The 69995-nt window shown below is 39.5% G+C and overlaps 9 protein-coding genes and 2 long non-coding RNA genes across 43 annotated transcripts in view; 3 read left to right on the forward strand and 8 right to left on the reverse strand.

Annotated features, from left to right (window-relative positions):
* Positions 1 to 1872: 1872 nt before the first annotated feature.
* Positions 1873 to 2903, reverse strand: LOC118265824 (uncharacterized). The gene is made up of 2 exons (XM_035579042.2): positions 2739 to 2903; positions 1873 to 2568 (listed from the first exon to the last, which is right to left on the reverse strand). The coding sequence occupies exon 2, from the start codon at positions 2555 to 2557 to the stop codon at positions 1955 to 1957; it is 603 nt and encodes a 200-aa protein (XP_035434935.2). The 5' UTR covers positions 2558 to 2568; positions 2739 to 2903; the 3' UTR covers positions 1873 to 1954.
* Positions 2904 to 5643: 2740 nt separating this feature from the next.
* LOC118266204 (calphotin-like) lies at positions 5644 to 9101 on the reverse strand. The gene is made up of 3 exons (XM_035579602.2): positions 8940 to 9101; positions 8156 to 8839; positions 5644 to 6189 (listed from the first exon to the last, which is right to left on the reverse strand). The coding sequence occupies exons 2-3, from the start codon at positions 8827 to 8829 to the stop codon at positions 5661 to 5663; spliced, it is 1203 nt and encodes a 400-aa protein (XP_035435495.2). The 5' UTR covers positions 8830 to 8839; positions 8940 to 9101; the 3' UTR covers positions 5644 to 5660.
* A 2893-nt stretch (positions 9102 to 11994) lies between these two features.
* Positions 11995 to 32832, reverse strand: LOC118265667 (cytadherence high molecular weight protein 3-like). 32 transcript variants are annotated; one of them, XM_050695049.1, is made up of 4 exons: positions 19769 to 19916; positions 19218 to 19668; positions 15842 to 15943; positions 11995 to 12220 (listed from the first exon to the last, which is right to left on the reverse strand). In XM_050695049.1, the coding sequence occupies exons 2-4, from the start codon at positions 19656 to 19658 to the stop codon at positions 12074 to 12076; spliced, it is 690 nt and encodes a 229-aa protein (XP_050551006.1). In that variant the 5' UTR covers positions 19659 to 19668; positions 19769 to 19916; the 3' UTR covers positions 11995 to 12073. The 32 variants fall into 32 exon arrangements, with proteins under 32 accessions (XP_050551006.1, XP_050551016.1, XP_050551005.1 ...); XM_050695059.1 differs by having other exon boundaries at positions 11995 to 12169; positions 15821 to 15943; XM_050695048.1 differs by having other exon boundaries at positions 11995 to 12199; positions 15821 to 15943.
* On the forward strand, positions 12371 to 26474 carry LOC126910879 (uncharacterized). Of its 2 annotated transcripts, none has more exons than XR_007705472.1 (2): positions 12371 to 12528; positions 26287 to 26474. It is a non-coding gene; the product is annotated as an uncharacterized LOC126910879 (long non-coding RNA). The 2 variants fall into 2 exon arrangements; XR_007705473.1 differs by lacking the exon at positions 26287 to 26474 and adding an exon at positions 20963 to 21070.
* Positions 20480 to 21446, reverse strand: LOC118265675 (calphotin-like). The gene is made up of 2 exons (XM_035578686.2): positions 21337 to 21446; positions 20480 to 21150 (listed from the first exon to the last, which is right to left on the reverse strand). The coding sequence occupies exon 2, from the start codon at positions 21138 to 21140 to the stop codon at positions 20613 to 20615; it is 528 nt and encodes a 175-aa protein (XP_035434579.2). The 5' UTR covers positions 21141 to 21150; positions 21337 to 21446; the 3' UTR covers positions 20480 to 20612.
* Positions 32833 to 35572: 2740 nt separating the features above from the next.
* LOC126910880 (uncharacterized) lies at positions 35573 to 37487 on the reverse strand. Its single transcript, XR_007705474.1, has 2 exons — positions 37258 to 37487; positions 35573 to 36776 (listed from the first exon to the last, which is right to left on the reverse strand). It is a non-coding gene; the product is annotated as an uncharacterized LOC126910880 (long non-coding RNA).
* Positions 37488 to 39219: 1732 nt separating this feature from the next.
* Positions 39220 to 39739, forward strand: LOC118266184 (uncharacterized). Its single transcript, XM_035579579.2, has one exon. It carries the CDS (start codon positions 39303 to 39305, stop codon positions 39675 to 39677), a length of 375 nt encoding a protein of 124 aa, XP_035435472.1. The 5' UTR covers positions 39220 to 39302; the 3' UTR covers positions 39678 to 39739.
* A 683-nt stretch (positions 39740 to 40422) lies between these two features.
* On the reverse strand, positions 40423 to 56013 carry LOC118266349 (inhibitor of Bruton tyrosine kinase). Its single transcript, XM_050694996.1, has 15 exons — positions 55778 to 56013; positions 54075 to 54445; positions 51553 to 51730; positions 50901 to 51118; positions 47559 to 47747; positions 46951 to 47187; positions 46471 to 46607; positions 45932 to 46066; positions 45035 to 45332; positions 44473 to 44595; positions 43838 to 44114; positions 43056 to 43245; positions 42421 to 42628; positions 40901 to 42127; positions 40423 to 40646 (listed from the first exon to the last, which is right to left on the reverse strand). The coding sequence occupies exons 2-15, from the start codon at positions 54237 to 54239 to the stop codon at positions 40515 to 40517; spliced, it is 3714 nt and encodes a 1237-aa protein (XP_050550953.1). The 5' UTR covers positions 54240 to 54445; positions 55778 to 56013; the 3' UTR covers positions 40423 to 40514.
* On the reverse strand, positions 48247 to 49486 carry LOC118265661 (tetraspanin-1-like). Its single transcript, XM_035578665.2, has one exon. The coding sequence runs from the start codon at positions 49372 to 49374 to the stop codon at positions 48337 to 48339; it is 1038 nt and encodes a 345-aa protein (XP_035434558.2). The 5' UTR covers positions 49375 to 49486; the 3' UTR covers positions 48247 to 48336.
* Positions 56014 to 56297: 284 nt separating the features above from the next.
* LOC118266500 (NADH dehydrogenase [ubiquinone] iron-sulfur protein 4, mitochondrial-like) lies at positions 56298 to 57784 on the forward strand. The gene is made up of 3 exons (XM_035579975.2): positions 56298 to 56465; positions 56695 to 56851; positions 57272 to 57784. The coding sequence occupies exons 1-3, from the start codon at positions 56413 to 56415 to the stop codon at positions 57626 to 57628; spliced, it is 567 nt and encodes a 188-aa protein (XP_035435868.1). The 5' UTR covers positions 56298 to 56412; the 3' UTR covers positions 57629 to 57784.
* Positions 57785 to 63585: 5801 nt separating this feature from the next.
* The window catches only part of LOC118265942 (sodium channel protein 60E), a 197599-nt gene continuing 191189 nt past the window's right edge, over positions 63586 to 69995 (reverse strand). Inside the window, 13 exon segments of the mRNA XM_050694994.1 lie at positions 63586 to 64017; positions 65187 to 65295; positions 65721 to 65943; positions 66084 to 66443; positions 66890 to 67057; positions 67059 to 67160; positions 67247 to 67449; positions 67547 to 67740; positions 67946 to 68234; positions 68307 to 68603; positions 68683 to 68958; positions 69030 to 69345; positions 69801 to 69918. Coding sequence (XP_050550951.1) covers positions 63773 to 64017; positions 65187 to 65295; positions 65721 to 65943; positions 66084 to 66443; positions 66890 to 67057; positions 67059 to 67160; positions 67247 to 67449; positions 67547 to 67740; positions 67946 to 68234; positions 68307 to 68603; positions 68683 to 68958; positions 69030 to 69345; positions 69801 to 69918 — 2900 coding nt within the window. The 3' untranslated portion in view covers positions 63586 to 63772.

Genomic DNA, 69995 nt, shown 5'->3' on the forward strand with positions numbered 1-69995 from the left:
TTCCACTAATTAGATATTGAGATTCGAAGAGATACCTCCTGTATGTAAAAAAGTAAAGTTTTCATTAAAATAATCGTATTCTCAACCCAATATATTTTATTACTATTTATCGTTAGTAATAAACCTTGAAATTACTGTCATTCGCGTATTTTCCAAAATAAACCGAATTCCCTATCTCTGGCTATCAGGACATGTGAATTATGTTAGATTGCCTAAAAAACTTCCTTATTAACCGACTTTAAAAAAAGGAGATTCTCAGTTTGACCGATTTTGATGCGGTTTTCAGCAAAGTATTTTTCAGACTCTTTTTTATTGTGGGATAATCAATCCAATCATTCAATTACTTCTACTGCCTTGGGCGAGGCGAGAGGGAGTGTCAGACTCTTACTGACTAAAAACTACCCTGTTCCTGCTCCTGCTTTTCGAGTCGGATTCCCGGTAAACCCACTAGGTAGTCCGTAGCTCCGGAACCACCCATCCCTACTCCTGCTTTTCTAGCTGGAATCTTGGTAAACTCAGGTGGTCCACAACTTCGGGTATTTTTCAGACTTAGGAGAAGATTTTAAGGATATTATTTGACTTAAAAAATTGGACTTGGTAAAGGCAATTGAAGGCGGTACCTACACGTGGCAAGGCAGCTATTTGCCCAGCCACCGCACCAACTGTGCAGTCAATTATTGTTGCAACATGTATGAAATCTTTAGAAACTTTTTTTTTTCAAAGTGTGGGGCAACCCACACTAGTGTTTTCTCCTGTGTCGTGGGGCGTTTACAAACATACAAGTTCACATACACATGACACCCAGACCCGAAGCAACAATTTGTGGATCACACAAAGAGTTGGTCCGTGCGGGAATCTAACCCGCTACACGTTGCACGGCAGCCAGTTGCCCAGTTACCGCGCTAACCGTGCACTAAAACGAATGAAAACTCCAAGGACACGAGTTTACTGCACTGCACTGCACATTATCATTATAAGCAGTTAAGTAAGTGATATCTATCACGTTATCAAATGACATGCTGTAAAAGTTTGGCTCTATCTTCGTAATATCTTCATTGTCATAAAGCTACTATAACTTTTATGACAATGAGGAAGCCGTTTTACTTTTAATACGTAAATAACATTGACGTCATACATCATCATCATGATCATCATATCTCACTGTTAGATTTAAGCCTTCTCATTCTTCTAAATTCATTTATTTCTTTTTTTTAAACGTTGCCCTACACTACGATTTTCTCCTGTGTTGTGGGTGCTTTTACAAACAAACAAGCTCACATACACACACTGTTAGGCTTAGGCCTCTATTTTTCTGCTTTATTTCTTCATTGCTCGAATTTCTTTTTAAACGTTACTCCACACTAGGATTTCCTCCTGTGTCGTCGGTGCGTTTACAAACATACAAGTTCACATACTCATCTTCTCATTTATTATTTTCTCCATTGTTGTCATTTTTGTCCATCACTCATCTATCTATTATTAAATTATATTTAGGTACTACTGTATGTCTTTCATTTACAATTCGTCACTTCGCAATTTCCACTTTTAGGTACGACTGTACTGAAGTGTCTTTCAATTACATTTCGTCACTTATTTATAGTTCCGGTGTTAGACTTAGAGCTTTCACCATAGAAGAGGTGAGTGTATTGCCTTATATTTGGAACTTAGGTACTTGTTGTAATAAAAATAAATGCAGAGTTCTGTTTCTGTGATTTGATTTCTGAATGGACAACTCTGGCAAAGTAGACTCCTATTTCTTGCCTTAAACATATAAAATTCTTTGTGTTCCATATTGTGTAAAATGTTAATGTCTATATTAAATATGTTTTTGATATAATAGAATTATTGGGTAGATAATAAATAAAAAATAAATTAAAATTTGCAAGTCTCTTTTATTGTATCAATCATGTATAACATTTTATAGATAAAATAAACTGATCACGTCACATCTTATTTAAGCACGGGGAGCAAGGATGGGTTGGGTGGGCTTCACGCCACCGACGGGGTGAATAGGTAGGCTGACCTCAGGCACAGGACGGTCGATGGCAGGGCCAACAGGCAGGGAAGCCTCAGGCGTGGGACGGACAGTGCCAACGGGCGTGGGACGCACAGGGGTAACAGCAGGACCGACAGCAACGGGGCTAACATCAGCGGCGGCCTGGTTGATGTTCAGGATGATCTGGACTAGAGGTGCGGCGGGAGCAGCGGGAGCGACGGGAGCCTCCTCAGCGGGAGCGGGGGCAACAATAACGGGGGTGGGGACGATAGGCTCTTCAACAAGTGCACCTTCGGGCAGAGGGTAGTCGATGATAGCGGGGCCAATTGAGATGGGGTGGGTGGCGTCAATGACGGCGGGTCCAACTTGGACAGGCTCAGGCTTGATACCCAGAGCATCGAGGAGCATCTCTTCGAGGGCGGCGGCGGTGGCGGGGTCGGTGCTGGGGCTGTTGATGGCGGCGATGATCTCCTCAAGCTCGGCGAGCTCAGAGTTTGTAGGCTTGACCATACGGGCCGAAGCCACGGCGACGAGCAGAGAGATGACGAAGAAGTATTTCATTTTGATAGTATCTGAAAAGTGATGGGTGGTGATGAGAATTTAATAATAGAATAATGGTTGTAGCAGGTCTTCTGAAGTAGTAAGCAGGCGAGATAGTGGCCAAGCGCCATCCTATTAAGTACAAAAAAGTAAGTATGACAATTCCTTTGAGGAGTAGTAGTAGTATGCAGTTTGTACTTACTTGTTTAGACGCGTGTCAGTGAAGACTTGCTGATGTCTGTTTCAGTTTACTACTCGTATTTATATTGGCAACTATCTCCTTATACAGATAAGCAACTAGTCTTTATCAAAATCTAGATTGTACCTAGATAGTATCCGGGATAACCCAATAAACTTCAATGATGTACAGTCACATACAGTGCATTTGTTCACACAAAGGTTTATAATTTTAAATATCTTTACGATGGGATCAACTTGGAATTTATTTTATTAACCGCTAGTGGACATTGCGTCATAAACTTTTATTATTTTTTAAATGCAAATTTTGAACGTCATTTTGATGAAATGTTGGGTGATGAATGTGTTATTGTAGATGGATGCCAAGAAAGAGCACAATCAATGAAAAGGTAGGTGAACATCGTCAGAATTTTTGGAAGGGCTGAACGTTACCTATAAAACAAGGGAGTGCAAACTCTATGACGTCTGATGAGGGAGGGGGAAGAATGGAAAAATAAAAGCTTATTGGTGCAGTTGAAGAAGATTTCGGTGTGTATTTCTGATGTTTGCAGTGGACATGAATTTACCCAGTTTGGAGTCGAAAGGGCCTGAAAAAAACCTGAGTTTATTTCGTCATTCTACATTCTACATATATTATAAAAATAAGTCGGGTTTTCCTTCCTGACGCTATGATTCCAGAACGCACGAACCGATTTCCACGGTTTAGAATTCGTTGGAACGGTCTCGGGCTCCGTGAGGTTTACAGGTTTATAGCAAAGAAAATTCAGGAAAATTTTAAGAGAAATCAGTAAAACGGCGAAAATCTCTTTTCACATACAGCGTCATCTCTGATCCGATTTTACTTTACTTGTATTTTACGGACATTTGTTACAGCCGTAGAATATTCCTTGGCAAATACTAAATCAAAAGCCCAAATTCTGCCACAAGTCATTGTTTTACGCAGACGAATTCGCGGGTAATTGCTAGTGCTGAATATAAAACCGCCACGTTTAAGTCAAATAAGGAATAAAATTTGTGTATTCCTAATATGACTGTACAAGTACATAAGTGTGCTGTATAATTATTTTATGGAATCTATCATTTTTGATTTACATCACGATAACGTTTTATAGAGAAACCATAAACTTAAACGATAATTATTTGACGTCACTTTATTGAAGGGTAGCAATAATTCAGTTTCAAATACGAAGTGGCAACGGTAGCACGATAATATAATTGAAAATACGAACGATTCGTAACAAATTTCAAAATTCAAATTCGTAAAAAATATTCGTAGAATGTGCTTTTTGAGGGGGAAAATAATCCAATGACATCTCCTACTGGTCTTCGAGCCGGAGCCCCGGTAATCCGTCAGTTAGTCCACCACTGGACTGGGCCACATTTGTGGTTGTCTGATGTCTTTTTGAGGCCCGCGCGGAATGCGATACTCCGGAAGCAGGGATTTAGTTTTAGTCGGGCGTAAACCCAACCTACGTCAATAAGTTAACAATCGATTCCCTAACCAATTTCTAACCAAATTATTTAGATTAAGATCAATTTTGGCTTTAGTTGAAATGTCTGTCAAAAACTTCGATCGATCCAGAGATTTTGGATTAAGATCGATCAATCAAAAAATTTCGGTCGTAAGAGAGTTTGCCGATAATGTCCACAATTCATAGAACGAAGGCGATGCGTGCATGAATGGTAAAATGTATTTGTTTGCATTTCGAATTTCAAACACTAGTTTAGAAAATAAAAACTAGAAGTAAGTAATTTATAAACAGTATGCCAACGTGTACAATGAGCTAGCATGGTGAGGAATGCTCATTTCTCCGTGTGAGAAAAGGCATTAGCCCTATAGTGGCACATTTGTAGGCTGACTACGGTGATGATGTTGATCATAACACACCAGTAGCTATGATGGTTTCAACATTTAATCAAGTTCAGTTGTTTTCCAAAATCACACTAATATTAATTATGAATGTGTAAGTTTATTTGAATGTTTGCTGCTGTAAGCTGTTGGCAGAAGCTTTTTTTTGGAGGAGGAAAATCATCCAATGACTTCTCCCACCTTGAGCGAGGCGAGAGGGAGTGTCAGACTCTTACTGATAAAAAACCACCCGTTCCTACTCCTGCTTTTCAAGCCGGAGCCTCGGTACACACTAGGATGTCCGCAGCTCCGGATCAGGCGTCAGCCGTAATGGGCTCCATCTGTGGTGGTCTGATGGCTCTTTGAGGCGCGCAAGGAACGCGTGCTGGCAGAAGCTAGTGATACCATAATTAATTTTTTTTCTTTTTATCTATCTCGACACATAACATGGCACACTTTAAGATTAGAACAAGAAAACCAACGTTGTCTAGTTTCTTGAAATTGATTAGCTAATAACTGGTCTAATCTTTAGACAGGGATTAACACAGTAAAACTCTAATCTTTAATTTCTCATTCAAGTTTGAATGACTCTTAAGATAATACCTATTCAATTAGAAGATAATGGAAGGCTATTAATTAGTGCTTTCGTGCTCAAGTAGGCAGAACTAAATATTTAATGCGGATTATGCCATTTATAATCCTCTGATAAATTCACCCAATTTATGGTAGCTTCCGAATAGGTTCTTAAAGTCTTGTTAATGAAATTAATCTTTCCTATCTCTCATCTCTATTCTAAAAGGTACATCATTCAATCTTTATAATATTCAAAACGTATTGGTTTTTTAAGTGTGTACACAATGTATTGTATATCGTATATCATATCATGCCGTAATGTGCACCTCTAGCTACCCCTTCGGGGATGAAAGGCGTGACACGTCCAGTAACAAATACGAGTATAACCAAACATTCTACTATTTTCTGACTGTTTTCACATTCACACAACAGTTACATTGAATTTATTTAAACATCTCATGTTAAGACATTTTATAGATACAACAACTTTATATCCTTTATTTCTTAGTTCAGTATTTCAGGTAGGATAACGGCTGGTGAGGGGAGAATGGGTACGCCGATGATGACGGGCTCAATGGGCTCAGGAGCAGCATCTACAACGTGGATAGGTTCAGGAGCAATATCCTCAATATGGTCAGATTCAGGAACGGGCCTAGGAATAACAGCAGGACCAACATCTACCGGGCTGACGTCAGCAGAGGCGTGGTTGATGTTCACGATGATCTGCACTAAAGGAGATTTAGGTGTAGGCGCAGCCACCTCAGCAGCAGGGCTGGGAGGTTTAACAAGCTCCTCAGGGGCGTCAATGAAGGCAGGTCCAACTTGAACAGGTTCAGGTTTTACACCGAGGACATCAAGGAGCATCTCTTCGAGGGCTACAGCGGTGGCGGGGTCAGTGCTGGGGTTCAGGATAGCGGCGATGATCTCCTGGATCTGGGCCACGTCGTCGCTGGTGGGGGTGGGCTTCACCATGCCGGCCGAAGCCACGGAGACCAATAGGGCAATTGTTAGGAAGTATTTCATCTTGGTGGAACTGGAAACAAAATAAAAAGAAAGACTAATTTCTCGTTATTTTTTATGTTCTGTAGATGCTTTTGTATGTTATCACTATAAGCACAAATTTTTAGCAACAAAACAATATATTTTTGGAATACTTACTGAGTGAAAAGCGTCAAAACATTGCCATTTTCTGGTCTCTTTTGTATTTATATCGTGTTTTATCTATGAATCTATAAATGCAATTCGTATATTATCATCTTTTATGGTGATTTCACAGTCTAGAGGGTTCTATGTTTACAGCTGCAATTAGATAAGTAAATAAAGTCTAGTATAAAAACAACCTTCACCATCAAATACTAATGAAAGAAAGAGTGAGAGATTCACTAGTTGTGGAATTAAGACCAATTTCCACAAGTGATGTTAATTCAAATTCAATAAATACTACTTAAATTCCTTATTTCTACCCTTCAATTCCTAACCCCCAAAAGGCCAGTAATGCACTTGTAACGCTCTTAGTGTTTCGGGTGTCTATGGGCGGCGGCGATTGCTTACCATCGGGTGATCCGTCTGTTCGTTTATCGGTTCATCATCATCATCAGCCGAGAGACGTCCACTGCTGAACAAAGGCCTTCCCCTTAGTCCTCCACGTAGAAAGACACCTCCTTTACCGGCTCATATTATAAAAAAAAATACCAATATTCTTCTACCCGTGTTGGTCTGGACTTACAAGCTACAGATATTATTTAGATCTCCCTGTCTGTAAAGAGTAGGTAGATATACCAGATATCTACACTTTACAATTTTTTTTTATATCTGGTACAAAGTACTTCTGTGTGTAGATTACATACAAGTCGCGAACTTTCATGTTTTATTAAATTCAGTTATCATTTGTTTTTGTTTAGCCGCATTTAAGTAGTATAATCTATATCTACAGATAAAAAACATTACGTCGTATCACCATTACAACTAAAATTCAACAAAGACCATATTCTGAGCTTAAAATTTTAAATTTTTTAGGTCATGGGGCGGCAACGACCTCGCAGCTCACCTGATAGCAGGCAATCAATACTATGGACGGTAACCTCACTTACAATACAATATGCAGCAAGCGCTGTTTCACGCCGGTTTTCTGTGAGAATGGCTTCGCAGACTCTCGAAATGCAGTTTTGAAAACGAAATGTTCTTTTGGCACAATACTGTTATTTTCTTTTTATAATAATGTGTTCTTCTAAGTGCCAAAAAGCCCAATTTTTCTTTCTTTCTTTGAAATCCATCCAAAGGGAAATCTTTAAAACTTCCTGTAAAACTTTCAATGGTTCAATTTTCTCACGTGGTAACTTTCTTGCACGGGAGAGTCATGCTTTGGCACGAATGGGCCGGCTATCGCTGAAGTGATAAAACAGCATCACAGTGAATGAGGTTGTTAGAGGTCCAAACCTCCCTCTATCTCCTATCCTAAACCTCCAAATTCCCAAAAGCCGGCAACGCACTTATCATAACCCCTCTGGTTTGAGGGTGTCCATGGGCGGTGTCGATTGCTTACCATCACGTAATCCATCCTAAACGTGTGACTGATTAAAACATTAATTATATCTTTATAATGAAGTTAATCTTTTATCCGTGGAGCTCGTGGCAGATTAAGATTATCTCAAACTTATCCAAATTGTAGGTAAACATCCTATGAATTGTAACCATTATTGTTCCAACTGTTGATCTTTTCATGAATTGTACAAGTGAATGTTTTCTTTTTAACCTTTATTAGTTTTATTAAGATCATCATTCTAAAGTTTATTAACAAACAATAAAAATGTTTACAGAGTTCTACCAGTTTTTAGATGTTGTTTAAATGTCTAGTATTAACCATCAATTTTTAGGAGAATCAAAATTTAAGTCTTAACTATGATGTAAATGGGAGAAGTAACAAATAAAAAGAACTAAATTTGATGCAACGATTTTATTGTTGGTTTACTTAAAATATTTCAATAAATTATTTTATTATTTAGTTGAGAGCTTCAGGGAGGGCGACGACGGCTTCAGGGAGGACGGGGACTCCGATGACGACGGGCTCAGCGGGAACAGGGGCGGTTTCGACGACCTGGACGGGTTCGGGGGCGGTCTCGACAACCTGGACGGGCTCAGGGGCGACCTCCACAACGTGGACGGGCTCAGGGGCAGACTCCACAACGTGCACGGGGGTGGGCTCGACAGCGGGGCCAACAGCGACGGGGCTAACGTCAGCGGCGGCCTGGTTGATGTTCAGGATGATCTGGACCAGGGGAGCGGCGGCAGCGACGGGTGTGACCTCGTCGACGGGAGCGGGGGCAACAATAACGGGGGTGGGGACAATGGGCTCCTCAGCGACAACACCAGCGTCGGGGAGGGGGAAGTCGATGAGGGCGGGTCCAACAGAGATGGGGTTGGACTCGATGATGGCAGGGCCGACAGAGATGGGGTGAGTGTCAATGACGGCGGGTCCAACTTCAACGGGCTCGGGCTTGACGCCTAGAGCATCGAGGAGCATCTCTTCGAGGGCGGCGGCGGTGGCGGGGTCGGTGCTGGGGCTGTTGATGGCGGCGATGATCTCCTGGAGCTCGGCGAGCTCAGAGCCCACAGGCTTCACCAAACCGGCCGAAGCCACGGCGACGAGCAGAGAGATGGCGATGAAGTATTTCATTTTGATTTATCTGAGAATATTTTAATGAATTTGTTAGCAATTAAGTTCAGTCACCAATTACACTAATTACAAGTATATTACTGAAGTAGTACCGTGGTACTAGTACTTACTTGTTGTCGGCTTGTAACAAGACTATGCCAATTCATAATTTTCGCGAATTTTTATATTGCAGTTTATCTACTAATCTGTATATAATAAAACTTATCTAATAAATTGTATTAAATAAGATTCCGCTTAAAACTAAATTTATGACTCGACTGATTGGATAATGAAACAAATTTTATTGGGTTCGTACATATTTACATTATCAATCACGTTCCTTATTGGTTTAAGATAGAAAGATAAATTTGCGGCTCATTGGATAAGAAGCGCATCATTATTTTTGCTTTAAGTCTTAAAGTATAAACCGGGTGATCACTGATTGTAAAACGCTCGCGATGGTGAAGATTATTGTTCTGAAATTATATTAATATAATTTTAATTAATTATGTGGGTAGAGAACATGGACTTCATATATAAACTTTAGTTAAAAACTCTGATATAGGAAGCCCTGAAGCGTTTGATTGGTATTCTGTGGTTTGATATAGCATAAGGTAAATAATAATGATATGCCGATACCATAGTGGATCTAAACAACATAAAATTTTCAACATCAACCGCAGTTTGACAAGCTTGGCGTATGTACGTGTCACCTGTGGGATACCTATCAAGGGTGTGCACCAAGGCTCAATTTTGGGACCATTATTGTTTTCATTATGATTGGCATTAAAATGCATCTTGAATGTGTATCTTTTAAATCTGCACTTTAACACATTTGAGTAACGTATAAAAATTATTTACTTGCTTAACCATAGGTAAATTTTACACATCATCCAATGGTAGTGTGTCATCGAACCAAGTCGAACCCATTTTAATTTTTGATACCAATATAATACTTTTTTATTTCAGGCAATATCCTTAATATTTTTAGCAATGTTGAACTTAAAACTAATATTAGCAGACATTATAATAAAACTGAGGCTTCCAGGATAAAATTTATTTGTGCCAGTTTCCGAAGATTGTTCGTCTAGCTCTGGTAAATGTTTGTTTAAAATTAGTTGTTTCAATTGATGGCTCTTTCTGTGATCCAAGGCCTATGGAAAAAGTGGTTTCTATGAAAGAAGTTAATGTAAAAATGCTATCTATGAACAGAATCATCTATCAATAGTGCTTTCTATGTACGAAAATTTTTTCTACCAATAAAGGTTTCGGCGAAACGCTTTCTGAGAATAGTGATTTCTATCAACTGTGCTTTCTGCATATCTAGTAGTGTCGTACAAACGTAAATACTATATTACTTGCATGCTCATAGTTGAGCGTCACAGACAGGACACTACAAAATCATTAAAATAATAATTAAATCAGTTGTCACGAAAGTCATAACACAAACAATGAATAATTAAATCAATTAATTGATAATTAAGGTGCAAGTTCAGCGAAATTTCGACAGCATCTCTTTACAATGGATAGCTCAGTTCAACATCCCCAATAGACAACATCCTGAAAATGATATCTGGCCAGATATAATTGCTGCTACCCCTCACCCTGATTACTAGGGATGTATATCGTAATCCAACCAAAAATATGATTACTCGATTTTCGTGTTTAAAGTGCAGTTACTTGTAGTCGGCACAGTCTAAGAGGATTAGTCTGCAACCGATCTTATATACCTCTCACCACATAGCAACCGTCAGAGTTGAATTCTTAGATTGTGCGAACTGTAAACATAAATTATTCAATGAATCCAATCATATTATCTTAGCACTGTTTTGTTATGAAATTTTTATGAAAGGGGTACAACACCACTGCACGATTGGCGCGGTGGCTGGGCAACTGGCTGCCGTGCAACGGGTAGCGGGTTCGATTCCCGCACGGAGCAACACAAATTGTTGTTTCGGGTCTGGATGTCATGTTCATGTGAACTTGTATGTTTGTAAACGCCCCCACGATACAGGAGAAAATGCTTGTGTGGGGCAACGTTTAAAAAAATCAAACAACCAATAGATCTAAATATTTAACTAACCATTCCGTTTCTTGGAATACAGAACTAGGTCCAAGTATCGATTGGGTGCATTGACCATTGACCATACTTACCTACGTGGATCAATTTGAATTTCGAAACTATTATTTTATGCTTTAGATGCTACTTTTTATAAGACTTTGTTTGCCTGTATATTATGATAGGAATACTGCCTCGTTGGTCGAGTGATTCCCGGATCGGGCAAAGTACTATTGGGCCTTTTTCGTTTTTCAAAAATTTCTCTGTGGTAGCAAGGAGTTTGGAATTGTGTCCAGTACATGGCTCACGCTCACCCCCTACTATTACATGGGACTTATAACACAAATGTTGAAAAGTCGGTCACATTGTCCAATGGCATTACGTGCCATAATGAGCACCACTGACTAAAGACCTTCGGGGATAAAAGGCGTGACGATACGATATGATAGGAATATGAATATATTATTTTCCTTTAGCTTTTTTATTATCTTTTATCAACAGATCAAACGCAAAATTCAATTTATCATTATCATATTATTCATAATATTGCTACTTAGTTACAAACACAAGGAAAAAGTATATGTTTTTTTTTGTAATCAAATAATATAGGGCCATAATGGCGCCACCAATACAGATATTGTATGGTTTGTATTTTTTTAATTTACTGAAGAGAGAAGATGTAATAAATGAAGACTAGAACCCCATGCCCATGCAGGCTATCATCATAATCATCATTAGCCTGTTCCCGTCCACTGCTGGACATAGGCCTCTCCAATGGCACGCCACTGAGTTCGATCTTCAGCTCTACGCATCCAACCACTACCAGCCACCTTGCAGATATCGTCACTCCACCTAGCTGGAGGGCGCCCTACACTATATAGGTATTGATACTTAATACTTAATTAACATCAATTGCCATACCCTAACAGGAAACCCTTTGCTTGGCAATTAGATTTCTAAAATAATGTCTGAAACTAAGTCAGAGTTTCGCGAAGTCAACAACCACCAGTGATTCGGTGTGCCAACACGCCATTGCACTATTTTGAATAGAATCTCATGTGCACTATTTGAAAAGTTGCAACCATTCCGATAACTCATTTCCAACTTATGTCAATTAAAATAAAAGATTTTTTTTAAAGCAACAAAAAAATTTATTACCATTTCATAATGCAATACTTAAAATTAAACTTTACTAGAATATTCTGTTTAGTTCAGTTCTTCAGGAAGGGCGACGACGGCTTCGGGGAGGATGGGGACTCCGATGACGACGGGCTCAGCGGGAACAGGGGCGGTTTCGACGACCTGGACGGGCTCGGGGGCGGTCTCGACAACCTGGACGGGCTCAGGGGCGACCTCCACAACGTGGACGGGCTCAGGGGCAGAGTCCACAACGTGCACGGGGGTGGGCTCGACAGCGGGGCTAGCGGCAGCAGAAGCGTGGTTGATGTTCAGGATGATCTGAACGAGGGGAGTGCCTGAAGCAATCTCAGAGGTTACGGGGCCGGGGATAACAGCCACGGGAGAGGGCTCAACGGGGGCAACGGCAGCACCACCGTCGGGAAGGGGGAAGTCAATCCATGCGGGTCCGACAGCAACGGGCTCTGGGCTCTCAATGATGGCGGGTCCGATGGCGACGGGCTCAGGGGCGTCAACCCAAGCAGGTCCGACAGCAACGGGTTCGGGGCTCTCAATGATAGCGGGTCCGATGGCGATGGGTTCCAATTCAGCGTCCACTACGGCGGGCCCTACAGCTACAGATTCAGGTTTCACGGCAGCGATGATTCCGGCGATGTGATCTAAAATTGCTGACGGGCGGCGGCGGTCCACGGGGGTGGCCGAAGCCACAGCGGCGACAAGAACGATGGCTGCGAAGAATTTCATCTTTGGAGATCTGTAAACACAAAGTTTTAATCAATAATTCAAAGAATAATTGAGTCAGAGATTTAGGACTAGTTAGACACTTTTTTATTTTAAGAAATAAAGTGATTATTATATTTGCAAATAAATAGGCACTATTGATGTAGTTATTGTCTAGGTACTTACTTTTTGGCCTGTATGTGATAGGACTATGAATTATTTCTTTGTAGTTGGCTTTTTATATAGTTTTTTTTATCAATAGCGGATGAAACGCAAAATGCAGTTTATCAGTATTAGATTGTAGATTGCGGCGGAGATCGTAAAACAATTAAATCCAATCTTCGTTTCAAATTATATAGAGGCATTACCTTGGTGAATGTGCAAGATAATATTGTATTTCAGTGTGACTGACCTGTCTATTCCTCAAACGCACAAAGGTATGAGCGTTTATTAAGCTTAGTTTTGACAGGGGGGAAATCATCCAATGATTTCTCCTGCTCTTGGGCGAGGCGAGAGGAAGTATCAAATTCTTACTGACTAAAAACTACCCTGTTCTTAATTCTGTTCTTCAAGCCGGAGCCCCAGTAACCCGCTAAGTAGTCCGCAGCTTCGGATCGACATCAGTCGTACTGAGCCCCATCTGTGGTGATCTGATTTTTAAAGGACTAAAAACAATAAGGATGCTTTTCCACCAGGGATGTGCTATATAGCTATGCTACGAAAATGTAATAGCTAAACAGTGAAACTATGTGACCGTTTCCATTGATACTATATAACCATGCTATATAACTGTGCAAGGATGATACGCAGCTCGAGTATGCGATGTAATAAGGAAGCCGTCATACGCATTTTTCTATATAAAAATATAGATTAGCTGAGTACGTTTCCACTACTGATAAGCTATGTTGTCCAATGAATATGATTAGTGGAAGCCAAACGCATACACAGCAACGTAGCACAGCACATCTATGGTAGAAAATCATCCTAAAGAAACCTCCTTTCAGTCATTCAGTCTCAGTTCTACGGAGTATTTATTTTTATTATAAAACTTATATATAAGCAGACTCAAATTATAATCTCAAAAAAAAGATAAAATACGCATATATGTACACGTCTGATTATGTTTACGAATACGCAAGATAAGGTTAAGCTTCATAATATTGGGCTCGCTGTCATTGCAGCGGTAAAGTTCCCTCTTTGCGGAGTGGCTTCAGAGGCGCTACGGCGTCCTCACCTACCGCCTGACGCAGGTGCTTACCGGACATGGGAGCTTCGGTAGGTTCCTGTTTCTGATAGGACGAAGTAAACGCCCGGGTATCAACACTGCGAGGAGGACACGGTGGAGCATACGGTGGTGGGGTGCCCTGCATGGGCTGAACACCACCGCGTCCTCAGGAATGTGGTCGTCGACGGCGACCTCTCGCGGTCGGCATTGGTTCAGGCCATGGTGCGGAGCGAGGGGACTGGGATGCCGTCTTTCCAAGCACACATGCTAACTAAGGACGACACGGGGCAGGTGAGGGAACGAAACTCCTCACGTCCCAGCCGTCGCAGGAGACACTTCGGGTGTCGGTGTCCTCGCTATAGTAGTCATTACACACACAACGTCACGCCTTTTATCCCCGAAGGGGTAGGCAGAGGTGCACATGCACATTACGGCACGTAATGCCGCTATACAATGTACACCCACTTTTCACCATTTGTGTTATAAGTCCAATGTAATAGGGGGTGAGCCTATTGCCATATCCTGGACACAATTCCAGGGGCCTTAGTCTGCTATTACAATTGTGTCAGAATAGTCGATCGAAGGAGCTATACAACCTACATAGCCCCGTCCCTCTTGCACTGCTCAATGATCGACCATTTTAACACAATTGTAATAGCAGACTAAGGCCCCAGACTCCGTGCTACTACCGAGAAATTTTCGAAAATCCGAAAAAAGCCCAGCAATACTTTGCCCGACCCGGGAATCGAACCCGAGACCCCTTGTTCGGCAGTCGCACTTGCGACCACTCGACCAACGATCAACGAGGCAGTCATCTGGGATGCGTGTGCTACGGGGCACCAGTATGGGCGGATAGGGCCACAGTTGGCGCGGTGCGGCGGAAGCTTCTCCAAGGTCAGCGTCTAGCTTTGATCTTTCTGTGTAAGGCTTATAGGACGGTTAGCACAGAGGCCCTACCTGTGCTCACGGGAATACTTGCAGTCGATTTTGAGTTGCAGGGACGTGCTGCTATGTACTATACTGCGAGACCTAACTTTTCCGCAAACTTTCTAGCACAACGTGATCGAAACAAAATTGCGGTTGTATCTACTGTAGATCCTGGCTTACAGGAGTTGCAGCGGTATGGGAGGTTGTGGCGGTATTGTCCCAAAAACAAAAACAGGTGCATTGAGCAAGTGTGGTGATTAATGCTTAAACCTTTTCCATGCGAGAAGAAACTTGGTCAGCAGTGGCTTCTTATAGGTTGTTGATGTAAAGTTTGTGTGTATATTGTTTCACTGATGAGTCTTGGAATAGGGGTAGATTATGGTCTGGAATAACACATAGGTTTATATTATCGCACGGGAACGCGGGCGATGCGCTGCCAGAAGCTGGATATACTTAAATATTTAGCTTCATCTTTTGAATTTAATATTTTAAAGAGATTTAAATAGTTTAGGTAGAGAGTCCAGAGATACATTTTTAAAAAAAAAAAAAAAAAAAAAAAATAGTAGTATAGCTAAAAAGTAACTCATATTCTTCTCTAGGCTTGTAATGAAAGTACCAATAAGCTTTCTTATTTAACTTACATTTGCTTTTAACAGCATCGCAAATCCATGATTGAATATTAAAAACTCATTAAAAATATCTGTATTAATTTCAGGAGCACAAAAGTAAAAAATACACAGTTTTAATGTATTAATGCAACGATTTTATTGACATGCTGTAATGAAAACTTAAAAGTAAATTACATTCGATTATTCGATTTAGTTGAGAGCTTCGGGGAGGGCGACGACGGCTTCAGGGAGGATGGGGACTCCGATGACGACGGGCTCAACGGGAACAGGGGCGGTTTCGACGACCTGGACGGGCTCGGGGGCGGTCTCGACGACCTGGACGGGCTCAGGGGCGACCTCCACAACGTGGACGGGCTCAGGGGCAGACTCCACAACGTGCACGGGGGTGGGCACGACAGCCTCGGGGGCGACAACGGGGCCGACGGCGATGGGGCTAGCCTCAGCGGAGGCCTGGTTGATGTTCAGGATGATCTGGACCAGGGGAGTGCTGGCAGCAGCGACGGGAGCGACCTCAGCGACGGGAGCGGGAGCAACAATAACGGGGGTGGGGATAAGGGGCTCTTCAGCGACAACACCAGCGTCGGGGAGGGGGAAGTCGATGAGGGCGGGTCCAACAGAGATGGGGTTGGACTCGATGATGGCAGGGCCGACAGAGATGGGGTGAGTGTCAATGACGGCGGGTCCAACTTCAACGGGCTCGGGCTTGACGCCTAGAGCATCGAGGAGCATCTCTTCGAGGGCGGCGGCGGTGGCGGGGTCGGTGCTGGGGCTGTTGATGGCGGCGATGATCTCCTGGAGCTCGGCGAGCTCAGAGCCCACAGGCTTGACCAAACCGGCCGAAGCCACGGCGACGAGCAGGGAGATGGCGATGAAGTATTTCATTTTGATTTATCTGAGAATATTTTAATGAATTAGCAAAAAGTTCAGTGGCCAATTACACTAATTACAAGTATATTACTGAAGTAGTACCGTGGTACTAGTACTTACTTGTTGTCGGCTTGTAACAAGACTATGCCAATTTTAATTTTCGCGAACATTTTATATTGAAGTTTATCTACTAATCCGTATACAATCGAAACTTATCTAAGGCTAAATATGAGATTTAACTTAAAACTATTATATTTACAACTCGATAGTGTAAGGAAACTACTTTATTGGGTTCATATATCATTTGGTTCCTTATTAGTTTTAGGTAACAAGATAGGCAAATTACGTACTTCGGTAGTTATAATATGTAGTATGTATAGGTACTTACTTTATTTCAGCACGTGTCTGTTGGATTATTTATTATTCATGACAGCCTAAATAAATTTTATTAATCATACTGTCTACTGATACTGTACAGATAAACACAGCGAAAATAATCTAAGGGCAATGTCGATAGAGTTTTAGTCCAGCGTCCCTGGGTGGAGTCTGAAAGAAACTGCGAACAACATTCACAGTCACACCCCGTGGCAGTCCACTGCTAGATTATGGACCTCCTCTGAATAAGAGGGTTTGTAAATCAGGCTTGGTAGACTTAAAATTAATTTCCAATTCAATGTAGTCATTCGAGAGTTAGACAAGTAGAAACTGTTCAGAAATTTTAGAGTTGTTGAAGATACAAATTTTCCGTTTTTCATTATTGTGCACTAACTACCATTCCCAGATCATTTAAAAAACATCCATCCAAAGGTTGTCTGGAAGAAATCGCCGTGTGTGATTTTTTTTGAATAGGTGAATTCATTCAATGCCTTCTCCCCAGCTCCGGATGCTATTGAAAAGACCTGGTCATTTCCTGTTGGTATCTTCTTTATACAAAAAAAAAAAAAAATCTGAACAGTTTGTACTCGTGTAAGTGCTAGTAGTAAGAAGTAAGTACTTTTCACCGATTATGTTATGAATCCTACGTACTAATCCTCAAATGATAAGTTGCATTTTTGCTTAAGTTTATTGATAAAATTCCATATACCTAAATGCTCGCAAACATTAAAAATAGCATAATCACACCCAGTACTGTCAAAAAGGTAAGTATCTTCATGTTTGGAGACCTAGTCGTTTTTTTATTATTAAATATTAAAACTCTATTTATGAATCTGATGATGACAAAGCTAGAAGTCTAGAAGATGTTCTTGAAATAAATTCCAAATTCAGGTTTTTACATTTTTACAGTTGTGTTCCATAATTAATGTCTCACTGATTGTATGTTTACAGATCTCCAAAGATGAAATTCTTCGCAGCCATCGTTCTTGTCGCCGCTGTGGCTTCGGCCACTTAAAACTTAAACTTTGATTCGTTTTATTTAAGTATTGTTATCTTATATGACAAAATATGTGGCTAATACTACTTTTACATTTTCTAACTGATGGACCATATAGATTTTTAATTTTCATACCCTGTCATCATCCCTATTTTGGAAGAACCTTTTAAACTGCAATCTCCACCTAGATCGTAAAGCGTGGAAATTACGACAAACTCTCTTATCCCTAAACCATCTCTTAATTAAGAGTTTCTTAACGTAAGCGAGAACCTAAACTAACTCCTTACTTGTACTGGTAGATGTTACTTATAAATTGGTGACGTTAAATGACACCAAATTTGAGATAGGTTGGTTATACGGGCTTCAGCCTAACCGTGATTTGTAAGTTGTTATTAATGATGATGATGAAGCCTTGGCAGCGGGACCATTAACTAAAACTTGTTAGACAGACAGTGTCACATTGAGGAATTAATACTAAGTTAGGGAACAGAGAGTAAAGTTCCCTAAGAAAAGGAGAATCCTCCGACCAGGCGAGGTGATCATGCCTGGCGGGCTTTCTGCCCAACTGTTGTTCATCAGGATTTTCTATTCATGTTTATTCGCATGTAAACTTCACTTGTCCGATCTAGGATTTATGACGGCATCCGTTGATTTGGTCGCCAATAGTTTATATGCGACTACTGTCATCTATCATCTGTCACGTGTCGCCTCACTAGCATGAAGCATCCCAACTTTGGAAGTTCCTTATACTCATTATACTCTTTGAGTTCCTTAGATTAGATTATTTTCAGGAGGGATACCTTTAAGTACCTACAACTTACCTTTGAGCTTTTACCAACACAGTAACGCCCGCTACATAAATTGGCTCTGACTCTTAATTCTCCATTTATCGTTTTGTATTTATTAGCATTTCTGTGTAAATCAACATGTACGTTGTAATCAAGGAGATTTGTATTAACCAATATTATCCACTGAAAGTAGACGTTGCACCCTTTATTAGATAAACACCTCTTTAGATCACAGCAATGTATCTTTCACGATTTATATAGGAACTGCTACGGTACTGTTTTTGTTTCACTAATTTATAAGTTGGTAAAATACGTAAGTAGGCTGTTAGAAAGTCAAGAAAAAGCTTTTAGAAGTAGAATGAAAAGAAATATTTATGATGGATGCAATTGTTTTATTGTCATGTCTTTTATGTATGTAAGCTTAAAATTAAATTGACTTGATTATTTATTCTTAGTTGAGAGCTTCGGGGAGGGCGACGACGGCTTCAGGGAGGATGGGGACTCCGATGACGACGGGCTCAGCGGGAACAGGGGCGGTTTCGACGACCTGGACGGGCTCGGGGGCGGTCTCGACAACCTGGACGGGCTCAGGGGCGACCTCCACAACGTGGACGGGCTCAGGGGCAGACTCCACAACGTGCACGGGTGTGGGCTCGACAGCGGGGCCAACAGCGACGGGGCTAACGTCAGCGGCGGCCTGGTTGATGTTCAGGATGATCTGGACCAGGGGAGCGGCGGCAGCGACGGGTGTGACCTCGTCGACGGGAGCGGGGGCAACAATAACGGGGGTGGGGACAATGGGCTCCTCAGCGACAACACCAGCGTCGGGGAGGGGGAAGTCGATGAGGGCGGGTCCAACAGAGATGGGGTTGGACTCGATGATGGCAGGGCCGACAGAGATGGGGTGAGTGTCAATGACGGCGGGTCCAACTTCAACGGGCTCGGGCTTGACGCCTAGAGCATCGAGGAGCATCTCTTCGAGGGCGGCGGCGGTGGCGGGGTCGGTGCTGGGGCTGTTGATGGCGGCGATGATCTCCTGGAGCTCGGCGAGCTCAGAGCCCACAGGCTTCACCAAACCGGCCGAAGCCACGGCGACGAGCAGGGAGATGGCGATGAAGTATTTCATTTTGATTTATCTGAGAATATTTTAATGAATTCGTTAGCAATAAAGTTCAGTCACCAATTACACTAATTACAAGTATATTACTGAAGTAGTACCGTGGTACTAGTACTTACTTGTTGTCGGCTTGTAACAAGACTATGCCAATTTTAATTTTCGCGAACATTTTATATTGAAGTTTATCTACTAATCCGTATACAATCGAAACTTATCTAAGGCTCAATATAAGATTGAGCTTATTGTATAAGGAAACTATTGAGTATAAATGGTTTGTTTATTATGATTTAGGCAGCAAGATAGTCAAGATAATGAATTAAACTTCAGTAATGTAACTTTGTCTACATCTTGCTTTTCTTGCTCCCGGTCTAGTTCAGGGAGTTTGCATTGAGCTCTAACTAGGGGTCTACGGCGCTAATTCAACGAAAAACGAAGTTTCGTCTGAAACTTCACAAATTGCGTACTACAATTCCATTTGTTGCGAACCTTTGTGAACAAAAATGAACGAATTAAATGAAGATAAATAAATAGGTTTTGATTTAAAATTAAAAATAAAACGTTATTTTAAGTAATTTCATTAGTAAATCAATAAAACCTACGGCCGAAAATTAAACGAAACTTCGGATTCGAAAACCGGAGTAGGCCCCCAGGTTTACCTGGTTGTTCGTGTTTTACAAGTAGCGACGTGTCCTTCACACCATGATAACCACAAGCACGGATCTAAACAGCGTGTATGTGTTTTTTTAACTCAGAGAAATATACATTTCTTACTTATATAATATTTAATTAAATTTTCACTCTGCGCGTTTTGACAATAATAAAATAATACATTTTGTTTTGTTTGCATATATATATATTTGAGAATGTGTATATTTTATTCAAACCAATCACATTTTAAAATAAAATTTAATTTTCAGTAATTATTGAAAAATCGAATTAAACGATGACAAATCTTAGTTAAGTTCAGGGTAAGGGGATGACGGGCATTCCGATGATGACAGGCTCAACCTGCGCGGGAGGGACAACGCCGATGGGGTTCACAGCGATGGGAGGAATGGGAGGGGCGACCTCCACGACCTGCACGGGCTCAGCGGCGGTATCTACAACGTGGACGGGCGTAGGGCTGGGCTCTTCAAGGTTGAGAGACTCAACAACAATGTCGGAAACGACGGGGCCGACAGCGACGGGGCTAGGGGCAGCAGAAGCGTGGTTGATGTTCAGGATGATCTGAACGAGGGGAGTGCCTGAAGCAATCTCAGATGAAACGCTGCCGGGTCCGACAGCAACGGGCTCCGGGGCGGCAACCCAAGCAGGTCCGATGGCAACGGGTTCGGGGTTCTCAATGATAGCGGGTCCGACAGCTACAGATTCAGGTTTCACGGCAGCGATGATTCCGGCGATGTGATCTAAAATTGCTGACGGGCGGCGGCGGTCCACGGGGGTGGCCGAAGCCACAGCGGCGACAAGAACGATGGCTGCGAAGAATTTCATCTTTGGAGATCTGTAAACATGCAATCAGTGAGACATTAATTATGGAACCCAACTGTAAAAATGTAAAAAATCTGAAATTGAAATTTCTTTCAAGAACATCTTCTAGATAACGCATTGTCATCATCAGATACATAAATAGAGTTTCAATATTTAATAATAAAAAAACGACTTGGTCTCCAAACATGAAGATACTTACCTTTTTGACAGCACCGGGTGTGATTATGCTATTTTTAATGTTTGCGGGCATTTTATATGATCTTTTATCAATGAACTGAAGTAAAAATGCAACTTATCATTTGAGATTGTGAGCCATCGACAATGACATTTTATGTTTATTATTTATAATTTATAACACAATAAGGTACTTACTTAATCAATCACTTTTGTGTTGTTTTCCAAGACAGATGGCTTAACGATGATATAAAGAAATAGTCCAATTTTATTGAGACAAGCAGAAGACAAGAGATTTTGGATTTGAGATCAATGATTGAGACAGTTATCAATAGCGGCCGTACTTTGAGTCAATATGGTAGATGACGTTATTTTTAAAGTCCGTGTTGTAGATTATTTTCATTTGAAAAAATACGTCTCTAATATTTATTGGAAACGTATTGTTTATTTTCTTACGGAATCAAATCCTTTCGAAGATATATCAATTTGAAATATCGCTCTCCTAACTAACTCCTTACTATGTTACTTAAAATTGGTGATGATAAAATATGGCACCAAATTTAAGATACAATTACATTTTTCTTATTTTTATTTACATTAGAATTCACAGTTTGATTAAAACCAGTCAAACTGTGAATTTTCGTGGGTTGTTATTGATGATGATGATGATGAAGCCTTGGCAGCGGGGCCATTAACTAAGAAATGTAAAGTCAGGCAGTGTCACATTGAGGAATACTAGGAAGAAAGCATCCCAACTTTGGGAGTTCCTTAGATTAGATTATTTTCAGAAGGGATACCTTTAAGTACCTACAACTTACCTTTGAGCTTTTACCAAAACAGTAATGCCCGCTACACACAGTAGCAGTAGCATACAGTTACAACTGCACGGTTGAGGTGTGGTAGGTGTGTAGCGCCTGTAAGTTGACTCTGACTCTTGGTGCATTTATCGCTATGCATTTCTGTATAAATCACGCGTTTGTTGTACGACTCAACAAGATTTGTATTAACCAATATTATCCACTGAAAGTGAACTTTGCACCCTTTGCGCTATTAGACAAATACCTTTTCAATCACAGCAATGTATCTTTCATGATTTATATAGTCACTGCTACTGTTTTTGTTTCACTAATTTATGAGTTGGTAAACTTACGTAAGTAGGCTGTTAGAAAGTCAAGAAAAAGCTTTTAGAAGTAGAATGAAAAGAAATATTTATGATGGTTGCAATTGTTTTATTGTCATGTCTTTTATGTATGTAAGCTTAAAATTAAATAGTCTTTATTATTTATTCTTAGTTGAGAGCTTCGGGGAGGGCAACGACGGCTTCAGGGAGGATGGGGACTCCGATGACGACGGGCTCAGCGGGAACAGGGGCGGTTTCGACGACCTGGACGGGCTCGGGGGCGGTCTCGACGACCTGGACGGGCTCAGGGGCGACCTCCACAACGTGGACGGGTTCAGGGGCAGACTCCACAACGTGGACGGGGGTGGGCTCGACAGCGGGGCCAACAGCGACGGGGCTAACGTCAGCGGCGGCCTGGTTGATGTTCAGGATGATCTGGACCAGGGGAGCGGCGGCAGCGACGGGTGTGACCTCGTCGACGGGAGCGGGGGCAACAATAACGGGGGTGGGGACAATGGGCTCCTCAGCGACAACACCAGCGTCGGGGAGGGGGAAGTCGATGAGGGCGGGTCCAACAGAGATGGGGTTGGACTCGATGATGGCAGGGCCGACAGAGATGGGGTGAGTGTCAATGACGGCGGGTCCAACTTCAACGGGCTCGGGCTTGACGCCTAGAGCATCGAGGAGCATCTCTTCGAGGGCGGCGGCGGTGGCGGGGTCGGTGCTGGGGCTGTTGATGGCGGCGATGATCTCCTGGAGCTCGGCGAGCTCAGAGCCCACAGGCTTGACCAAACCGGCCGAAGCCACGGCGACGAGCAGAGAGATGGCGATGAAGTATTTCATTTTGATTTATCTGAGAATATTTTAATGAATTCGTTAGCAATAAAGTTCAGTCACCAATTACACTAATTACAAGTATATTACTGAAGTAGTACCGAGGTACTAGTACTTACTTGTTGTCGGCTTGTAACAAGACTATGCCAATTTTAATTTTCGCGAACATTTTATATTGGAGTTTATCTACTAATCCGTATACAATCGAAACTTATCTAAGGCTAAATATAAGATTGAGCTTATTGTATCAGGAAACTCTTGAGTACATATCTAACTATCCATTAAATGGTTTTTTTTTACAAGCCCGCCACAACCTTCCATACCGCTGCAACTCCTGAAGGCCAGGATCTACAGTAGATACAAACATGAAAACACCGGAACACTGAAGTCCGGTGCGTCCCAGGGAAATGAATGACTGTCTTGGATCCCGCAACGAAACAAATCAGAAGATGTTATTAGAGGAGAAGAAAAAGAAAACGATAATTTCCACTTCCCTCGGTGAATTTAATGCAGGAGACAGAATGACTTAAGCCTTAAGGCACAAAAGAGACTGCACAACTGGCAGAAGCTCAGTCGCCAAGCACCACGGAAATTTTACTTAAAACTAAATGGGTCCTATGCGTGAGCTGTTATACTTGCTTCCAATAATAGGTATGGCAAAAACGCCCATTAAATGGTTTGCTTATTATGATTTAGGCAGCAAGACAGTCAAGATAATTAATTAAACTTCAGTAATGTAACTTTGTCTACATCTTCCTTTTCTTGCTCTCAGTTTATTTCAGGGAGTTTGCATTGAGTTCTAACCAGATTCGCCTTTTTTTTTTTTTTTTTTTTTTTTTTTTGAGGGGGAAAATCATCCAATGACTTCTCCCGCCTTGGGTGAGGCGGGAGGGAGTGTCAGACTCTTACTGACTAAAAACCACCCCGTTCCTTCTCCTGCTTTGAGCCGGAGCCCCGGTAACCTTTTACGTTGTCCGCAGCTCCAGATCAGGCATCAGCCCTACTGGGCCCCAGTGGTGGTCTGGCTCTTTGAGGCGCGCGCGGAACGCGACGCGCCGTACGCACGGGTCTGGTTCTGGTCGGGCGGCGAGCTACCCTTGCTCGCCGTCCGCAGACCCGCACTTACGGTGGCCGGAGATCGTCACGCGATCCCCGACGCCCGGAGTGTCTTCTGCGGCGGCTGGGGCGTGAGGAGGATCGTTCCCTCACGCGCTCCGCCTCCTCCTTAGCTAGCATGACTGCTTCGCAGAAGGAGGAGACGGCGTCCCATTCCCTCTCGCTCCGCATCATGGCTTGAACCAAAGCCGGACGCGAGAGGTCACCGTCGCCGATCACATCCCTAAGGACACGGCGGTGCTCAGCCCATGCAGGGCACACCGCTACTGTATGCTCCACCGTGTCCTCCGGGTGATCCACGCAATGCCGACACCCGGGCGTTTCCTCCCGCCGAATCCGAAACAGGAACCTACCGAAACTTCCGTGTCCGGTAAGCACCTGCGTCAGGCGGTAGGTGAGGACGCCGTGACGCCTCTCTAGCCACTCCTCAAAGAGGGGACTTACCGCTGCTATAACAGCGAGCCCAAACCAGATTCGCCTGGTTGCTAGTTTTTTACAAGTAGCGACGTGTCCTTCACACCATGATAAACATTTTAACCACAAGCACGGATCTAAACAGCGTGTATGTGTACGGGTCCAATTATTCGGACTTTTGTTTAGACTAGTCTAAAAAGATGTCATTTACATCACAAATTTCTTTAATTTTCACCTTGGCGGAATATATTTATAGAAGTGGTATTCTCGTAAAGTTATGATAAATTAAATAACGATCACATGTAAAGTAACAAGTAACTCAGAGAAACATACATTTCTTTTTAATTAAATTACATTTCACTCTGCGCGTTTTGACAATAATAAAATAATACATTTTGTTTTGTTTGCATAATATATATATTTGAGAATGTGTATATTTTATTCAAACCAATCAAAGAACATCGGGCATTTTTGTATGGGACACTTACCTACGGCGAACAAAAATAAAATTAGGTACGGTGGATAGGCAATTAAATCTAGTTCACAATGGTATAGTTCCCATATCTGTGGGTCGTGGCAATAAGGAGAAATTGGACATTTAAAAAATATTTATAAATGTTTTTGGGCAATAATTGAAGAGGAAAAAGGGAATCAAAAATAATTAAAACAACATATTTTTCTCTTAACTTTTGGCGAAGGACTGCGATGATGATGACGAAGGACTGCGATGTAGTAAGATAAGCTAGCTCCCTCCGCGAGCGCAACATAATACCAGTTTTAAGACTATGGGCGAGAGTGAGAACGAAACATGCACATCAACTTGACGGATTTAGTCTGATTGGGTTTATAAAAATACCACGGAGTGATATTTTAACTTACTGAGCGGTCGTTTAGTAATTAGGAAAAATAGTCAACTTAAAATATCATTTTCATTTTACTAATTATTTCCATTTTCCCATTATTGTGAATCAAAATAACTACACAATATTAAATATGATTGCAAACACTATCATTTAAAAAGATTTTGGTTTATGTTCGCGACTTTTAAAAAATCGGGTAAAAAACGCCCGATGTCCTTTTAAAATAAAATTTAGTTTTCAGTAATTATTGAAAAATCGAATTAAACGATGACAAATCTTAGTTAAGTTCAGGGTAAGGGGATGACGGGCATTCCGATGATGACAGGCTCAACCTGCGCGGGAGGGACAACGCCGATGGGGTTCACAGCGATGGGAGGAATGGGAGGGGCGACCTCCACGACCTGCACGGGCTCAGCGGCGGTATCTACAACGTGGACGGCTTCAGGAGGAGCATCCAGCACTTGGCCGGGCATGGGCTCGGCAGCGGGGCCGACAGCGACGGGGCTAGCGGCAGCAGAAGCGTGGTTGATGTTCAGGATGATCTGAACGAGGGGAGTGCCTGTAGCAATCTCAGAAGATGAAACGCTGCCGGGTCCGACAGCAACGGGCTCAGGGGCGTCAACCCAAGCAGGTCCGATGGCAACGGGTTCGGGGTTCTCAATGATAGCGGGTCCTACAGCTACAGATTCAGGTTTCACGGCAGCGATGATTCCGGCGATGTGATCTAAAATTGCTGACGGGCGGCGGCGGTCCACGGGGGTGGCCGAAGCCACAGCGGCGACAAGAACGATGGCTGCGAAGAATTTCATCTTTGGAGATCTGTAAACATGCAATCAGTGAGACATTAATTATGGAACACAACTGTAAAAATGTAAAAAATCTGAAATTGAAATTTGTTTCAAGAACATCATCTAGATAACGATGTGTCATGATCAGATACATAAATAGAGTTTCAATATTTAATAATAAAAAAACGACTTGGTCTCCAAACATGAAGATACTTACCTTTTTGACAGCACCGGGTGTGATTATGCTATTTTTAATGTTTGCGGGCATTTTATATGATCTTTTATCAATGAACTGAAGTAAAAATGCAACTTATCATTTGAGATTGTGAGCCATCGACAATGACATTTTATATTTATTATTTATAATTTATAACACAATAAGGTACTTACTTAACCTTTTGACCGCCAGAGCATAAACGCTTCGCCGTGCCCTCCACGCCGAGACACAAATTCAACGAAATAACCTTGAAAATATTAGGGATTCCAAAATGTTATCGATAAACCAAAGTGAGTAATAATTTTCGTCTGAATTTTTTTTGAATAAACTGCTTATAACATAAAAAGAATATTTATTTAACCTAATCTCCCACTGTAATAAACTTAAGACCACATTAATAGCAACTATCAATGAAATATCAACCTTTTGAGACACAAAAATACATATAAAATTGCAGCAAGTTACAGCACTATTATCTATCAGTTACGCGCCATTGGCATGTATACATGCCAATGGCGCGGGCAACTATCCATTTTTTTTTAATCTCTCGTTTATGATTAGGGATGTAGTTAGCTGAATAATGTAACTTATCGAGATCATTTATGTATTAGGTAATCAAATTTGAAAACTGCTAAATAGGTATCTATAATATCTATATAGGTATATAAAAAATCTGTAGATTTTAGTGATATTATTTATACACTTTCATATTCTTAAAATAATTGCCTTGTATTTGTAAAATGTCACATGAAACTTAAAAATATAAAAAATCAACAATCGTATTTATTTATTATGCTCATTAACAGCCTTGTAATTGAAAAAGGTTACGTGAAACTTAAAAATATATAAAAATCAACAATTGTACCTATAAAACATTATGCTCACTAACAGTCTTGGAATTGTAAAATTTAAAACTAAATTGTATATTATCTATAATTATTATCAATAACAAAAATTTCTGATGTTGATAGTAACCTACAAAAATATTTTATAATTATCTAGAATGCGCAATAGTTCTTCTGTACTATAAACCTCTTCACTCGCCATTTTTGCAATTATAATGTAGGTACTAGATAAAATATTTTTTGCAACTTCCCCGCATTTAAAAACACGGCACGCGCTTACGACGTCACGAGTTTACCTTTTTTCTCAGAGACTAAGGTTATATATATACTTTTTAATAGTTATTACAAAAAATAAGCGAGTCATTTAGCTGAAGTTTTAATATTACTTGAATTACACTACATCACTAGTAGGCATGTATACATGCCATTGGCGCGAGAGAACATGCTTTTTTAGCCGATATTTAAGTTGTTTTTATCAATCAAATATTAGAATAACTATATTGCAATTTTGTTTACTGTGTACAATTATGTAATAACTGGGTATTCAGTTCTTAAGATACATCAATAAAACACGTGAAAGTAATGATTTAATGTGTTTATTTTGTTTTTCTCTGTGATCTGTTTCTTGGCATCTATAGATGTCGGTGGCGCACAGGGCACGCTTGCGCATGACATCTATACATGCCATTGGCGTTCAAAAGGTTAATCAATCACTTTTGTGTTGTTTTCCAAGACAGATGGCTTAACGATGATATAAAGAAATAGTCCAATTTTATTGAGACAAGCAGAAGACAAGAGATTTTGGATTGAGATCAATGATTGAGACAGGTATCAATAGCGGCTGTAAGACTTTCTTTGAGTCAATATGGTAGAAGACTTATTTTTTTAAAGTCCGTGTTGTAGATTATTTTCATTTGAAAAAATACGTGTCTAATATTCTAATATTTATTAGAAACGTATTTTTTTATTTTCTTACGGAATCATATCCTTTCGAAGATATATCAATTTGAAATATCGCTCTCCTAACTAACTCCTTACTATGTTACTTAAAATTGGTGATGATAAAATATGGCACCAAAAAGATACAATTAAATTTTTCTTATTTTTATTTACATTACAATTCACAGTTTGGTTACAACCAGTCAAACTGAATTGTCGTGGGTTGTTATTGATGATGATGATGATGAAGCCTTAGCAGCGGGGCCATTAACTAAGAATTGTAAAGTCAGGCAGTGTCACATTGAGGAATACTAGGAAGAAAGAAAGCATCCCAACTTTGGGAGTCCCTAAGATTAGATTATTTTCAGGAGGGATACCTTTAAGTACCTACAACTTACCTTTGAGCTTTTACCAAGTAATGCCCGCTACACACAGTAGCAGTAGCACACAGTTAAAACTGCACGGTTAAGGTGTGGTAGGTGTGTAGCGCCTGTAAGTTGACTCTGACTCTTGGTGCATTCATCGCTATGCATTTCTGTCGTCACACGTTCGTTGTACGACTCACCAAGATTTGTATTAACCAATATTATCCACTGATAGTGAACAAGGCCCCTTTGCGCTATTAGACAAATACCTTTTCAATCACAGCAATGTACCATTCATGATTTATATAGTCACTGCTACTGTTTTTGTTTCACTAATTTATGAGTCGGCAAAAGTACGTAGCTAGGCTGTTAGAAAGTCAAGAAAAAGCTTTTAGAAGTAGAATGAAAAGAAATATTTATGATGGATGCAATTGTTTTATTGTCATGTTATGTGTATACTTAAAATTAAATTGACTTTATTATTTTATTCTTAGTTGAGAGCTTCGGGGAGGGCGACGACGGCTTCAGGGAGGATGGGGACTCCGATGACGACGGGCTCAGCGGGAACAGGGGCGGTTTCGACGACCTGGACGGGTTCGGGGGCGGTCTCGACAACCTGGATGGGCTCAGGGGCGACCTCCACAACGTGGACGGGTTCAGGGGCAGACTCCACAACGTGCACGGGGGTGGGCACGACAGCGGGGCCAACAGCGACGGGGCTAACGTCAGCGGCGGCCTGGTTGATGTTCAGGATGATCTGGACCAGGGGAGCGGCGGCAGCGACGGGTGTGACCTCGTCGACGGGAGCGGGGGCAACAATAACGGGGGTGGGGACAATGGGCTCCTCAGCGACAACACCAGCGTCGGGGAGGGGGAAGTCGATGAGGGCGGGTCCAACAGAGATGGGGTTGGACTCGATGATGGCAGGGCCGACAGAGATGGGGTGAGTGTCAATGACGGCGGGTCCAACTTCAACGGGCTCGGGCTTGACGCCTAGAGCATCGAGGAGCATCTCTTCGAGGGCGGCGGCGGTGGCGGGGTCGGTGCTGGGGCTGTTGATGGCGGCGATGATCTCCTGGAGCTCGGCGAGCTCAGAGCCCACAGGCTTGACCAAACCGGCCGAAGCCACGGCGACGAGCAGAGAGATGGCGATGAAGTATTTCATTTTGGTCTGAGAATATTTTAATGAATTTGTTAGCAATAAAGTTCAGTCACCAATTACACTAGTTATAAGTATATTACTGAAGTAGTACCGTGGTACTAGTACTTACTTGTTGTCGGCTTGTAACAAGACTATGCCAATTTTAATTTTCGCGAACATTTTATATTAAAGTTTATCTACTAATCCGTATACAATCGAAACTTATCTAAGGCTAAATATAAGATTGAGCTTATTGTATAAGGAAACTCTTGAGTACATATCGTGGGTTAAGAACTAGAGTAGCGTAAGGGCAAAAACTCAAAAAAATTTTTTTTTCACCATTCGCTTTTTCAATCCCCATATTTGTATGTGCCGAAAAACTGGAACGATGTAGTGTGTAGATTGCTTAGTACAATAATAGCGCACAAAAAAAAGAGATGTTTGTTTATTGCCAAAAGGAAGTGTTTCTACTTACAATAATCTTGACATTATTTTGTCAATAAAATTATGAGCACAACGATCGTAACTTGACTTACGAGCGGATAGGACACCGAATTATGATGTTGTAGCCTTAATTTGTTTCGTGCCAAATAAACGTAAGGAGCCGTTACTGCTTATGGGTCCTTGTTTTGTACGCGTCTGTAATTTTTCTCCGTGCCAAAAAAACGTAAGGGTGGGTTACGCTACTATGGCACTAAATAATTAAAGTAATGCAGTCCGTTATTATGACGTATGTCAACCAGTTTTAGAAAAATATATATATATTTTTTAAATTTAACCGTTTTTTTACCATAAATTTACAGTATTCTGTAGCCAATAAATAAAGCTTTATTTTAAGTAAAAACCAGATATACAGATACTATAGATTTTGCCATAAAAGACCTACAAGTTGACGGTAGGTAAATTTGAGTTGTTTTTCGGCTCTCCTGAGAAGTTGTCATTTTGCCCTTACGCTACTCTAGTTCTTAACCCACGATATCTAACTATCCATTAAATGGTTTTTTTTACAAACCCGCCACAACCTCCCATACCGCTGCAACTCCTGTAAGCCAGGATCTACAGTAGATACAAACATGAAAACACCGGAACACTGAAGTCCGGTGCGTCCCAAGGAAATGAATGACTGTCTTGGATCCCGCAACGAAACAAATCAGAAGATGTTATTAGAGGAGAAGAAAAAGAAAACGATAGTTTTCACTTCCCTCGGTGAATTTAATGCAGGAGACAATAAAGATAATGACTTAAGCCTAAAGGCACAAAAGAGACTGCACAACTGGGAGAAGCCCAGTCGCCAAGCACCACGGAAATTTTACTTAAAACTAAATACTAAATGGGTCCTATGCGTGAGCTGTTATACTTGCTTCCAATAATAGGTATGGCAAAAACGCCCATTAAATGGTTTGCTTATTATGATGTTAGACGGCAAGATAGTCGAGATAATTAAACTTCAGAAATTTAAATTTGTCTATATCTTCCTTTTCTTGCTCCCAGTTTATTTGAGGGAGTTTGCATTGAGTTCTAACCAGATTCGCCTGGTTGTTCGTGTTTTACAAGTAGCGACGTGTCCTTCACACCATGATAAACATTTTAACCACAAGCACGGATCTAAACAGCGTGTACGGGTCCAATTATTCGGACTTTTGTTTAGACTAGTCTAAAAAGATGTCATTTACATCACAAATTTCTTTAATTTTCACCTTGGCGGAATATATTTATAGAAGTGGTATTCTCGTAAAGTTATGATAAATTAAATAACGATCACATGTAAAGTAACAAGTAACTCAGAGAAACATACATTTCTTTTTAATTAAATTACATTTCACTCTGCGCGTTTTGACAATAATAAAATAATACATTTTGTTTTGTTTGCATAATATATATATTTGAGAATGTGTATATTTTATTCAAACCAATCACATTTTAAAATAAAATTTAGTTTTCAGTAATTATTGAAAAATCGAATTAAACGATGACAAATCTTAGTTAAGTTCAGGGTAAGGGGATGACGGGCATTCCGATGATGACAGGCTCAACCTGCGCGGGAGGGACAACGCCGATGGGGTTCACAGCGATGGGAGGAATGGGAGGGGCGACCTCCACGACCTGCACGGGCTCAGCGGCGGTATCTACAACGTGGACGGCTTCAGGAGGAGCATCCAGCACTTGGCCGGGCATGGGCTCGGCAGCGGGGCCGACAGCGACGGGGCTAGCGGCAGCAGAAGCGTGGTTGATGTTCAGGATGATCTGAACGAGGGGAGTGCCTGAAGCAATCTCAGAGGTTACGGGGCCGGGGACAACAGCCACGGGAGAGGGCTCAACGGGGGCAACGGCAGCTCCACCATCGGGAAGGGGGAAGTCAATCCATGCGGGTCCGACAGCGACGGGCTCAGGGCTCTCAATGATGGCGGGTCCGATGGCGACGGGCTCGGGAGATGGAACAATAGCAGGTCCGATGGCGATGGGCTCGAAGGAGTCAATGATAGCGGGTCCGATAGCAATAGGTTCCAATTCAGCGTCCACTACGGCGGGCCCTAGAGCTACAGATTCAGGTTTCAGGGCACCGATGATTCCGGCGACGTGTTCTAAAATTGCGCGGCGGTCCACGGGGGTGGCCGAAGCCACAGCGGCGACGAGAACGATGGCTGCGAAGAATTTCATCTTTGGAGATCTGTAAACATGCAATCAGTGAGACATTAATTATGGAACACAACTGTAAAAATGTAAAAAATCTGAAATTGAAATTTGTTTCAAGAACATCTTCTAGATAACGCATTGTCATCATCAGATACATAAATAGAGTTTCAATATTTAATAATAAAAAAACGACTTGGTCTCCAAACATGAAGATACTTACCTTTTTGACAGCACCGGGTGTGATCATACTATTTTTAATGTTTGCTGGCATTTTATATGGTGTTTTATCAATGAACTTAAAAAAAATGCAAGTTATCATTTGAGATTGTGAGCTGTCGACAATGGCATTTTATGATGATGATGCTATAAAGAAATAGTCCAATTTTATTGAGGCAAGCAATAAATTGTATGTGAAGTAGGCTCCAATCTCCAAGATACGGTAGTCGGTTAAGCCTTTCTACTTTCTTTTCTTAGGTACTAGAATTCATAACATAATTTGTGAAAATGACTTACTTCTTATACTCATCTGCACCTCTGGTTTCTCCTCGGAGGTTAAAAAAAAGGTGAAGACTTACTGAAGTTACTGAACCAGTGGAGTTTTTAAGTAAAGTCTATCTTTTTGTCAAGTTATGAGAAAAACATATTGTGAGACATTTAGAATAAGAAAGCAAATAAATATTCTATAGGTCCTTAGATCTTAAGCTACACCAGCGCTTGTAATCGCGCAAAATCCCGCATTTTAGGAAGAACGTTGCTCATTTTGAAAGGCGACACGGTTTAAAATATCACCCAGACCCGATTACCTATCTGCTATCTAGTTAGACCCCTTAAAATGAGGGATTTGCGTCAGTGAACTAACTACCAACCTCCGACCGCTTTCTAAGCTCAGGGTTTATGCCAATTCCTTCCATCAAGAGAGGAGCGAGATTGGTTCAGCAGTGGAGTTACTTCAGCTGATAATGATGAAAACTATTTTTAGTGTTCTCTCTCTCTTCTCAGATGGGGCCTAGCAGGGCTGACGCTGACCCGGAGCTGCGGACTGCCTAGTGGATTTTCCAAAGCTCGAAAAGCAGGAGTAGAAACAGGGTGATTTTTAGTCAGTAGGTCGAAAAGCAGAAGTAGGAACGGGGCGATTTTTAGTTAGTAAGAGTCCGACACTCTCTCTCGCCTCGCCCAAGGCGGTAGAAATATCGGATGATATTTCCCCTTTAAAAAAGGTGGTATCTCTTATGTATGGACGTGGAAATATCTATTTGGCGTTTTTGTTGAAATGAAATTAGACTCGTTATACCGTCTTAAGCAGTACCTAAATAAAAAGGATAGAATGTACTTAATAAGTGGTGCCTTTTAGGATAAATCCGCCAAGTCGAACATTAGCATTTGTGGTGCTCTTACTTTTTGTATCAACTGTATCTAAAGTTTGGTATCTTTAGAAAAAAATGTGCAATCATCCTTAGCCACGCGTAATTATTAAACTTATCTAGGTACATACATACCCTTAGAATACCTAAGTACTTCATATCAAGACGATTAGGTATCACATGTTATGTAGTCACAAGACAGTTGAATATTAAATATCCCTAATAATAACAAATTGCTCGATAAAGTTATCAATATAAATACTTTTTTATTTACAACGTTCCTTATTGCTAGCTCTAGATATGTTTAATGGTAGTATTAAGGTACATTTACTGTTCGATTATCGTGCGCGGCAAGCCGTGGTAGCTATTTACGATGTGGCTTAGGAACTGTAGTAAATTTTCGTACTTTGCACGTTTTTGTAACAGGTATTGCGTGTTTATTTATTGTTGTTATTAGGTACCTACTATCGGTTGTTTGCTTTGTTATGTTTAGTTATGAAGGTGTCTGTAGCTTTAGCAAAATGGTGCTACTGTCGCACTTTAGGTACTTTTCTACTAAAGATACGCAGCTCGAGTATGCGATGTATCGATAGTAGGGAAGCATCAATAGCACGCACCTTTCCATAAAAAAAAACAGCTTAGATGAAACCGTTTCCACCATTGCTAAGCTTGTGTACCAATGATTATGATTGGTGGAAGCCAAACGCATCCACAGCAACGTAGCATAGCACATCTGTTGTGGAAAAGCACCCTTACAGTAGCATCGCTGTCTCCAACTTATCAATAATGTGTTCACTAATTTTGTCCCTTAGTACGAGTTTGCAATACGTTGCACGTAAACGAAACGAGAGCGCTTTCGGCGCTCTGATTAGTCAGCTCGAATGAACCAACGAATCAGAGCGGCGAACGCGATCTCGTTTCGATTATGTACCGTACTTTAAACGTTAAGCAAACTCATACTAAGGGTACTGCTTTGGCGCATGACTTCGTAGGTAAGTGGACGCACACAAGCGGCACATGCGCATTAAAATCCAATACTTAAAATATCATGAGTGCATTTTAATATGTAGTTTTAATATTCTTAGCTTCTACGATCATTCAGTCTTAGAGCTTAAAGAAATTAGAACGATAAAGTACTGATTAGAAACCATAATTTTCATAAGACACTGATATCTACAATCTACAATTAAGTACCTACTTAGTACCCAATTGTATGGATAATCTCCAGCTGTTATCTTTTAATAAGAGCTAGGTGCTAAGTATGTAATCACTGACTACGTAAGCACACGTGCCCTTAGACTTGGGTGCAAGAAATTCTGGATCCTTAAGTTTCAAACCGAATGATAGAACTAGACCGAATTCTTGAATCATTTTTTTAATATCCAATAATCCTTTGGATTATGTTGATTCTGATTGGTAAGCACTTAAGGTAGGTATTTTTGGGACGTTTTTATGATATAAACTGGTAAACGAGCAGACAGATCACCTGATGTTAAGCAATCGACGCCGCCGCCGACACCAGATACGTTACAAGTGCGTTGCGAGCGGTTACCAGGGAGAATAGCCATAAATGGAACAATAATTTACTGCAAGATTTAAGCAAGGTATGGGGAAAAATAAACAAGTCTTTATTTGTGCTGCAACTACATTTAATCGTCGTTAAATTTATAAACAGAAAACATTATCTTCTTAAAACATTTGTGCATTGCATACAAACATATTAAAACTTAAATTTAAAGAACTTAATATTAAGTCTTTGGCTTGTAGGTATTACAGCAATTTTAATGTGTTAATTGCTTTTTATTTTACTGATATAACACATCATATTTTATACATATATGTAGATAGTACATATAGATAGTTGATATGACTTAAATTATCTAACATAAAAAATATAGAGAGTCAAGAAATGACCAGAGATACAGATTAGTGTTTACATCAATTCATTTAAGATTACACATTTATTTAAGTAAACATGTGTATGTAAGAACAGTGAGGCTATTCTGTAACCATCAATTCAAACTTTCGAAGTGAGCTCAATCGCATTCTCGCCCGTCATTGGTCGAGATTATTCTCACAGCTATTGACATGGCGGACCGCGATCGAGTTCACTTCGATCTTTCGAATTGAAAGTTACAAAATAGCATAGCAGTACAGTGTTTTACAGAAAGGAGTTTTGACAAGGAAATGATTAAAGTAATAAACGTAATTAATTCAAGTATTCTATGATAATGGATGATTTAGTACAAGTAAATTAATATCATAATTCGGCGGTTGAAAGGCCAATTGATCTAAGCGACATTTGTTTGCGATATTGAGTTATATTCGGTATTATGTAAACGATAAACAGAATCAGCGATTATTTTTTCTATTAAATGATGTGTGAAAAAAAATGTCGCTTGGATCAATAAATTACCCTTTCAACTGTCGTTTTTGAAACAACATAAATTACTTACAATTGTGTTCAATACGCCATGGAATATCTAATTCTTTTGAAACATTAATATTTATTACAGCACAATAGATCTTCAGTAAGATAGTTTTGAAAGTAATAGGTATTAGGTTTGTTTACAAAACCTAATTTTCCATATTACATATGCAAACTGATAAAAGCATTTTGTTCTTTTCAATCACTTTGAGCGAGTACTCGGATATATTGCTGGTATAATCGTTTAGTACTGGCAGCTTGCTATCTATAGCCTTCTTTATCATCATCATTTTCTTTATTGGATCCCGATCTTCTTTTTTAGTAGTAATTTTAATCTTCAATGGAATCCTATCTTCGTCTAGAAGACGCAATTTTTCACGCATTTTAGTAACTTTATTTTGTCCTGAAACAAATTAAATAAAAAACAATAAATAAACAACATATTTTATAGTATCTTTAAGACTTGTACATCTATACTAATATTATAAAGAGGTACCTAATTTCGTTCGTTAGAAGCCAGAAGGTCTGAAATACCTACAAAGTATATTTTAAGATCTCAATAATTATAAATATTTAAGTATTCCCAAACTAAGATAAATAACAAATGTTTAAAATAATGTTATATTTCAAGCCTGATTTTTTATACCTATCCTTAAAATTACTGTGCTCTAACTGGGTCCATAATTGTTACTTGTAGGTACCTCTAAGACTCATCTATGTACATACATTGTGGAAAACAAATAATGAATAATATGAAACATCCGAATCGTGAAGGTACACAAACACATAAAAGCGGGACGTTCTTTGTATCGAAATATTATGATTTTCTCGTTTGATTTTAATGTAATTTTAAATACGTAACTTTATTCAAATTATACACTCACCTTAGAGGTATTGAAACCGAAGGTTGAATCACAATACAATAAGCTTCAAATATTATGCCGATCAATGGGAGCGTTTCATAGAACAACCCTCCCTGTTTCTTGCCTGAAATAACACTGGGGACTCTAGGCAGCTGTATTTCAGTTCAGTGTTGCTGTGGAGACGAATGCCAGGAAATTACCGTACTACCAGGTATGTGAACACTTGTTTGTTCACATAAGTGTTCATTATTTGTGTCATGAGGACCAAATAACATGAATTAATGTCCATGTACGTGATACGCTATGTGCATATTCGAAAGTTATCGTATCACTGAAAATACATTAACTAAAAGTCACGGCTTAGGTACTCATACATCCATACGTGAGTAAACCGTGATTTTTAGTTAATTTAATATGTCTCACGATTAGTCATGATAGTTATTAAAATATAACTGAAAATATGGTGCGAAAAACGCTACTTTGCAAAATTGTGGCAGAAGTTATTTATTACAAACAGTTTTACAGTTTTTTTGCACTTACTCGGTTCACCCCCAGGTAGAGATATATTGTTCGGATAACTAAAAATGGATAAGTAGTCAGTTTTTATTTTTACCCCTAAAGGAGACATATCGTTTGAGTGTCAAGTGACACGCGAATCACGCAAGGGTTTAGTGGAGAGAGTACCTTTGAATTTAACTTATATGATATGAATGATTCATTCAGTATTTTGATAAATTCTCCCGGGGAAATCCCGGACCTTTCGCGTATGATATCATATGTTTCTTTAAATATTATAACGGTGTAAATATTATTGTACTTGTACGATAATTGTCGTACGTCTGGTATCCCTATGTTTTGTTTGACGATTTCCCGATCAATAATGACCATGGGCCAGTGTTGCCAAACAGTTGAAATAGAAAATTGACTAATGGGCGATAAATTGTGCTTTGTATGCATTTTCCCCTAACCTACCCATCTACTCGAATGAAATGGTCGCAAGAATCCGGAATTCTCAGATTCGGGGTGTGCTAATAAACATTTTATTTAAAAAACAGTACCTACCTACATACTTGTCTAATAGGAATCTGGTTTGTGCATACGGCAAATTTATTATACTCAAATCCACGACACAGCACGCGCAGTTCGACTGCACGGTTGGTGCGGGTGGCTGGGCAACTGGCTGCCGAGCAACGGGTAGCGGGTTCGATTCCCGCACGGAGCAACACTTTGTGTTCCACAAATTGTTGTTTCGGGTCTGGGTGTCATGTGTGTGAACTTGTACGTTTGTAAACGCACCCACGACACAGGAGAAAATCCTAATGTTTTTTTAAAGAAAAAAAAAGTTAACTTTAATAAAAAACGAGCAAACAAGTCGTCTAAAACATTCTCGTTTAGTTCTAACACCTCGTTTAGAGTTTAGAGTAGCTACACTCGTCCCAATTGCTTTTCCAAAGGGTGTCCGTTCTTTGCCTACCTTGATTATATTATTTATTTATAGAATTATCTATCGGTTTCTTTGTTCCTTAGATTACCCCAGATTAGGACTCATTACATACGTAGGAGTCATCATATTATCATAACTGGTAAAAAGTGGGTCGTACTGGGTTTTGGTCACATACATTTGATATAAACACCTACTTCTACCTATCATTTTAGGGAATAAGAATAACATTTTCCAAATAAATCGTATTATCAAAGCCCCATTTATTAGTAAAACATTATACTAAATCATAAGGTTTATTTATTTTATTGAAATGTAAAATTATGCAATTTCAGAACGATTGCTTAAAAGTCATATGATATACGTCACTGGCAAATGTCAATGTCTGGTTTGGTGACATATGTAAATGTTTTTAGCATACCAATATTACCATCTCTGTCTATCCAATTAAAATGTTCGTATTGCCATCTTTTTTTTTCTTTTGACGTATGTCAGAAAATGTATCAGTCAATTTTGGGATGGAACACAAATTTTATAACCTCAAATTATTTTATTTTTGGTAAAGCTGAACAGTGATCTTAATTGTATTGTATTTATTAGTTTGTGAATAGTTATATTAGTAAAAATGAGGCTCCATCCAATATTATTTGCCGGACCTCCAAAGAGTGGCGCGAGGAGCCCTCAGAGAGAGCCGGTTCCATTCAAAATGTTGTTGCCATTGCAACTTAAGAAGACAGTTTCTGGCAAAGGAGACAAGCTCAAAGAAGCAGCTTGTATGCAAGAAATGGCTGTTATGTTCGCTTGCTTCAAAAAATCAGATTTCGATCAAACTGAATGCTTAAAGGAGGTTGCTGCTTTCCAAGGATGTTACAAAGAATACAATGATAGGATGACCACCCAGAGAGAACAAGGGAAGAAAGGTATCCTCGTCCCGGGAGAGAAGAAACTGACGCATAGACAACTAAACCAGTTACTGAAGAGCTTCCCTCCAAAAAAATAGTTTGAATCTAGTTGGTATTTGTAAATTATAATTATTATAGAAATAAATAGTTAATGTTACAATCACTGTTGTTTACATTTTGAATAGACAGTAAGTTCATTTATTTAATCTGATTATACCTTGAACAGATACAAAGATGGTGCAGATATGTATTGTCTTGTAACTAGAGCATCCAATCTAGATCTCAAGAGATTTGATATGATGCTATAGATTGGATTCCTTCTCGCTTGAGATGGTTGATGCTTGAGCCCCAATCTTGTGAGATTTGTATTCCCTACAGGTAGTTAACTCATGCTTCAAATATTGAATAATTGTTTTTTGGTTCAGCGAAAATAGTAAAGAAGTATCTTGGCCTCCAGTTAGAAGGTAATAAAAGTAAATTAGTAATGAAAGTCTATCCTAGTTACAAATGTAGTGTATCAGTATTAGGAATTAGGGATTATAATTCAACAGTTGAAAGGCTAATTGAGCTAAGCGACATTTTTGTCGATATAAAATTAAATGCATATTCGGAATCAGTGATTTTTCTCCAGCAGTGAATGATATATACTCAATATCGCAAAAAAATGTTGCTTGGATAAATTAGCCATTCAACTGTCGATGTATCTTACTGTACTGTCAATAGGTTCCTTCCCTTATTAACATTCATATATGGTTTGGTATTGGCAAGGTTTGGTATGGATTTCCTCTAAACATATCTAAACAGAATTGTTAAACTTTAGGGTCTTCAAAAGAAACACAGAAATTGTTTATAATTTCATTGTATTAGTAAAAATAAACAATTACAATCTTAGGTCATAGGAAATATAATATTAATGTGTAAAAATAGCACAGGTATCACTTGGGGGCAGTGTGCAGCCACTGTGGAGAGGACACTTGCAGCTCAATGCGCCGCACTGTGATCAGCTCATCATCAATCTCGTGAATGTTGTAGAACCTCTCCAATTGCTCTATAGCTTTGTCTTCGAGCTGGAAAAGGAAAAAATATACATATTAGATTTGGTGTGGTGTTACTTGCAAGAGAGACCAAGTAATACACACTGAATTAGCATTTTTGAGCTACGGTAAGACTCATTATTTGTTCAGCAGTGGACGTCTTCTATGCTGATGATGATGATGATGAAGACTCATTATTTAGTTTGTAGAACCCATCTCTTGTTCAATATAGTTACATTAATAAATGGTCATAATATGAGAGAATACATTAAAAAATATATATATACCTGTGTCATAAGAAGTGGTTTGGTCATGATTCTTGAGTGATCCTCTTTTTGCTTCTTCTGGTCTGTCAATATCTTATTAAATTCTATAGTTTTTGCTTTTGGGCTGCTACTAGCAACCGGTGGCTCGCAGATCTTCCATGGATTCTTTGGTTTATCAGGCGGACTACCCACAGTCACCTTATTGAAGAAATCAATAGTTTGAGATGCTGTATCGTTTCCTTGCATGGCTAACTTCTTGCGCTGTTTCTGAGATAATTTTGGTCCCACGTGACTTATAACTAGGTTACCCTGTGTACCCCAAGCGGGCTCGGAGGTAGGGGACTCTTTAGGGGAGACCGACATTCGCGAGGAGGTCGGCAACTTCTCTATCGTCATGGCACTTGAAGAACTGCTCTTCGTGAGTTTAGTAAAAGATTCGGAGGAAGCTTCATTCATCATATCCTTGGCAATGTTTATGGCCCTGAGTCTGGCTTGGACGACTTTCAACTGTTTCTGCGAAGGCGTCACTTCTGTCCATTTCTCCTGCTTATCTTTAGTTCCTTTCTCCGTGTCCTTGGATATTTTGCTCAAAGACAGCGTAATATCCTTGGAAGTATCATTCGACAGGTCCAGTGACGTCACTGAGCTCACAGATTCGTACCTCATCCTCTCCTTCTCACTCTCTGTGTACTCTATCTTCTTTCCTTTTTTCTTTTTATTACTAACAATCTCTATGACACTGTCATCCTTTTTGTACTCCTCGTCAGTTAGTTCTAGGTTGACGGGGTAGGTTTTGGCGAATTCTTCTATCACCTCATCTGAAGGTGCATTAAAGAATGGAGTGATGACTCTGGAGGACATGATCGGGTTGAACTTGCAATAATACTGAGTGATGTCGTCAAGTAAAGTTTCCTCTAGTAAGTCTAAGGCTCGGTTTTCTAGGACACTGTTTAAGTTGAGGGCAATGAACTCCATGCAGCATTGTTTCAGCTGCGTCGCGTTGTACGTGTGTCCGAACTGGCAGAGTTCTGCGCAGTTTTTCAAGTTGATCAAGTTTGCTAGTGCGATTTCGCACATTTCTCTCAGTCGCGTAATGAATAACTGATCAGCGACTATCAGTAGGTTGCAGATGAAGTCGATACTGTCACTGCTTTCTATCTCTGGACACGAATCCGTGTATAAGAAGTTGATGACAGGCAGTAAGATGCCGTAATTTATTGGGAGCGTCACTTTGGACAGCATCTTGCTCTGTAAAATAAAGAAATAGGGTTTAATAAAAGTGAAACAATCATAATTCGGTTTGCGCAATGTTGCGCAAGTATGCTTCTATTGTTTGCGCAAACAAACATTAAATATAGACATGTTGATCAAAGACGACATAATTATATTGAGCAGATATAAAATACTATTAAATACTAACATAAAATAATGAAAACATCGTTTTAAAAATATTCAGGTTCCAAGTTGCAAGTAAGGACATAACTTGTATCTTTATATTCATTTATCAATCTTCAAATCAATACCAACGTATGTAAACTGACCTCAGTCCAGGAGTGCATGAACATCCCTTGGAAGTAGTCGAGTCGTGCGGCGAGCACACACTTGTGCGCGGGCACGGCGGCCCCGTCCTTGCTCACCACGTGCGTGTCCACCAGCTCGGGGTAGGCCTCGCGATTCCAACATGGGGCCGGGTTGCGAGTGAAGTTGGTACTCGCACTCTCTTTTAGACATATTGAGCCGTTCTTGTAGCTGAGGGAAAAATGCAATACCTAATTAATATGTGTAACATTACCTACTTATATCATAAAAATATTGATGAAGTCTAGGGTGAAGATATTCGCAAACAATATTCTATTCCCGCACGGAGCAACTCTTTGTGTGATCCACAAATTGGGATCGATAACGCAACCACGACACGAGGGAAAATCCTAGTGTGGGGCAATGTATTTTTTTTAAGTAAAATGTGCATAATTTCATACTGCTTTCTGTAGCTGTCAATTTCTAATATAAAATTTAAGACTACCAGTCTAATTTTAATAACGTTAATTTACTTAGATAATAAATAGGTAGGTAGAGGCATCTGAATATCAAATTGTACAAAGGGTGCCAAGCGAAATCAATCAATACCTTTATACATACTTGTCGCTTATATGAATACTTATAAAAAATAACTTACTAGAACTTATCGAGCAGTTTATGCAGCGCCATGACCTGCAGGCGCTTGGCGGTGGCCTGCACGAGTTTGACGGGGTCGCAGTACTGGTGGGAGCGCGGCGGGGTGTCCGCGCTGCGACGGTTGCGTTGGCGCTTCGCCTTGTCGCTCTGTTTGTTGTACACTTCGAATGCTGATATCTCTGATGGGTTTTCTATTGGGTACAAATGTTAAATATTTTTAAATAACTTGTTGTTTCGTTAAAGCTATATAGTACGACAACAATAAAAAATAAAACACGGGAAAGAATATGGTAATCTGGCCCAAATAATTATTGCGCAAAGATTGTATAGAGTGGGGATCCCTTTTTTCATTATAGGGATGCTCTATATAGCGTTGCAATTATATAAGTAACAGATCGAAAGATTAAACAAGTATAGTACCCTTAGTACGAGTTTGCTTTACGTTGAACGAAAACGAAACGAGAGCGCGTTCAGCGCTCTGATTGGTTGGTTCATTAACGCCGGCCAATCAGAGCGACGAATGCGCTCTCGTTTCGATCTCGTTAAACGTCAGAAAAACTCGTACTAAGGGTTTAGAAATTGCTACATAGGTTTGCTATAGAGACCTGCTTTGCTATAAAGAGAGCCTTATAGTCTACTAAACACATTTAAAATACGTCAACAAAAAAAAACCATACACAATAGTTTACCGTGTCCTCCGGTGCAATTGTATAGCTAGATCTACAACTTGAAACCAAAGTCCAATAATTTAGCTCATGTCTCAGCAGCATAATGACTACTCACCGATCACCTCCAACTCTTCGTCAGCTTCCTTATCCTTCTTCACCAGCTCTTCCTTGGTGATCTTCAGTCCACACGGCCCCAACTCGGCCACGTCACACGAGCCAGTGTACATGAACTTCATCACCCTCTCAAAGGCTTCAGGGTGGACATTCTCCAAGGTGACCTCTGGTTTGTCCCCCGGATTAGTCTGGGTCAGTTTCTCTTGGTACAACTTGTATAGATGCTCGCTGCTAGATGCTATTATGTACATGTGTGCGGGATAGGATTTTTGGCCGACCTAGAATTAAGGTTAGGTTGAGTTTACATGAATATGGGATTTAAAAGAATTCTACATATAAATATACCGATAAAAATATTTTTAGCAGGCATTGCTAAATAATGTAATTAATGGGCATCCATGATTCCGGGTGCCATGGATATAAGATTTTGAAATAAAAGCAAGAGATCATTAATATTAATTATTATCGAATCTTGCGCAAGCTTCGCGCAAAATGGTGCATTTTCTGTTGAGTGAATGCAAATGAAATCTCTAATAATAACAAATTCAAATAGACAGTTGATCGTGAGGCTTTATTTATCCTTAACTTAGTGGCAAATTAAAATCAATACAGATTGTAATGAAATAATATTGGTACCTTGAAAATGACATCGTGTAGTAGATCGTCTTCGGATGCACATTCGCGCAGAGATTCCATGTGTTTGGACATACTGGTGGGAGATAACTGTGGCAGGGAGCGGAGGCCACATGTCGGCTTTATCTGGAAATATATTAACTGTTTATTTGTTGTGTTACATGCCTAGAGCATGCTTAAATAGTAGATTTTATTGTTCGGAAAGATATACGAACGTTGCCCCACACTAGGATTTCCTCCTGTGTCGTGGGTGCGTTTATAAATATACAAGTTCACATACACATTACACCTAGACCCGAAACAACAATTTGTGGATCACACAAAGAGTTGCTCCGTGCGGGAATCGAACCCGCTACACGTTGCGTGGCAGCCGGTTGCTCGGCTACTGTGCAGTTATAAAAGCAATATAAAAGTAGTAAAAGGGAATTTCGTATAATTATACATGGGATTACAACAAAAATTGTGAAAAGTTGCAGATAGATTTATATTATCCAATGAGAAAGTCCGAGTATAAGATTTGTGACAATAGGTGATAACTAAAGTGTTTTAGAAAAATAAAACAAACCTGTAAACAAGCAAAATTAAGTCCTTCGCTATCCACAGCGATAGACACCGCCCTATAAATATTCGGTATCTTCGAGATCCTCACAGACGTACAGTCATCCTTTTCTAAAAACTTCACAAGCGGGGACTTGTTGTCTCTTTCTCGCTCCTTTTTGATTGGCTGCGGCGCTGGGGTGGGCGTGGTTTTGCGGGAGATCGTACCAATGAATGCTTCGCCGTATTTAGTCGTGAAGTAGACGGCGTCGTGTGTGAGTGCGACGTGTGTTATTATAGTTTGGTGGACCAGGCCGAAGACACATCTAGAATTAATTAAATAATGGCGGTATATAAGCGATTTAAAAAAGGGCATCATACCCTTCTGATATTTGCATCTTAGAAGTATAATTGGTAATATGTTTATATTAGATTAGGTTACAATGGGACTGACATACACTATGCGTAATAAATGCAATTTAAATAAATATAGAGACATTCTGCTACTTTAAGTAGGTAAAATCCAATTTATCAATGATTATGTTCATCATTTATAATAATGGTCTACAATAAGTTTTTATTTATTCTATCTTGTGTATCTTCTACATTTTCAGTGACTTAACTGCGATTCACCAAGCTGTTTGACAAGCGTGAGCATTATAACACATTCTTCAAAGGTAAGCGTCCATAGGCTCGCTTCGTACGCACCGTACGCATTCGGTATGACGACATCAGTTGGCATCACATGTAGGGATTGCTGATGATGCGGTCCGTACGATGCGGATCAGTGGACGCAGTTGTATGAGTTTCTATACTAGACAAACTAAAATCCGTTGCGTGCGATGCGTACGATGCGGGCCTATGGACGCATACCTCAAGAGACCTTTGTTCACCATTGGTACAGAGTAGAAGAATGAGTAATTACCTAGTAAGTTTGTTGGTGGTATCCTGCCATATGAAGAGTTGTCCCACGTTGGTGAGCAGTAGTACCGTGACGCGGGAGTAGGAACCTTGGTCGTTCACCTTCGCCTCGACGCATACTTGGCGCAGGTTTATTTGTCTGTAAAGTAATAAAGTACATAGTCAAAGTATTATTAATTGAATTAAAGGTTTTATGTGTCTTGTTGAAAAGGCTTTTTAGAGGGGGGGATTAATCCTATGACCTCTCCCGCCTTGGGTGAGCGAGAGGGAGTGTCAGACTCTTACTGACTAAGGGTGCTTTTCCAATAGAGATGTGCTATGTATCTATGCTACAAAGACATAATAGCTAAGCTGTGAAACTATGTGACCGTTTCCACTGATACTAAGCTATGTAGCTGTGCCAGGAAGATGCGCTGCTTGAATATGCGATGAATCGATAGTAGCACTAGAAGTCACGCATCTTTCCATTTCAAAATTCATAGCTTTAGCTGAGAGTCCGATGAGATACTTTGTGGACGAAATAGACTGAGTGACTGAGCTCACTTGATGGCGATCTTCTTGCAGATGTACTTGTGCAGTAGGTACACATCCCCGCGCCTGGTGGTGATTACTGTCGCCGCGTCCGACGCGTCCACCAGCTGGATGCCAACTTCTTCCTTGTTGTTCATTGATATAGCCACCTGTGGGGAATATAAATATTAATATATGTATTTTAACTGGTAGTGCTTTCATTTTATGGTATTTCGGCAACTGAGTTGATGGATTATAACCACCACACCCGCCACACCAGAGAAGTTACAGGTGCTTTGCCGGTTTGATAGCATTTTAGGGATTTGAGGATTGTCGATACAGGGAAGGTTAGGTCTCTGGTAATCTCACTAATAGAACGAAAGCGTTGTTTTACTGTAAGGCCATGGATACTGCTAGAGTAGGTTTCGTGATGCTTCCACAGTTTAACTACAGTATTCTACATTTAAGCTAAGATTGATGTAAAATATTAAACAATCAACACAATGAGCTCACCCGTTTCGGTGCAGGAACAAACTTGTCTTCATTAGAATGTCCCAGTTGTCCGTTGTTGTGTCCCCATGTATACACTGCGTGAGTGTTCCACACGACGGCGTGGGCCCGCGCCCCGACCACGCCCAGCGGCTCCGATAGCTTCAGCAGGGGCTTCGTCGACGCCAGCTTTATGGACGCCGGGGCCTTCGTCGTGGATTGGCTCACGTTGTCCGTACTGTTCAACGCGTATTGTAGTATCTGGGGAATTGATGACAAACTTTAGTTAGAGAATATTAGGTGTCATTCGACTCTAATTAGAGACAAATTTTAACAATCTCCAGGTTTTCAGAAAATAGATTTACGAGTATACCAGACACAATGAATTTTTGAATATGTGATAATGACAGATCTAAAAAGTGAAACATGTTACACACTTCACATCGTTCGCTTGCTAACTGGCTCTTTGGCCTATTATATTTCAAAATCTACCCATTTATTTAAATCAAATCATTCACTCAGTCATCCTATCCTGTTTTCAGTCTGTTGGATTAGTCAAGCTTGACAATCGATCCAAATAACATATCCGTATTTTTAATTTTGGCAAATAAATACAATTACAAAATACATACCGTCCCACTTTCCATGAGGAATATAGTAGAGTTGAGCGTGATGGCGACGGCGGCGCAGGGCTCGGGCAGTCTGAGCGGCGTGGGGCGCAGCGCCGTGGCGTGCGGGCCGCCCGCGCGGGCCTGCTGGCCGCAGCACCACGCCTCGCCCGCGCCGCCCACCCACACGCTGTGGAACTTGCCTAGGCACACCTGCAATGTACCATACCGCGCTATAAGTACAGATTATGTAGTGACCTTTTTTTAGGGGGGGGAGATCATTCAATGACTTCACCCGCCTTGGGTGAGACGAGGGAGTGTCAGACTCTTACTGACTAAAAACCACCCCGTTCCTTCTTCTGCTTTTCGAACCGAAATTCCCGGTAAACCCGCTAGGTAGTCCGCAGCTCATGTAGTATTTATTTGTACTAATCTCTTCTGGGGTGTAGTAATGTTGAAACCAGCACTTATAAAAAGGGTCTATTATAGACATAGATTTTTTTATTTTCGATTTCAAAGATGGTAGGCATTAGATTTAATTAAGAAGATACTACAGTCGAAGGTTGCTGAAGATGGAAAAGTAGCCTATTTAAATCACATTCGTCAATAATCACAACGTAATGCGTCTCGACACAACTAAAACTCCAATCGAATCGCACTGAGGTCGATGACATGTTTATCTAAGTAAAAACAAAATTACAAACACGACACATCATTAGAATAACGCAATTTATTTTATCCAAACTAAGTAACAGAATAAAACCATAAATATAATAACAACGCGTTTATTGAACATACACATCTACCGTCTGACGCTATGTACAGTGTGCGCCCGGTAGTCCTCGGGCCGGCTGTACGCGCTCGGGGCGAACGAGTACGACTGGAAGGGGTTCACGGCCGACACCACCTTCACCATCCGCTGCGGCTGCGGCGCCTCCTCCACGTACACCATCTTACTCCTAGCCTGCGTCACCGGAATTATCTTGCGTGTATCCTCCTGCGCCCTCGAAGGTAGCAAGTCTGTAAACCGCCCCGCCATCGCTCCCAACAACGGCTCCCCTCGCAGAATACAGTATGCAAATAGTATCACAACCATGTAAAACATTCCCAACGAGACGATATAGAATATCAATTTCCCTTTATTCGCGACAATCGCTGAATGCAGCGCTTCGAAGCACCCCACGTCCCTGTGGGACTCCATGTCTGTGTCGAAGGTCAGCGAGCAGTTGGCCGACACCGGCTCCAGGCTGGTCGCGTTGGCCAGCTTGCAGCACTGGATCGGGTACGCTTTCAAAGGATTCGCGGCCTGCCAGTTCGACAAAAAGAAGTCTTTGTAATCCACAGCCCCGCAGCACTCATGTTTTATCATCACATAGTTCCATATGAACGTGATAAAATCGTTTTCTTTACCGTAATATTTTTCTATAGACATCTGCATGTATTTCCGAGTGCCATCGTTCTTAGTGTAAATATTGTAGATTCCTGATATGAAAAATATCCAGAACGAGACTAATGTCATTGAACTGACGAGGAATATGTACGATTTCATGGCGCATTTAACCCTGCATCCGGCGCCTAGCACTCCGCAGCATGACGTCATCATAGCGAGCGCGGATATCGGGATCAGCACCGACGTTAGAGGAGTCACCCATAGTTTCAAATTTACGAATTTAGCGATAGAATTGACCGTGGTTACACTGGCCACGGTCGAGTTCACATCTTGGAAGAATTCTGTATTGACGGCGCACCAGACGCAAATTATGAACGCGACCAAACCGCACATGAAGGAGAAGATATTTGTGAAGCCGAGACATGTCCGGGGCAATCCGATTGAATGCATTATCTTGTTATTAATACGGTCAACTAAAATTATTCCTCAAAATTAATTGAAATGTAGGTATAGGTTATATCTAAAACTGCCATTTAGTACTAGTGACGTTGTCAGATATTGTTACAGGCCACTTGGCTGTAGGTTTATCGTCTGAGAACCGTGTATGGAGGTTGATACTTAGGTATTTGAACCTATAAATTGAACTACATACTACGAGGCGTAAATATCGTGGTCGCCCGGAGGTTTATAAGACGCCCGCTTCTCATGCATGAGGGCGAGGGTCGAAACCTACCAACAGCAAGTACCAATGTGACTTTTTCGGATTATTATGTACTTTCTAAGATCATTTAGACACCATGGTCTTATAATTTCTAAATATAAGTTCAAACTTATAATTACTAATGGTAATTCCTAAATTACCAACCGTCATTGAGCAAACTTGGCGATTTTTACTCCAACCTTCTCCGTGCGAAAAGACGCCTTTTAGTCAGCAGTGACCACGTAAAGGCTGTTAAAATACAGTAAGTAAACAGTAATACGAGGCGATAACACTGACTCTGAGTAATCACAGATTTCATAATAACGTAACTATTAGCGCAGTGTCATCTTCTAATTACTCCTATGCCAATTAATTGATTAATTAAGAAAATAATGTTTCATAATTATGATAACACACTATCTTACAAAAATAACATGACACGTGTTTCGTTACACCAGGCCTTTGAGAGTTCAAACTGATACAGGCGGTGACTTGGTAAAGACAATCGTTTATTAGCTAGACAGTCAGCCCGCGGACCTTTAGGCTGCGGTATCATTTACGCGGATTGCAATGCGGAGAGGGCTTAGCCGTGCACCGCTAAGCTCCTCTCCGCCCCGCTACGCGTCAGTAGAACCGCAGCTTTAAAATACGTCGAGCGTATCATCGATCGCACTAAAGTTGTGCAGTTGTGCTTGTTTGGCAGCGAAAAACACTTTGGATAATGGGTCAATCAGATCGCCGAACGCGCTCTCGATTCATTTCGTTTCGTTCATGGTAAAGCAAACTCGTACTAAAGGTAGCATAGCACATCTCTGGTTGAAAATTACCTAAAAGTTCTTCTTTATTCCACATCTGAGTCCCTTCTTTACATTTGACGGGTCGATTATCTTTTTAATAGCAAAGGCTCAACATTATTTTTGACTTACAATCAAGAAGCTGAAAGACATGTAGGTATGTACCTTCGGGAGGATGTTCCCAAATTCCCATTAGAATAGAAAACCGCCGTATTTTCTAGGTAGGTAGCTACAAAGACTTTTTATTTAAAAAAAAGCGTTGCCCCACACTAGGATTTTCTCCTGTGTCGTGGGTGCGTTTACAAACATACAAGTTCACATACGCATGACACCCAGACCCGAAACAACAATTTGTGGATCACACAGAGAGTTGCTCCGTGTGGGAATCGAACCCGCTACACGTTGCGCGGCAGCCGGTTGCTCAGCCACCGCACCAACCGTGCAGTCAAGGCAAAAAGTACAAAATAAATATCCCAACAAACCTGTTTGACACAAGTATTGGCTCTGTTGAAGCAGGTGAGCAGTTCGGGGGAGTTCCTCTGTTGCTGGGTGCCCGTGCCGAGCGTGTAGTTGCAGTTGCTGCCCCACACGTACACCTCGCTGGGCTGGGTACCCTCGTGCTTGTACATGTACTGCCGGTCCAGCATCGAGTGTTCCAGGGCCTTGTAGTCGTCTTTGTCCACTATGTCTGTGTTTACACCTAGAAAGGAAATTATGTGATGTGAGATAAAGTGTATGAGAATGATTCTCAGTTAATGTTAGTTAAAGAGGTGTGTGAGGATTGTACTTGATGGCGCTCTGTGGTTTCTACCTAGGCTTACTCGGACTTTATAAACTCTGACTTTATATACTTTGTTTGTTAATTCCAATTCAATCCAATTCAAGCAATTAAATTTTGAATGGTGACAGAGAGATCGTATATCTGACGATTTGTCTGTAATTATAACCGATGTTGGTGTGTATACATTACAAAACTTGACTTTCTACCTACGAACTTGAATGATGACCTTCTGTGATCAATAGAAATATTTAATCCACTTGTCTATATTACCATTTTCGGTAACCTACTCATTTCGGGGATCTCAATAGCTCATAAATAAATACGATTAAACATGAACATCTAAAACTAGTTACCTATCTTCATGAGAGCGACAGCAGCATGTATTTGTCCGTAGAACACGCTGCGATGTAGGGGAGTGTAGCCGGACTCACGGTCGCGGGCGTTGATGAAGGCCACGGAGGAGTGGCGGATCAGCCAGTCCATCAGGGTGAGGCGGCCGCGAGACGCCGCCGTGTGGAGCGCTGTGCGACCCTGGGATTGAGGATAGTGTTGATTTATTTTATTTTAAACTCTTTACATACTGTTTACCTTTGCCACCTGGCAAACGGACACACAGAAGTGGAGGAAGAATGCACTGATAGCTTAGGATAATTTTTTCATGTCCGAATAAAAATGCTATAAATCTTCTCTATATATAAAAATCAATTGCTGGTCGTTAGTCTCGCTGAAACTCGGGAATGGCTGGACCGATTTGGCTAATTATGGTCTTGAATGATGTTTGGAAGTCCAGGGAAGGTTTAAAAGGTGAGAAAAAGATAATAGAGGCGGCACGAAGTTTGACGAGTCAGCTAGTAAATAAATAAAATATATTGTTTTATAACAGACATAATAACGAAGCTTCCTTAGTAACACTATTCACTGGAGAAAACTGCATACAAATAAGCTTAAAGTGAACCCCGATAATTCGGCGCACTCTGCAATCCGAAGTTTTTGATATTACTTGATTTATTTTGGAATTTAGGCTTAATTTGAAAATAAAACGTAAGCTCTCTATTGTTATTTAATTTACTAAATTCGATATCTATATATATAAAACTCTTCCGTTACTGAGTGACTGACTGACTGACTGACTGACTGACAGACAACGCACAGTCGAAACTACTGGTCGTAGACAGCTGAAATTTGGAATGTAGGTTCCTTGAGATATGTAGGGGAGCACTAAGAAAGGATTTTTGGAAATTCAACCCCAAGGGGGGAAAAGGGGTAAAAACGTTTCTATGAAAAATCTTATTCCTTGGGTTTATAAACTTGAAACTTGGCATGAACACGTACATAGGCAAGTAAATATGTTTGACATTATAAGTTTTTTCAAACTACCCTCCAATCGTGATTTAGGGGTGCGATTGGGTGACTGATTTATTAACGCACAGCCGAAACCGCTCGGTATAGGAGTCTGAGATTTTGAACAGAGGTTCCTTTAGTAACATAAGTGAGCACTAAGAAGGGATTTTTGAAATGTCAACCCCCAAGGGGGGAAACGGGATAAACTGAGCCGGGGCTGCGGGAAAGTTCTAACGAGATACCGTGGCCCCGGAACGCAAAGGGCAACTGAAGGAACGAGGTGGGTTTTAGTCAGTAAAAGTCTGACACTCCCTTCCGTTCCACCCAGAGCGGGAGAGGTCATTTGATGATTTCCCATCCTTAAAAAAAGACTTTGTATGACAACTTTCAGTCGTCTCTTTAACATACATAATAACATACATAATTATGTACATACATGCATAACATTAATAACATCACGCCTTTAAATCCCTATTTTGTGTTAACACTACCCATACAAACAGCTAAAAGGAAACAAGTGAAGAGACGAAATTTGTCCGCATCCATTTTCACCTAAATTCTTAACGTTAATGAGATTTACTTTTTATTATCAGGTCAACCTAATAGCCTCACATGTACGTATAACTTCGTAAGAATTTTCTTTCAACTCCTAACCGTTGAGGAGTTGTACCTTCCATCATCAGCTCATTCACATGGGATGATGACTATCAGACGCAAATACTTAAACAGATCTATGAAATTGTCAAAAACGTAATTGCCTGTAAATTTGAGGTTTGCCCTTGATTTCCCTGGAATACCATCATCAGATCCTGACTAGGTAACAACGGGACCAACTTGAAAGTATACTCTCATCATTAAAAATCATTAAAAAACGCTATATATAACCGAATTACACGTGGGCGAAGCCGCGGGCGGAAAGCTAGTACATATATAAATTAAGTATGATTTGTACTTCAAATTACATATAACATAATAGTAATTTGACGGATTACAAGGTACACTTTTGGAAAAAAAAAACATGACTAGGGGGTTTTAGATAGTGTTCTATAACTAATCCGACAAATTCGATAGTCATTGTCCATTGTGTAATGTGTGTCCGATTACCAGAGGTCCTCTGTATAACAGCAGGCTCTATATTAAAATTCTAACCAGCCTACTGCTCTATTAAAATTCTTTTAAAGTTAGAAAAGCGATGGGAAGAAGTTTAAGCATACAATGTCATGTTCAAAGTCAAAATCACATTGAATTGTCCGTCAGTCTGTCTGTCAGTGAAGCTAGGCGCTCGTTACATACTAGCTTCGAAAGGAGAAGAACGAAGAAAAAACTGGATCGTTACTCTTTTAAAAAGATGGTTTTTACAATAGTTATCTCTGATACACTATTTGATCATTTATTATGATTACAATTTCCGTATTGTAAATGAAATACCTATTTCTTTTTCAACTGCAGGTAACAAAAACGAATAGTAATATACCTATTGAAAGATATAATTCAGATAACCATTGCTTAAAATGACAATCTTAATTCAACTCACCTCAAAATCGAATGCCTTGTTAAAGTTAGCGCATGTTCCTTTGATGAAGCTTGCCAGAGCTTGATCACTGATAGATCTCTTAGTAATAGCGCTCGTCAGAGCCTGTCCGTGGCTCCGAGACCTGCACCGTGCAGTGCAATCTACTTCGGCTTTATGCTTACTCATTTTGTACCGTTTATAGTACCGTAAAAGCAGAAAAATATATTGGTATAGACTAGATTCTTGTAAATAATATTAAGAGATATGTGAGTGATTTCACGATTAATGTCAATGAGCAATTCACAGGTACGATGTAGAACTCAGCTACGAAGTAGCTCCCGCAGGAGCTACAAGCTTCCTTTTTAACAGCACATGATTGTGTCGGTGGCAATCTGCAACAGAAATTTTGGTTTTGTATTGTCACAATAATATTGTCTATAAAACATAATATTAGCTAATGAATTGCTGTGTCTCACAAGATATGTCAAGTGATAGATTATTAGTAACTTTATTATCTATATGAGAAAACTTGTTAATGTTTTGTGACTTTGAACTATAATTTTTTTAATCAAAGTCAAAGTTAAAGCATTTATTTCATTTACTCCTTACTTAGGCACTTTAGATATGTCAAATTGAATTGTTCATCAGTATGTAAGTGAAGCTAGATGCTTGTTCCAAAGTGTAGTTTCAAATGGACAGGAACAACCAAGAAATTCCATATAACTACTTAGCTATAAGTTACCAATAAAATAAGTACATGTGTTTGTCTTGTATTTAGTAGCCACAAAAAATATTCTAGTAAGACTATAGTTGGATGATGGATTCTATTTCTAGTATGAACAAGTATTATTTTGTATAAACATTTAGTGCTAGCTCCTTCATAATTAATAATAGAGTGTGAGCCTATTATCACAAAACATCATTGTGACATTGTCTAACTACTATTGTTAGAAGAATATGGTACATATTACAATCAGCAAATCAAGTTACACCTATATGTCATTTATTTTCATTGCATTTTCAACTTTATACAAATACAATACAGTTGAAAATTAAGTTTTTGACAAAGAGTAGGTTGAATTGCTAGTCACTTTATTTAGATCATTAGCGCAGTATTGATAAGACTGTATGTCCTTAGGTTCCTGTATCACATATCAACATAAAAGGATATTATAATCTGATTTTGAAATTAATGCCTATAGTTATAAGGTGTCATTTCCACCAGCAAGATCAGGTTTCATAATAACATTGTCTAGTTAATTATGAGATGTGAGAGCTAGAAATTAATAAATATTTTTTCAGTCACCATTACTGTTATGATAAGATCAGTTACCATTTGTATAAGTAATTAATTTAATACCTACATTAAATTAATTACTTTTATATATTATTATATTGTAAGAACATCTTTTGGACATATTTCACAATCATTTACGAAAACATGAAATTCTAAGTACAAGTTAACATTGCGTGAAACATGATACAATATGTTTATAGTTCTAGAGAAACTAAATTTGTTTGTTCCAATAGGAGTACAAACATTAATTTTGTGTAAAAAATACGTATTCTTCAAGGTCGAATGATAGGTGACACCGGTTACGGATAATCGGCCCTAGCAACAAGTATACGATTTCATAACATTAGGATAATGCAAACTTATGAAGTACAGGAAATAAACAACGTAATACATTATAAATATTACAGTATTACAGATTACAATTTACCTTTACAAGAAAACAGCTGTTTGTAGTATATTGAACGTGAAAGCGATGTTGCACACCATATTTTACGTTAAACAAATGAAGAAATCACACAGTAGCATATGCTATAGTATGTTATAAGAGCATAAACTAGTTTTATTAGAAATAGCGATGTAATAATAGAATTATGCGATATTTTGCGAAATTCTTATTGACAGCAAGCAACTGACTTGACTGACTGACTGACAGAAAGCCGAATATTACTTGGACAGTGACATAAGTTACCGACACTTCATAAACATGTCACCAGACCAAAGAGTAAGATTAAGTTTACACTCGCATTAATTAACAAAAATATTTAAATAAAATTATGACTAGTAATGAAAAAATAATTTTCGAATGATTCACACCTGATAAAAATTAAATACTAATGAAAATTATTAAAGTCTGACTACATAAGTGTGTAGGTTCTGTAGGAGAGTTTCATTTGTATGAGGCTAAATACCAGTTACTCAGTTTCAAACTGAAAAAAAAACTAAGACTTACATTACTGTCATTAATGACAGAAGAAGAAATTGACAGTGACAAAACAAAATCTTCTGAAGTTCTAAAATCGAAGCGTAATTTTTCATATTGTGATTGTTACGTAAAAACACAACATGTTTCAAGTAATTTCTCGCGCAGCGAGTTTATCTAAAACTCCGCTGTCCAGGTAGGTGTTTAAAAAGAACATTGGCATCGGTATTCTGTTCTAAGAAAATAACGAGTTGAGGGTTATGGTCATCATCACTATGATCATCATATCAGCACACTGACAGACGTACACTGCTAAACATAGGCCTCCCCTAATGACTTCCAGGTGGACAGACGACCTGTCGGTCGTTTCCAACCGGTCTATCTGGCTTATTGTATTGCCATTCATAAACTGCCTATGTTTATAGGTCCCTGCCAGCATTCTCGACATCAGTGCGTCTTGACAGCCGAGATCCCAGCCGCCTCCGTGAGGCGCCTATGATTGACTCCGAGGTTGCCATATCTACTCCTGATGAATTACGTCAAAGGAATCTTTTGGAATCAACCATAAAGGTCCCAGTTAAGGTAATTTCTCTATTTTATATGTATCTATGCATCTAGATTATATGGAAAACGGAGAAATGTCTATATAATAACTGTTATTTAATGCTTATTAGATCCTAATAGGGGCAATGATTAGAAACTACTTATAGTCTGCACAACCTTAGAACTCAACTCTGACAGTTCCCAAATATGTAGTAAGAAGTAAATAAGATTGGTTGCTGTTTATAACCCATTCCTAAGTCTTCTCAAGTAAAAATAATTTGAGTTTGTAATCACTGGATTGGTAATAATATCTCAAGAACTTCTGAAATAACGAGTTGCCAAGTTGCACTTGCGACCACTCAGGCAATAAGGCAGTTTCTATATATTACTATAAATACTTAGGTAACTACCACATTTAATTGTGGCATAATAATAAATTTAAGTTGTAATGTTTTCCAGGTGGATTTATCCCCTGTGAGCGGAGTTCCCGCAGAGCACATCTGTTCTCGTCGTGTGCGCATCTACCAGCCTCCCAAGAATGCTATGCAGAGCGGCACCAACAACATCCAACACTGGGAGATGGAGTTTGATAACCGTCAACGCTGGGAAAACCCTTTGATGGGCTGGACATCCACCGGTGACCCACTTTCCAACATGAAAGTACAATTCAAGTGCCCAGAAGAGGCTATTGAGCTTTGCGAGAAAAATGGATGGAACTGGTATCTCGACGTGCCTAAGGTTAAGAAGCAGTTCAAACCCAAGAACTACGGAGTTAATTTCTCATGGAACCGTCGCACCAGGGTCTCCACCAAGTGAACATGTTAGTACATTTTTCCAATTGTGGCTATTCTACATAGGCACCTTATTATACTAGTGAACTTATTTAATATAATGATTTAAATTCAAATTTATTTTTCATTTTATATCAGAGTCAAGTATGTTGGTTATCCTAAATAAATAGTTGCTGTTGAATTGAGCCTTGTTTAATCTCAAAAACCTGCATCTTAAGTATAATCTGTGGATGATTAGTGTATAGAGTTTTTAAGGGAAAATTTCATTTTTTACGGGAAAGACTAGATGCCCACGGTTTCGCTAGCATAGATTACGAACTTTGTGACTAATAAAAGTAGCCTAAGTTACTCTTTAGTACATCAGCTATGTAATTGCTAATAGAGTCCCGACAAAATCGGTCCAGCCATTTTAGAGATTAGCCAGAAAAAACAAACAGACAGATAGGCAAAAATTGTTAAATATATTATTTTGGTGTATGTATTGTCTGCATATTCATATTTATTATTATGTGTGTAGTAAAAAGCTGTTATTTCAATATCAACACCAATTTTATTTATAAATCTCATCTAGATAGGAATGTACTTAAATAAATTTTGTTGTTATAGATGGCAGAGTTGAACTACCACTTGAACCCATTTATGGTATTGATCCCATAAATTATTATAATGGTTTGAATTTTAAATTCAGTTTAGGTTAAAAAAGTTTAAAAATAAAAATGCAGCATGTCTATATTTTCATTTAATCATAGTTTTCAACATGGTTAATTTATATTTTGTACCTCGGAAGAAAATCATATTTCGCAGGTCTCATTTAAAGTTTTTATTTACATATCATACAATTTAAACATATGTTACACAAATCGAATCATGCCCAACACATGCTTTAAACATTGCAATTTCACTAACTACAATAGTTTTACATGTACATCGTACATATTATAAATTATAGTTAAAAGTAACCGCTAACAACCTCTTCAAGATATTACTATAGATAAAATTATGAAAAATTATTGCATCTTTCATTATGTACATAGTAATGAACAATATTGAGAAATATTATCTATTCTATTAGAACAACTTTATCATGCTTCCTCATTTTAGAATTGAAAATATTTAATCGTGAGTGTGGCTTGTTGAGATATCAAAGGGTTTAAAGCAAATGGTGTAAAACTTTTCATAAAGCGAGGTGGTACAAATACTAATATGTTACAAGGTGTCGGCATCTAAACTCTAGCATAATCTGATACAGGCCTCGAAAATTCTAAGTAAAAATTAATTCAAAAGTTGGTCAAGAATATAATTAGTAGGTAAATGGAAATTTTTTTTCGAACGAAAAGAATTTTTGGTCCTTGCTAAATTGGAAAGTATTTGGGGGTTTAAAATGTACCTGCTCAAGTATACTTCTAGAGAAATTTTAAAATTCTTTTTAAACTTTTCTTTTAGAAAAAAAGCTAATTCTATAGTTATTAGAACTATTTAAAACCACCGCAACAACTTCTTTATTATTTTATTGAACGCTTTATGATTCTCCTAAGTAAATTCTCGTCGTACTTGTAATATCGGTACCAAAAGTGATTATGGCGTTAATTAGTTCGCCAACGAACAAAAAGTGATCACTTTTCGGGCCGATTGTACATGAATGCAGCTAAAATATAATTAAAAAGCACTTGGTGCGCTTATATTAGCAACTCTTTAACATTATTAGAAGCTAATGTTACAACTATAAAACAATCAACGAAAGGAACATGTGGACGGGCTAAATATTAACTAATAATTGCGCCTGAACATGATATAAATACAATATAAAGTAAGAATATAAAAAAGGCGACTAGAAAACAAAATGCAACTTGTCTAATAACATAAATAAATACATTGAATGTACATAACTCCAAGACTTACTACGTAATTATTACATCTATTGAGATTTGTGCGAATATTTGCCCATTTTGTACATGTCTGTATGCCATCGTTTGCCACATATTTGTGCATGAAGAGGAATATTTTGTAGTTATTGCGAAAATACTAGGAACTTTTACATTCCCTAAGTATAATACCAGAATATGTAAGGATGAAGAGTAAATACGAATCCAGAATTGTTCATAGAAACTAATAATGAAGATCAATCAATAACTTTGCTAGGTAATAACAATTTTAGTTAGAGCTGTTTTAAAATATCTGACCGTTTATGTATTTTTGACTACATTAATAATTTCAATTAAAATCTCCCACTTATTAAGTATCATGGCAAAGATTAAAGCTCTAGCGAGATCATATTGACTAGCAGTTAGGAATAAAATAGAAAATGGCTGCATATTTTGAAAAATAAATATTGAAGTCTAGAATTCTGGTAAAAAATAAAAAGCTATAGCTTAGTACCTACGAGTTTGCTTTACGCTCTCGGTTGGTTGACTCATTCGCGCCGGCCAATCAGAGCGCCGAACGCGCTCTCGTTTCGTTTTCGTTTAACGCAAAGCAAACTCGTACTAAGGGCAAAGAACAGTCTAATATTAACAGTCTAATTGAAAATGAAGTCATACCTACCAAACCGCTTCATTGAAATACTGAAAGATTTTTAATACACGTCAAGATGTCGAAATAAGTTAGATTCGTATGTTCATTATATCGAAACTATACACTCTGTATATACAGGGTGTCCCTGAAATCGACGTCCAACGGGCACTAGATGATCAGCAAGGTTCCAACTGTTATCAGAAAAATATAAAAAAAATTCTAAGTCCTACAGTTTTTAAATTACAGTGACTTAGGTATGTGTAATCCACGAAAAAGTACACCCTGTGTCAGTCTTTTGACTCTTGTTGCTACAAATCTTTATTTTTTCGTCTGCAGTCTTCCTTACATTATCCTGAATAGTGCTCCAGTAATATGGAATCATAAATTCTTAGCCAACTGCTTTAGATTGGAAAACATTGTTAGTTTTAGAAGAACCAAATACTCTGAATAAAATTTTCACCTTACTTTAAGTGACTGTACTGAATAAATTATGTATGGCGCTAGTAGTGGCAAATTTCACCAAAGTTGGCGCATTTAATAAGGATTATAAAATGGTATAGCACTTTGCAAATTATTTCTTAAATTCGACACAAAAAAAGATTTTTCAACGAAACTCCGTTTCGATGAATTTATTTGAACTTACTAATATTTCTTCTAGTGTACTCAAATCATACGTTATAACCTCGTATGCACTAGACAACACTTTGCACGCGATTTGTTATCATCATGTTGAAAATCAGCGATCTCTTGTCAAACAACATTGTCTGTCTACTCATAATTTCGCTTGCAGCTTTCGTCGGCAATATTACTAAACTTAATAGAGGAACTGATGTTGTGTATCATGTTTCACTAAATAATATTGAATGATTGCAATATGATGTTCATAGTGCATCAAACACATTATAAAATGTGTAGTAATATCAAAAGGAACGGACGCGGCAGCGTCATGTATACAGCATATCGACGCGGTAGTGGTATGGTGTACATGAGCCCTTACGCACAATTACTCGTCATATCCCCAACAAAAAAAAAAAAAAAGAAATGGAGGAATCCTCCGATTAAGTTACGTGTTCAAACCTTGTGAACCATCAAATATTCTTTAGTTTATCGAGAAAGAGTTATTTGCACCGTTACAAGGAATTGAAGGTAAAACAAAAAATAATTTAAAAAATAAATAATCAACACGGCGCAAAAAAGCCTGTGCTTAGCTAAAATGCCGTAGCCCGGGTACGATGGCTCGAGATGCACAACACCAGTTCGTCTAGCGATAATTTTTGCCGACGAATGCTGCAAGCGAAATCACGGGTAAACAGACAATGTTGTTTGACAAGAGATCCTCGCTGATTTTCAACATGATGATAACAAATAGCGTGCAAAGTGCTGTCTAGTGCATACGAGGTTATAACGTATGATTTGAGTACGCTAGAAGAATTTTTAGTAAGTTCAAATAAATTCATCGAAACGGAGTTTCGTTGAAAAATCTTTTTTTGTGTCGAATTTAAGAAATAATTTGCAAAGTGCTATACCATTTTATAATCCTTATTAAATGCGCCAACTTTGGTGAAATTTGCCACTACTAGCGCCATACATAATTTATTCAGTACAGTCACTTAAAGTAAGGTGAAAATTTTATTCAGAGTATTTGGTTCCTCTAAAACTAACAATGTTTTCCAATCTAAAACAGTTGGCTAAGAATTTATGATTCCATATTACTGGAGCACTATTCAGGATAATGTAAGGAAGACTGCAGACGAAAAAATAAAGATTTGTAGCAACTAGAGTCAAAAGACTGGCATAATGTGTGCTTTTTCGTGGATAACACATATTATGTTACTGTAATTTAAAACTGTAGGACTTAGATTTTTTTTATATTTTTCTGATAACATTTGGAACCTTGCCGATCATCTGGTGCCTGTTGGACGTCGACTTCAGGGACACCCTGTATATATTTTGTTTTTATTAATTAATCTAGGTAATTTGCTTTCATGGTGTTATTGTTTCTAAAAGTCTTTTCCAACATTCTGAATTCTTACTGGCTCAAATGTCTATGTTCTATCTATTAACACATGTTTTATTATGTCTAGAGATATCATATAAATTAGGAAGTACTCGTATGTAGGGGTTTTCTCAATATTACAGTAAATATTATGTCAAGCATATTTTCCCTTAAATAATATGGCAACATACTTATACATAATACATAACAATATGCCGTCCATTTTAATGGTCATAAAACTAATAATTTGCAAAAATGTTTTCTTAATTTCTAATAATTTTCAACAATAATATGGCATGTGAACTGTATTCATTAATTCAGAAGCCTAAACTACTCTGTTGATGTCTTTACAACCACTTTTTGCAGTCTGTACATAAAATAAGCATAATACATAACAATATAACGTTCAAATATAGTTGTTTGGGTTCGTGTAAAGCTTTTGATCATGTCAATCAGTATACAGAAATATTTAGATATTGCAATTTATATTACAATTTCATTTTCGACACATAAGAAAGTAAATCACAACAGAATTAATATTTCATTCTCTTAAACCGGCGATAGTAATGTTAAAATAGCGCGGTTGTAACAGTGTTCCTCAGGGTAGTGTTTTAGGCCCACTTTTTTGTGTCGTATTTTTTTACTGATACAATATTATTGAAATTAATTCGGTTATATTTTGCTTATCTTTTGTACAGACTGGCTTAATAGGCTTCTTTACAATTCTATTGACACGGTGACATCAGTCATTCTCCTCATATACAACACTATTTACAATAACACAATATAAACATGACACACTTGGTCTCAAATAGCGAACTACTTAAATCATAATATTAATTTTAATAAAACAAACTGCTGTCTTACCGAACTCTGGTTCGTAGAAGGTGGAAAAGGCAACATCTACAGTAAAATCGAACTCTACGTCTCTTAAAGTTAAGATAATTTGATTAATACGTATTTTAATGATTTAAAAAATATCACAAAATTGTTTGAAGTAATTATTTCAAAGTAGTAAACCTTAATAACATGCTATGCTTAGATTTTTAATTAGTTTTGGCATAGACTTCCGATTTCTATGTATTATTATTGTGATTATACGTATTTTTCTAGGCACATTTTTGGTTCTCTACGTCTATAATTGAATAAGGTAATTGTTATGAATCTGTTTAAATCCTAGCTTTCTACGATCCAGAGATATCGGATTCAGCAACATTACTCTATTAAAGCGTCTAAAAACGAATGTTACCTACCGGCGTGTAATGCAACTTGCGTGGCGCGTCCGAGCGCAGTCAGTATCGTAAAGCTTTATTGAATTCGACGAGATACTAATGAAAACTTTATTGTAACGACTCTGGAAGTTTCAGGTTATTACTGTATTAACTATTTATTAATTATTAATTGTTGAGATAAATGGGCGCATTTCAAGTTCTACCCGTAAATAACAAAGTTACATCTCTCGTGTCTAAAGTTTACTAGGTTTAGGGAAACGAGGTCATCTATCTCAACGTATCCACCATAATGACATCCGCGAGCGGGGCTAATTAAAATTTAAAAATCACAATTTTCGCCGGAACACTGCCGGATGGAAAGTCAATCGGGGCCGTTCGATGGGGGAACGTCCGGGGGAGGAGCTCGGGGCTCGAGCTCGGGAGTCGGAGATCAGCTGGGGCGCTCGTCCGACTCTCGGTGCACCAGCACACGCACCAGTGTAGGCGGGGGCGCGGGGGGCGCGGTCGGGGTGAGTGGCGCGGGGGGCGCGGTCGTGGCCACCGGGGCCGCGTCAGGGGACGCCTCCGTCACAAGGATGCTGACCTCGCTGTTGGCGTGCGGCGACGGAGTGCGCGCGCGCGCCGGCGGTGTCACGCGACGCATGGAGCTGCGCCGCGAGCTCAGCCGAAGGGAACCTGTGCACACAACACTACTTAGTACCAACACATCTAAAAACTAAACATCCTATCGTTGATCTGATGTGTCTTCGCTTGTAGTGCCTGATTGCAGTGGTAAAGCAATCTATGTATCTAATTCTAAACTTGACCTAAATTCAAACAGAGCAGATGTTAAACTGACGTAAAATTGGTCATCTTTTAATCAATTTGGTACGTGATTACAAATTGTACCTGAATTTGTAAATCTGCACGGTGTGAAAGAAGAAAAATACAAGTTAGGACTTATGCTTAGCCGTGTCAGGCCTGGTTTAAATAGCCATCTAACAATGATGATGACTGAGAGTTTATTTTTGTGTCCTATAGTGAAATCAGTGCGACCCAAGGTGTGTCACCATTGCCATATAGACATGAGACTTTAAAATAATAACAGTTTTGTACTTACGGACTCCTGAGAAGCATTAAAAGTGAAGGAAAAATTGTAAAGGGAACAAACTACTGAGACTTACACACTACAATGTCCATGCCAACATTCACTTACATATAAATAGCTACAGAAGCGACAACTCTGGGGTACCTACTACTAAAGCATGCAAAGCTCACACTCTATCCTTGTTACTTTAAAACGGGCATTGTTCTTAGGTATGCTTGTTAGACACGCCATCTAAAAACTGAGAAATAAGGTGTAATGTAAACTCATTTCCATGTTTATGTTTATTTTTATGACTTTATTTTAAAAGTCAATATTAATGTTTCAATTATTCGTTTTTAATTTTGTTATCAAATGAATTTAATTGTTACCTAAGAATGTAACGACCGAGTGGTTGGCTTTGGCTATGTCTTGACAAGACAAACATTACTTCCAAAGGACAGGCACACAAGACAAATGGAAAACAAACAATTACTTAAAAATGACTAAATAATTTAAACATAAGAACACTTTCCGAGTCTTTACTAAAGGAGGAGAGTAAGAAAAATGTAAGACTTGTGACTAACCACTCAGTGCTAGCCAAGTCTTTGTTGAGCATCGCATTGTGGCGGGAACTGCAGTCATTATTTGTAATTAGGTACACGCGGTACATGTTCCCGCAACACAACGCGGTGCTCAGCCAGGACAGAGGGTAATCGAATGCATCTATCTCTAAACCTACTGAGGAAGAGACACGGAAAGCAAAACATTACATATGAACCTGCTCGTTTCGGGCCGGTCTCTTCGTCCATGGCGTCCTGATGCCGCAGGAAGATTGGCAATCCGTAGGCCGAGCGCCTTCGAGGCGGCGCTGACTCAGAACCACTCGGCTGTACCACGACAAATATTACTAGCTTTAAAAATAGAGAAGAGAACCGCCATATCTGCACTGGCACCACCGTCTCACTCACCGGTCACAACATTATGTATGGCGTACATAATTACTGAAAGCACTATAAAAGTGGCGAAGAGAAGCTGTAGAGAGATATCGTTGACTATTTTTGGAAGAAAATATGCTTAACTACCTAGTTACAGACAGATTTAAGTAATAAGAGATAAAATAAATTCAACAAATGACTAATCCAATTTACCTAGTTACTCTAGAATAATCTGTAAAACGATTGTCTACACAGGCATATAACTTTTTGTATCCCTAATTCAATGTTATTTTTATAAAATAAATGTGGATGCCCAATTGTGTAAGATTGACTGTTGTACAGTTTGGTTATAGTTGTGTTAGATGGTCGGTACTGACTTGTTCCCCGGGCGCGGCCCCCGGCAGCAGTAGCAGCGGCAGGTTGAGCCAGGCGCCGCCCAACTCGCTGATGTCGGACGCGTCGGACGCTCGCGACGACTTGCGACTAGACGCGTGCGAACCGCGCCGCACGTGCAGCAGAGCACTCAGCCGCCCGCCCCAACCCCCGCCAGGTGACCACTTTGTACTCTCTTCTTCTTGTGAGGGGCTGCGATTTTTTCGTCTGGAATTTTAAAATAAGCGCCATTAGCTTCTTCTCGAAAATACTACTTAAATATTTAAACAATAAAATGAGACAATTTGGCACTGCTGTGTGACAAAAGTATTATGATGTGAGCTACTTAAGTCATAAGATCAACTTACTTTACGTAATCTCTCCACGCCCGTTGGATAGTCCGGGCTGCCTTGTCCTCTCTCTTCCATATCCTCGTCGAGGAAACGATTTCCAGCTCTTTCCTCGTAGGGAACTGCTTCTTGAACTTGATATCCATCTGTTCTTGAAGCTGCCTGAACGTATCAGTCTCTTCGACATGCCCCAATACATGCTTAACAAGGGCATGGAGTATATCTAAACAGTGAATCTTATTGCCTTTAGCTATCGGCAGATTAAAACTGACTAAAGCCACTGTATTAGGTTTTGAGATGCCTAGCGGAGGGTCTAAGGAAGCTATAAAGTCTGATAGTTGAGCGAAACTTATGAATTGAGTTGCGTGCGGGTCGTATCTGGAAAGGAAAACATTTATTTTAGCTATCGTGCGAAAGTCGTTAATAAAATAAATACATATATCTTGTTAGTCCAATTACAGTGGATTCGGAACGTAAGTAGCTAGAATAGAATAACACAAGAGCAATTATTGTATTCTCTATCTACGGATTATGCGGTTAATGCCAAGCAATAATTGTTTGAGTAACTTTTAATGTGTTTAACTGAAGCTCAGGGGATCAAGACAGATTGCAAGATTTACGAGCTTCTCTTTACGACGTCATTTGTGTTTAAAGTATCCGTTCGGAACTGTCGTAATTGTAAATAGCTCTAATAACTCTAAGTGGTGCCTATTGGTTACAAACAGGTTAATTGTAAGTGGGTAGCCAAGATTTATTGAGCGAAGTTTACGACGCGTCGTCAGGTGGTTAGGCCACGAAGATTTTGGTTTAGTTAATAGACTTACTTTGACCACCGTATATAGAACATCTCCAGATCATCTTCAACGATTCCAATCTCTTCCTCTTGATGCGCCTGATTGAAATTCTCGAGGATGATGGCGATGTACATGTTGATGACGATCATGTAACTGATGATGATAAACGAAGTGAAGTACGTGATGGCTAGGAGCGGCTCCACAGTTGCCATTCTGGCCGGGATGTTCGCCTAACTCGCATTCAGGGGGCTGAATCATAAGTGATTCTAACACGTCGTTCCAGCCGGCTGATGTCATTAAACTGGAAAGTGGAGAGATGGGACAAGTTATTAAAATGAAGAAGAAATCAATGACTTAAGGAGATGAGAATCATTTTAACCAACTTACCGAAAAAGCAACTGCATACTTCTCCCGAATGTTTGAAAGTTGACGATGTCGTTGAGCGCCCCTTGCTCCTTGACGTGCCCGAAGACGGACATGCCGATGATGGCGTATATGAAGGTGATGAGAGCTAGTAACGCGCCGATGTTGAATAGCGCGGGCAGCGATACTACTAGCGCGAACAGTAGTTTTCTAATGCCCTTAGCGGCCTGGAAAATTTGGACGAAGATAGATAAAATAACTTGCCATATGACAATTAAAATATTTGGTGTAAAAAATGTGTGCTTGATGCAAGGAGGTACTAACTTTAATCAGTCTTAAAATTCTCCCTATCCTGAACACTCGGACGACTCGCAGCAAGGTTGGCGAGATCGGAAGGTCGATCATGATGTCCTCCATCAAGATGCCCAGGATCGACGCCAGCACCAGCAGGAAATCGAACACGTTCCATGGTACCGTGAAGTAGTGATACCGAAGACCTACTATTTTTACTATCGCTTCTGTAAAGTTTACACATCAGATAAGAGGCATGAGATCTAGGAAGAAGATATGATAGTAACAGTGCTAACCCTTTTTTAAATGGGTAATTATTTTTGTATCGTTGGAACACTAAACTTAACAGATTTGCTGAATGTGGTGATTAAGTGTTTGAAGTTTTATAAAAGGGATTTAGCACTGTTTAGAATATGAAAAAAAGTGTCATACCTAAACCAAACACAGTCGTGAAAAACGCATTACTAACTTCTAATATAAAGAAAACGGAATGCGGTTGATCATAATGTTCTATGCCCATAGTGAGCATATTAAGGAATATTAAAACGAAAATGGCGATCTCAAATCTTCTAGAATTCGAGAGATCGTAGAACATCGCTAAGAACTGATTCCTTGGCCTCTTTATTACTTTCTGGGGCTTTTTTCTACCAAGTTTCTTCATTGCTGTATAGTAATGCTTCTGACTCTCGGTAAGGAACATTTCTAAAACTCCGCCTTCGTACTGAAATTAAATTTTTGGCATTAGCACTCGATACAACCGGTGTGTTAGACAATGTTTAGTATACCTACTTACCTTCTTCTTGAGCATATTAAAGTTATCTATAATTACTCCTATGAACAGATTAAGGGTGAAGAATGAACCGCAAACGATGAATATGACAAAATAAATATAAGCGTAGATGTTAGCTTCTCTCGCTGGTTGCAGATCAACTCCTCGTGCGTCGACAGCATCGGCCATCACTTCCATCCAACCTTCGAACGTGGCCACTTGAAATAATGCCAAGTAGGCGATCCCCACGTGGTCGAATGATATCTTCGAATTGATCCAAGTGAAATTATTGTAATAACACTCCCATTTATCGTTCACTATCTGAAATCGGACGAACAACTTTAAAACCTGTATAGAAAAAAACATATAGGTATCATTTATTGTGACTATATTCACTTGCCTCTAACGGTAGTAATTCGCCTTCATCATCAACGCACTTATAAAATTTTCCACCAAAAAACTGAACACCCATGATAGAAAATATTAACCAGAACACTAAACACACTAACAATACGTTGAAGATACTGGGTATCGCATACATTAACGCGTTCACCACGATACGCATCCCCTGCCATCGCGATATTGCTCGCAATGGCCTCAACGCACGTAAAGTTCTTAACGACCTTAACACTTTTAAGTTTTCGTTTTCTTCTATTAACAAACTGAATACTGAAACCTGAAAGCGATATACAAGCATTAAAAAGAAGTTCAAAGCGAAGTATTACATTTGAAAGGAATAATACTCACAAATACTATAGTAAAATCTAATAGAGTCCAGAAACTGGTGAAATATCTGAAGAACCCCAACGCGATCCACTTGAGAAACATCTCGATGATGAAGATCATACAGAACCCCAAGTTGGTCCAGTACAGAATTTTCTTCAACGGCTTGTTTTTCTCGAGGTGAATGTCTTCGAAGCAGAGCGTGATGCTTGATGCAAAGATGAGCACCAAAACGAACCACTCGAAGGCTGGAGTGTCTACATACCGCAGGATATAGGTCCGGAGAAACATCCAACGCTGACCCAAGTTGGTTTCAATACATGCATCCCAACAAGTACTCCTAAAAGGACAGCGTTTTTGCATTCATTCGGATCACAAGCATCTACTATAACCCTCTACCTACCTAGGCTTCTGGTAAATACGTACGGAGAGTTGACATTCTAATTCCCATCCCTGGAACCTTTTTTATTGTTTCCTTGGTTCCGAATTTTATGGGGTTAGTAGGATTAATGTGGGAAAGCAATGGTCATAGCGATAAAGTTAGATGTAGATACATTACTTGATGATAGTTACATTACCAACTGGATGCAATATTAGGTTTTTAGAAGTGCAAAAGGTTTCAATAGATACATTACAAAACTCGTAAAGGGCATGATCAAGATCAATGTCAAAAGGAAGAAGAGATTATTAGAAAAATTGGTTAATTATAAGACCTGACTAACTACCAAACTCCTAATATAGAAATGGAAGCGAATATGGCAATGAGCATCGAGACATTCTTGAATGAATACATACGCATCGTAACATTGGCGAGGGAAACAATTTTCGGGTACTTTCGGCTCTTTCTGTTTCCCAAATCCGGGGAAGTTTCCCATCGCATCAATATATTGACCCTGTGAGTTTTTTCTCCCACCTACGGTTAATTCATCTACATATGAGACTAAAGTTTGCCACGGACGCTTCATGTCTTCTTCATTGCTTCCTTTGACT

Source organism: Spodoptera frugiperda, chromosome 7 (assembly GCF_023101765.2).
Source record: "Spodoptera frugiperda isolate SF20-4 chromosome 7, AGI-APGP_CSIRO_Sfru_2.0, whole genome shotgun sequence".
NCBI lineage: Eukaryota > Metazoa > Arthropoda > Insecta > Lepidoptera > Noctuidae > Spodoptera > Spodoptera frugiperda.

Coding starts and splice junctions, on each gene's coding strand:
- LOC118266349 (XM_050694996.1), bottom strand. CDS start 54,239: ATGAGTAAGCATAAAGCCGAAGTAGATTGCACTGCACGGTGCAGGTCT. Junction 43,246..43,837: donor CGAAGAGTTGGAGGTGATCG/GTGAGTAGTCAT, acceptor TGTACCCAATAG/AAAACCCATCAGAGATATCA. Junction 42,128..42,420: donor TCATGCACTCCTGGACTGAG/GTCAGTTTACAT, acceptor TTTATTTTACAG/AGCAAGATGCTGTCCAAAGT.
- LOC118266204 (XM_035579602.2), bottom strand. CDS start 8,829: ATGAAATACTTCATCGCCATCTCTCTGCTCGTCGCCGTGGCTTCGGCC. Junction 6,190..8,155: donor CTCCCTGAAGCTCTCAACTA/AATAATAAAATA, acceptor TTTTGTTTCCAG/TTCCACCAAGATGAAATACT.
- LOC118265824 (XM_035579042.2), bottom strand. CDS start 2,557: ATGAAATACTTCTTCGTCATCTCTCTGCTCGTCGCCGTGGCTTCGGCC.
- LOC118265661 (XM_035578665.2), bottom strand. CDS start 49,374: ATGCATTCAATCGGATTGCCCCGGACATGTCTCGGCTTCACAAATATC.
- LOC118265675 (XM_035578686.2), bottom strand. CDS start 21,140: ATGAAATTCTTCGCAGCCATCGTTCTTGTCGCCGCTGTGGCTTCGGCC.
- LOC118266184 (XM_035579579.2), top strand. CDS start 39,303: ATGAGGCTCCATCCAATATTATTTGCCGGACCTCCAAAGAGTGGCGCG.
- LOC118266500 (XM_035579975.2), top strand. CDS start 56,413: ATGTTTCAAGTAATTTCTCGCGCAGCGAGTTTATCTAAAACTCCGCTG. Junction 56,466..56,694: donor TCTAAAACTCCGCTGTCCAG/GTAGGTGTTTAA, acceptor CTATGTTTATAG/GTCCCTGCCAGCATTCTCGA. Junction 56,852..57,271: donor CCATAAAGGTCCCAGTTAAG/GTAATTTCTCTA, acceptor AATGTTTTCCAG/GTGGATTTATCCCCTGTGAG.
- LOC118265667 (XM_050695031.1), bottom strand. CDS start 19,658: ATGAAATACTTCATCGCCATCTCCCTGCTCGTCGCCGTGGCTTCGGCC. Junction 15,905..19,109: donor TCGCCCCTGAGCCCGTCCAG/GTTGTCGAGACC, acceptor GTCGCCCCCGAG/GCTGTCGTGCCCACCCCCGT. Junction 12,200..15,790: donor CCGCCCCCGAGCCCGTCCAG/GTCGTCGAAACC, acceptor GAGCCCGTCCAG/GTTGTCGAGACCGCCCCCGA.